At 53.8% G+C, this 71,342-nt stretch overlaps 1 protein-coding gene across 1 annotated transcript; it reads left to right on the forward strand.

Moving 5' to 3' along the window:
* Positions 1–34,373: 34,373 nt before the first annotated feature.
* C14H14orf132 (chromosome 14 C14orf132 homolog) lies at positions 34,374–50,230 on the forward strand. The gene is made up of 2 exons (XM_048362023.1): positions 34,374–34,658; positions 46,670–50,230. The coding sequence occupies exons 1-2, from the start codon at positions 34,374–34,376 to the stop codon at positions 46,892–46,894; spliced, it is 510 nt and encodes a 169-aa protein (XP_048217980.1). The 3' UTR covers positions 46,895–50,230.
* Positions 50,231–71,342: the final 21,112 nt, after the last annotated feature.

Here is a 71,342-nt window from a genome sequence, read left to right on the forward strand (position 1 = left end):
GGGAAAGGGAAGGGAAGGAAGGGAGGGAGGGAGGGAGGGAGGAAGGGAGGGGGAAGGAGAAAGCAGGAAGGAAGGCAGGAAGGAAGGCAGGAAGGCAGGAAGGAAGGAAGGAAGGAAGGAAAAGAAAGATTAGCAAACATTCCCCACCTCATTCCAGAGAGGAAGCTAAGATTCCTCCCAGTAAAGAGAAATTAATTCTGCCCAGAAATAAATCCCTGATGGGCCTCCTGGGGAGACATTAGGACCCACGGCGGAGGAGCTTCCTGCAGGAGTTCCATTCCCTGGCTGCGGAGCGCTCTTCTCTGGCTCAGCAGTCAGACTGCCTGGGCCTGAGGGATGGCGGGCAATTACAGGAGACTGAATATTTCAGCAGCACAGAGGGGGCTTCTGGCAGCCAACAGGAAGCCATTCCTCTTTCCTTTAAACTGTTTATTAAACTACAAAGTGAAACAGCGAGGGACTGCCATTTTCTACCTCCACCTCCAATTAGCCAGCTATTTCAATGCTGGAGGTTTTCTTACTTGTGTAAAATCTCTGCATCTACTTCAAGTACCGTACCTTTCCCTCAGGGACCACCTTGGGGGCTCCTAATCGCCAGTCTATCAAATGCCCAGTTTCCTAATAACTCGCTGTGAGCCCTTTGGCAAATCACGCCTCATCTTCCTGAGCCTCAAGGTCAGAAGATCCGGGCAGCAAGGCCTGTCTGAGCAACACAGAGACAAAGACAGTAGCCAGGCCAAGGGCATTTGGCTAAGGCGACTCCTCCCTCTCTTCTGTAAATGAGTCTTGACTTTGCTCAGGCTCTGGGTGGCTGGGGATAAAAGGAGGTGCAGCCTGCCTAGACCCAAGGCATGAATCCCGAACAACGCAAGCCATCACGGGAAACCTGTCCCTCGTCCAGGCACTTCTTTAAGATTGAAGACAGAACATAAGACAGAAACGACTGGCCAATGGAACACAAGAGGAAATTTTCTGGAGGGCTTCTGGAAGAGATGCCAGCTCTTCTGAAAGGAAGAGGGATGGAATATAAACGTAGTAGATGTTTAGAATCACTGCTTGTTGGTGTGCATCTATCTGTGGAAATGTCTAGAAGTGTTGCAGCATCTTGTGACAGACAGAAAGCACATGTTGGCGGGGGGCGGGGGGGAGGGCTGGGAACATGGCCTAGTGGCAAGAGTGCTCGCCTCGTATACATGAAGCCCTGGGTTCAATTCCCCAGCACCACATATATAGAAAATGGCCAGAAGTGGCGCTGTGGCTCAAGTGGCAGAGTGCTAGCCTTGAGCAAAGAGAAGCCAGGGACAGTGCTCAGGCCCTGAGTCCAAGGCCCAGGACTGGCAAAAAGAAAAGAAAGCACATGGGGACTTAATAGGACGCTGTTGAGCCACTGAGTTAACCACCTCATCCTTGTATCCACTAGAACTTCTGCCACATCTCCAGCCCTGCTTTGTGGTGAATTGGAAATGATGTCTATCTTTCTCCTTGAGTTGGCATCACACCGTCATCCTCCAGATCTCAGTCTCCTGAGTGGGACCGTGGGTGGGAGCCACGAGTGCCTGGCTTAGCTCTATTTCTCACCCTCTGGGTCAAGTGCTCCTGCCTCCCCCCCACCCCCGTGAGCTCTCTCGAGCCTCAGAAGACCGTCAGCTGTGTGTGCTTGCAACCCGGGCTCCCACACCTGCTGCCAGGGCTCAGAGTCGGGGTGTGGTCCTCCTTGGCCACTGACTGACGGAGACCACGAGAATGACATGGAATGGCGTGGGCTTCCGTCGCCACGCTTCCTCAGCCCTAAAACAATGCTGTGGTCACACCCACGTGAATGCCCTTGGCACAACTCTGCATTTGCGTGTGTGTGCACGTGCATGTGTGCACGCACCAGTCCTGGGGCTTGAATTCACTGCTGTCCCTCTGTGTTTTGCTCAAGGCTGGAACTCTACCACTTGAGCCGCAGCTCCGCTTCTGGCTTTTTGCTGGTTAAAGGGAGATGAGAGTCTCTCAGGTTTGTCTGCCTCACCTAGCTCCACACTGTGACCCTCAGATTTCCAGCCTCCTGGGTATTGAGGGTTACAGGTGTGAGCCACTGGCTCTCCATACACCTCCGCTTCCTGTAGCCATTGCTCTGTTTGCTTCCGTTCCCTTGCGGAGACTTCAAAACAACAACAACAACAACAAAAGCCCGGCTCCCCAGGAAATCTGATGCTCAGGCTTCATTCAGCAAACCCGCACCAGATAGTTCCCAGACCACAGAGGGGTTTTTCCAACAGGGCACCACGTCAACATCTTTGAACACAACAGCACACTCTCCTCAAAGATGTGCCACGGACTTGTGGCCGCCACGCCAGCCTCGGCCCGCTGTGCCGGGCTCACCACCTCCAGTGCTCTGGCTCCCAGGGGACAGGGGACAGCCTCATCTCCCACCTGGGAATCCATCCCCACCAACATGGCAACCTGTGTGTCAGGAGACCCCCAAGCCCTGGCCTCGCGGGAATATGTCACAGTAACCTCCACTGCACAGGGGCCACTCTGTCTCCAGGGCCTCGCCCTGCCCACGGGGGTGGCTGGAGCCCGAGTGTCAGTACGCACGTGCTTCCTTGGCCAGAGACCATTCTGGCCTCTCCTTCCCGGCCTCAGTTTCCCCATCCTGAAAATGGGGACGACATACAAAGCATTAGCCAGTGAATGTGTCCAGAAGCGCCTGACCCGGTACCAGACAGGCATGGGTGTTCAGGAAGTGGAACTTGTCCCCTGGATTTTTCAGTGCCCTCTGGATCCCTGGGTGGCCCTCTCTCCAGGGTGCCCCAGGTGGGTGCCCATCCCTTGCAAGCAGTGTCCTCTTCAGATCTTTCTTGGAGCCTTCCAGCTTCCTGCCAGCACTTATATGTCTCCCCCCACCCCCCTCCCCCCGCCCCCGCTGCCGACAGCCAGAGCAGGGATCGGCTTAAACAAGCTAAGGGGACAGGCCAAGCCCGTGGCTGAATTAAAGCAGAAGGAAAAGGTGAACTGCATCCGTGATGAGTTCCAGCAGGATTCAGAGCAGCTGTGTTTTATTTTTGTCAGTACCAGGGTTTGAAGTCAGAGCCTTGCACTTGCTAGGCAGGGACTCTCCTCCTTGAGCCACATCCCCAATCCTACTCATTTTTTTTTATAGGATCTTGTGATTATTATTATTTTTCTTTTTGGCCTGGAACTTCAGCTCCATAGCTGGGATGATAGGCATGTGTTACCACACCCAGACTCAGTGATGGCGTCGTGAGGAAGATTGGATTGTGACCTTGTGATATCCAGACCCAGCGTGGCCTGTGATTTTCATCAGACATATACACACACGTGTGCTCTCTCTCTCTCTCTCTCTCTCTCTCTCTCACACACACACACACACACTAACTTGGAGCCACTCACGCTGGCGGGGAGTCCTTTGGACCCCGTGTTGGGTTTGTACCCCAAAGCCGGGCAGGCAAACAATGGAGACGGCTCTGTATTCCCAGGGCGTGAAGCAGCCGCTCCTCTGTACAAGGTGCAGCTTGTCCCCGCACCCCGAGACACAGACACAGAGAAGGCCACTGCCCGCCCCGCTGGCAGTGAGCTCTGCCCAGCGGAGGCTCCGTTTCCCTGTCTATGCAGCAGGCCTAACCCCCTCTGTGGTCGGCAAGCGGCGTGACGGAAGATGAAAGCAACCTCGCGTGCACGCGGCCACGCCACGGCGGCGCCCGAGTGGCTGGGGTTGATTTCCCTCTGGCATCCACACGAGACCCACGGATCTGCCGGAAAAGGGATGGGTTTCCTCGTCCCCCAGGTCTTCTCGCGCGTGGCCCTTTCCTCCTCACTCCCTCCTTCTCCCTCACAGGAGGAAAGCTGGTCTAAAAAAAGAAGGAAGAACTGCCAGCCACCCTGGCCATGGTCTCCGTCCCTTTCCTGCCAGCCGCCGTTACCATGGCAACCCAAAGCCCTGTGCCTCCCTCTTCAGGGCTCCACCCTCCTCCCTCACCTACGGTGCTGGCTGCTGCTTCTGTGTGCCTGGTTGGTCTTCTCCCTTCCCCCACCACCCCCCACCCCCGCCCAAGCTCCATTCGGGGGTTCCCCTGTTTGCTTTTAAATTTCACAGCTGGCTCCTCACCCTGCCTGCCATCTCCAGGAGTGGGAAAGACCATCCCCCACAGCTGCCTGCAGCCATGCTGGGCGCGTGCTGCTCAGGCGGCTGCCAGGGCCTGCCACGCGGAGGCAGGGGACTCCTTATCTCATCACAGAGGGGGAAACTGAGGCCCAGAGCCGTACAGGCACAGCCCAGGTACCACAGCTGGCAGGAGAGTCAGTCGTCTCAGAACCCGTGTCTGTGATCAGTAACCCGAGCCTCCCTCCCCCTCCCCCCCCATACATCCGCAGGTGCAGTGCAGCCTGGGAGCCATGGTGACGGGCAGGGCTGGCCCCTCTTCCGCAGACTTCCCTGGCTAGGGCTGCAGCTGGTGGAGGCAGGGCCCGGAACTCCTTAGGAATGGCTTTCTGGTGGGGCTAAGGCAAGCCTCCCCCCTCCCCACTCCTCCACACACACCCCCCCCCCGCTCAGCTTCCGGTGGCAGCAGACTTCCAGGTGCCCAGGGAGCCTTCCTTCTCCCCCCCCCCCGCCCCCCCCGCTTGTCTCCTGACACGGCACCGCTGGAGCAGTTGGCACTGTGCTGCTGGCAAACCCCCCCGCGAGCTGGCAGTGGCGGCTTACTGAAACACGCAGCACCCCCTCTTGTGCATCACTGAGACAGACGTGTGCTCAGAGCCTGGTGGCTGTGGCTCACACCTGGAGCCCTAGGTACTCAAGGGGGCTGAGATCTGAGAAGCGTGGTTCCGAGTCAGCCCTGGCACAGAAGTCTGTGAGACTCTCACCTCTAAGGAACCCCCAAAATGGCAGGAGTGAGGCTGTGGCTCAAGTGGTAGAGTGCTAGCCTTGAGCAGGAAAGCGAAGGGACGGTACCCAGGCCCTGAGTTCAAGCCCCAGTTTGGACACACACACACACACACACACACACACACACACACACACACTTGTTCCTCAGCCCTGACTCCACCTGCTTGGGAAAGGAAGGGAGGAGAAGGGAGGGGCCCCCACTGTGGAAAGAAGATGGGGGTGCCCTGTGGGGGTCTTAGAGAAGCAGAGGGACTTTAGGGGGCTCTGGTCGTCATTCCAGAGTGCTGGACAGTGCGCCCCCACTCTAATGGCTCATGCTTAAAGGAAGGAGAGAGCGAGCTGTCATTGAACCTCGCTATTCTGATGCCTGCTGCCTTCCCAGTACTCAGACACATCGAATCTCCTCTAGGAGTGCTGTGTGTGTGTGTATGTGTGTGTCCTTGCATGCACGTGCACGCACATGCACACGCACACTCATGTGCACCAGTACTGGGACTTGAACTCAGGGCATTGTGCTCCCAATTGGCTTTTTCGCTCAAGGCTGTCCCTGAGTTTTTTTTGTGTGTGTTTTTTTTTGCTCCAGACTAGCACTGAAATAACTGGAGTAAGAGTCTCACGGGCTTTCCTGCCTGGGCTGCTTTGAACCCAGATCTTCAGAGCTCAGCATCCTGAGTGGCTAGAATGACAGGCATGAGCCGCCCGTGCCTAGCCTGGGCTCAGCATTTCACCACAGTTACGCCCAGGCCCCTTTTGAAGCACGATATATTTACGATGCCTTCCTCAAGAGGAAAACAAAACTATTTTTCCTATAAGGATAAACATTTATTCTTCCTTCAATTCTTTTTGTTAAAAACAAGCTATTAAACAAGTTCTTAAGCTGGGTGCCAGTGGCTCACGCCTGTAAACCTAGCTATTCAGGAGGCTGAGATCTGAAGATTGTGGCTCGAGGCCAGCCAGGGCTTATCTCCAACTAACCACCCCAAATCCAGAAGTGGAGGTATGGCTCCAGTGACAGACCACCGGCCTTGAGCAAAAAGGCTCAAGGACAGTGCCCAGACCCTGAGTTCAAGCTCCAGGAGGAGAGCACAGACACACAGACACAAACACACATGCGCAGACACAAAGGCACTACTCATGGCTGTAACAAGCAAGTTGCTTTAAGTACACAACCTTGGTGGATTCTTTCCACAGAAGTAAAATCTGTCCTTACCACAACGTATTCGGCTCACACCCTCCATTACTGGTTTTGACTCTGAGCATTAATCAAACTCCAGGACGCCCAGGGTGCCAAGGAGAGAACGGCGCAGACTCGGCCTCTTTTCCTCGCAGGCCTCGGGCTCTCCTTGCTGATCTGGGGCTTCTGTTCCGGATGCACGGCCCCATGGCCCTGTGGGGACAGGGACCCAGGTCACACCTGAAGGAGTGACACGGCTGACGGGGTACAGCCAGCTCTCAGGTGAATGCACCCTGCTGAGCCCACACGCCAGGCCCTCCTCCTGCCTCCCATGATGCGGAACAAATCGTTCCCTGGAGGGCAAGACGTAGAATGGGCTATGGGAGGGACCACACCTGTTAATGGAAGTCATCAGTTGTTGTCGAGAATATAGAGCAACAAAAGATAGCACCAAGGGGAAGGCGCCGACACCCCTGGCATTGTTTAGAGATGCCTGCATCTGAGGATAATAGAAACCCGGGCTGTTTTTATTCTTGTAAAGTATATGTAGCATGGTTTTAAAACATATATATTAAAAGGATGGTTCCACGGATAAAATGCATTCCCAATGCTGGGCAACTATCCCCACCACCTAACCCCATACTTTGTCATTTTCCCAAACTGCAACTCTGCCTCCCCCCACTTGAAATGACAGGTCCCCACTCCCCTGCCCTCAAACCCCGCAGCTACCACTCCACTTTGTGTCCCTGTGGCTCGGGCTGCTCTATGTACTACCTGTAAGTGGAATCACAGGACTGGCTTACTTCACACAGTACGATGTCTTCCTGTGTGGCAGGTGTCCGAATTTCATTCCTTTTTAAGGCTGAGTACTAATCCACTATGTGCATACATCCCATTTGTTTGTGAGCACTGGGTTTCTCCCATTCCTTGGAAATCGTGAACAGTGTTACTCTAAATGTGAATGTGCAGGCTGAGCCCTTGATTTTAGCTCTTTCGATAAATACTAAGAGAGTAGGATTACCATGCCCAGATGGTAATTCTATGTTGAATTTTTGAGGAACCGCCCCATTTAAACTCCCACCCACACACAGAGCATTTAATTTGTCCATATCGTTGGCCACGTTTGTTATTGGAATGTGATTTACTTTGGGAGACACAGGCTCGCGAGGGCTAGCCTAGAGCTCGTGAGCCTCCTGCCTGAGCGTCTGAGCGCTGGGATTGAGGATGGCCACCTCCACCGCCGTCATTTTTCTCTGAAAGGCTTGACACACAGTGTGCGCCCTCGTGGCCCGTGGCCCGAGACAGAGAAGACCCACTATGGCCTGCCCTTCACCCCTCCCAGGCGCGACCTCTGCCTGCAGCAAACCCACCGGCTTCCAGCATGGCGTGCTGCCAGCCCCACTCCGGGTCCCACGAGGAGCTGCGACGGGGAAGGCCCGGTGGCTGCACCAATGTGGACGTCCCACCCCTTTCTCGCTTCTGGCTCGAAGGACCCAAATTGTCTTACAAATCCTTCTGTTGCCATTTGGATGAAGTTTGAAAAGGGAGCAGAGCCCAACGCGTGTGTTCAGGTTTCAGTCTTTTATGAGCCTTCCCTGCGCATTAGCATACACTGCTTACTTCCAATGTTACTATTTACGAAGACAATCTGAGCTGGATGGAGATAGAGGCACACTAAAGTTTGGAGGGGACCCCCAAATGCAGATGGCAGGTGTCAGAATGTCATTCCTTCTTCCGGTTGAATCATAGTCCAGTGTGTGTGTGTGTGTGTGTGTGTGTGTGTGTGTGTGTGTGTGTATCACATTATTTTGCATATTTTTTGAAATGAACACATGGACTATACACACCCAGGTCATTTGTTATCCAAAGTAAGACTGAATAGCTCCCCTCAATTAGCCAGACGCCATTTGAAACGCCGGCAAGTCTCCAGCCAGCTGAGCCAGTCTTGTGTTCTCTGGCCTCTCCTGAACCGACTCACCTAGACGTCATCTGATTCTTGGAGTTTGGTGTCACCCTACCCTGCTTGCACGTGCTTGTGAATCTCTTGTGCTCCCTTGCCTGTCCAAGCAGCCAGTGAAACAACAAGAAGCTACCCCTGGCCATGCGAAGCCACTGACAGTCACTTCTTTTTTTTTTTTTTTTTGGCCAGTCCTGGGCCTTGGACTCAGGGCCTGAGCCCTGAGCCCTGTCCCTGGCTTCTTCCCGCTCAAGGCTAGCACTCTGCCACTTGAGCCACAGCGCCGCTTCTGGCCGTTTTCTGTATATGTGGTGCTGGGGAATCGAACCTAGGGCCTCGTGTATCCGAGGCAGGCACTCTTGCCACTAGGCTATATCCCCAGCCTGACAGTCACTTCTTACTCTTCCGGGCATGAAGGATGTGACAGGTCACCCAGACGGTGGGCTGAAGGCATAGAAACGTGTGCAGTTGGTTGCGGATGATGGCCCAGCTTGGGTCGGGTGACCGTGGAGGGGGCCTCAGGAAGGACTTCAGCCTCTGTCCACCGAGGGGGGCTCCGAATGCAGAAGGTGACCTTGAACAAAACACCAGTCTGCTCCTGGACTGGCACCAGCCACCCAAACCTAACTGGAAATGAAGTCCTTATGACTGACAAGGTAGGCAGGGACTAATTATGCTAATATTTGCCCTGGGTTCTGAGGATTGCAGTGTGATTAGAAAGGAGTTTTGGAAACAGCGACTTGTTTGCTCTCTGTCCCTAATTGTTTGCTAAATGATTCTCCATAATTGCACGTAATATCTCTGTGCCCTTGGTGAGGCTTGCATAACACGGGAATGAAGCCCAAGTCCCTAAGTCACGAACACGGTGGGGACAGGAAAACCGGTGCTCCATGATCGTCATGCACACAGCCCACTGTACGGTGTCCTGGTTTGTAGATGAACCCGGGCAGCAGCTCTCGCAGAGCCTTGGGGCAGGGATCTCACATGGGCTATCTATGGGGAGGTTCAGACGCAGGCATAGGACATTGTGGTGTTACCAGGAGACCTGGGCTTCTGACCTGGCACATTCAGAGTTGGGAGAGTCCCACTGAGGCATTAGAGTTCTTCCTGAGTCAAGAGCCCACATCCGTCCCCCAGACCTCAATGCTGCTGGGCCCCAGGCCGCTCCGCCCCATGAGAAGAACCTCAAGTCCTGGGCCTGCACCCCTCCAAGAGAGACAAGGAGAGCCAGTCCTCCCACTCACCACCTCAGCCGCCACCTGGCTAAGAACGGCTCACTAGATGGAGGTTAGACGTACTGGGGGAGCAACCAGGATAGATGTTAGGGATCCGAGTTCCCAGAAACTTCCACGCAAAATTCAGCACGCCTAGACTAGTCAGAACCATGGACAGCAACTGTCACTTCTGGTTCCGGCAAGTAGATCTCAGAGATTCTTCTACACGTGGGAGAGAGACGGAGAGGCCATGAAGTCTACAGATGAGAGCAGAGAGGACTCGTCAGCACCAAGTGACCCCCAGCTGCTCTGGCAAACAGGATTCTGCTTTCCGTGTTGCACACCGCACCTGGGATGTTGTGAGACCCTGGGCTCCTTGAAGCAAGAGGTGGACCTACCTCACTTGTGTCACCAGAGTCTGCACAGAGAAGCTGCTCAGTTCCTGGGTTTGATTTCTAAGTCACGCTGAATCTTCCCAGCTGCCTCCTCCTGTTGTGCCAAGGCCAAGGAACACTTCCCCTGAGACCGTGCCCCAAGATGCCGTGGCCCAGTGGTGCCTGTAGCTTTGAGGTGGCATCCCCATTGATAAAGAGCACACCTTCTCTGTGGCACGGTGGTTGTTTTCCAGATAATAAGACTAAACATTGTGAATTTATATTCTGAGAATCCTTAGTGATTAGCACAGGTGTTTATATGGTATTTACATGAAACACTGCCAGAGACAGATAGATAAAGAGATAGAGGGGCAGAAAGGGAGAAAGAGAGAGGAAAATGAAGAGGAAAGGAGGAGGAGGAGAGGGAGGAAGAGGAAAAGAGAGGAAAGGAGAGACGGTGAATAAGAGAGACTTAAAACACAAAGGGAAAAGAACCTGTCGCTGGGTCATGATTATTGTTCAATGGCCCACAAAACAAAAGAAGACCCTTTTAAGCAGGTAAGGCTCCCTGGCCATAGTTGAGGTAGCCTGATTAAGAGGAGAAAGTGGATATTCTGACTCACTGTTGGTTTAGAGTCCGCTCCTCCATCCTCAAACCCCAAACGCGGAGGAGCAAGTATTGATTCGATTAATCTTCCCCCCAGTGAGTGCTCTGGGCAGCACCTTTGCGTGCACACATTCATCACTGGCTGTCGAGTCCCCAGGGCGGGGAGCAGCCGTGGAGTTAAAGCCTCCGCCGGAAGCTCCGCAGAGCCCACGAGAGCCCATGTGAGTCTCAGAGCAGCCGCGGTCTCTGCCACAGAGGCTCTGCTAAAACATGCCTACATTGGCAAACTGGAGGGCAGTAGACTCAGGAGAGACAGGCCTTCTCTGCCCACAGGAGACCCCATCTAGACAGCCAAATAAGGAGGACCTCGTGGGCTCCAAAGAGGACGCGTGGGTTCGTCACATCCTGGTCTGATCACGCGTGCTCATTGCTGTGGCTCCGCTTGGTCCACGGAATCAAACCGCAGCTGCTTCACCAGAATGCACAGCCCTCGGTTCTAGGCCATCCTGAGACCCCATCCCAACCCCACAGCCTATACCCTGCCCCACTGGGATACAGTTAGGTACATGTACTGTGGTCCTTCTAGCTTCTGTACCTACCATCCCCCCTCCCCCTCCTTCTCCCGCTCCCTTTTATCCCCACCGTTGAGGAAACATCGGCCCAAGGGCTCCTTGAGTTGCACCTGCTGGCCCGCCTTGTGGAGACCAGAGAACGAGATGGAAGCGGATCCCCTGTGACGTTCTGGAGCCCCTGCTCCTCCAACCAACATCCGAGTTTCCACGTTGGCCAACCAGGCACGTCCAGTGCCCGCAAGCCTGGGCTGGGCTGCTGTCCGTCACAGCGGAACCCTCAGCACTCAGCCCTGTGATCCCAGTGCCCCTGACCCGCAGGGAACACCGAAGACACTGGAGAGGAAGCGTCCTCCTCGGCGCCGTTCCGTTCCTGCTCCTGGTTATGACGGGCCAAGGGAAGTGAGAACCCTGACTCCCAGGCAGGATGACCGGGGCCAGGTGGAAACAACTTCCTGGTGTCCACTCCAACCCAGAGCCCACGCTCGCCCTGGTGTCTGTGGACTCAGGTGTCTGGCTCGTCTCTACCCACTGTCCTGCCTGGAGAACCAGACCCCAAGAGGCCACGCGTGGAGGCTTTGTGTGTTCTGGATTTAAAGCAACTTCAGGAAGTGCTGTTATGTCTGTCCCAACACTGCCCGAGTAATATTATTTGACGTTCCTCTTTGTGTATCAGCATCACAAGAACATCTAAAACCCCTTTAACGTAATATCATAACCAGTCGTATCTCTCCCAGGCCTCCATCAATTATGATTGACATGTCAATGCTAGTTGCTGGTTTTTTCTTTGGGATTGATCTATGCCTGCTTCCTGAGTTCTCTTGCTTAATTCTATCCTTGACAGGAAGCGAACACGACAGAACCTGGTCTGCCGAATTGTCACATGGATCGCGTGACCCCTCTTCTCGCCAGACCCCAGGCAGCAGCTTGGGTTTGCAGCTCTGCAGAATAGTCCTCAGACTATTATATAGTCTATATAGACTATATAGACTATTATATAGACTATATAGTCCGCTGCTGGAATAGTCCGGCTCTACAGAGCAGCTACGGCCCGGAGATGCCAACTGCCGTGGCAGAAGGGGCAGGTGGCTCTGGGTCTCTGCCACCCAACAGTTTCCATCAGCTAGCCCAATGTCCAGTACTGGTGAACTCTGGGCTGGAATCCCCAGGAGATTTTGGGTTCCCTGTGGCCAGGGAACCAGAGCAAGGGGTTCTCTGCCTTGTTAGCCTTCGGGCATGGACCTCTGTCTCCTCAGCCAGGACGAAAGGCAGGGCACTTTCCAGAAATGACTGCACAAAATGACGGCCACCGTCCACTCGCCTCCACTCCACTGTTCCCTGCTGCACAACAGGAGGTGACTTCATAAAGCTGAAAACATCCACGGGAAAGCAACGTCCCTTCAAAGGCCGCCTCTCGGCTTCGCCCCTCCCGCTGTCTGTCTGACCTTGGTAGGCCGTCCCTCCTTGGTGAGTGATTGCAGGTAAGAGCGGCTGGCATCAACTGCTCATGACTCTAGGCCGGGCACGGCGAATCTGCGCAGGCAGGACACGTGAGGAAACTGAGGCACAAAAGATTCGGTAGCTAGTGCTGGATGGAACCCCTCATGGCCAGTATTCGAATGAGTACAAATGGACATGAGAAAGATAGTGCTTCGGGCCCTCTAGTTGCCGCTGGGGTGTGAGCTGGGTGTGCTAATGTCCAACGACTTGCCAGCCCACCCTCACCCCCCGCCCCCAGAGCGATGTCCACAGCCAACCAAAGGGACCCCTCCACACACGATCCTCTCACTGTTCGCGGACGCAGATGACCAGGAGTAGCCCAAGGCCTCCATCTCCAAGCGAGTGGAGGAGAAAATCCAGCGTCCATATCGCCAGAGCTGTCGGCAAGAGTTCAAATCCACAGGATGCACTGGGACGAGGGAGAGGTGACAAGACAGCGTCGGTTACTCAGATTGTAAAAGCTGCAGATCTACTTCGGCCCCAACTAACACGCCTTTCTTGAGCACAGGGCTGCATTTAGGGGGGCCTCCGTGGTGCTTACAGACTGGGACACTAATGAGGTCAAATACCAGGAATTCGGCCCCACCCCTCCCCAAGAAGTCACTGCCCACGGCGTCTAGAATCTTCCTGGGCAGGTGCAGAGAATCGCTCTAGTGTGGACACCACCCTTGCTGAGCCCAGAGACAGAAGCCATCCACGCCAGGCCCGGCCTCCTCCTCTCCTCCCCCCTGCTTCCCCTGCAGGTGGCCTCTGGAATATTCTTGCTCCTCTGGCCTGCGGGATCTTCCGTTTTCTGGAGCCCGACCCACGGCGGCTTGGTCACCCGCTCTTTAAGAGCCCCTTGCTGTCCTTGCTCTTTGGGAAAGGAGACGCCCTCTTTCTCCCCCAGGAGCTCCTCCTGGAATGGAGGCCTCGCCGGCAATGACACCAATTACTCCACGCTCTGTTCACACCCAGGGGGCCGTTCACACCCAGGGGGCCTCCATCCACACGTGGGACGCCGCCTCCCGCCCTCCAGCCCTCCAGCCGGTGGAGGTTTTCTCTCCCCTTCCTTGGGGGCCACTGGTTCCCAAGTGCGGTGGGAGGGAGGGCGGGCGGGCAGAGGATTGGGGTGTGCTGACACCCGCCCCTGCCAAGGCGCCCACTGAGGGCCCCCCCCCCCCGGGCCACATTTCAGCATTCCCCATTCCCTCCCCTCCAACGTCGTCAGCAATGCTCACTGAGTGTCCTGACCTTGGGGCTCCTGGAAGGTCACCTCTCAGTCCTCAGCCCCACAGGGGAGAAGGCTTCAGGCCTGTGAGTGCCCCAAGTCCCAGGCCCTGCCAGCAAGACCCACGGAACCGCGCCCGGAGACAGAGACACGGTCACCGCGCCCCCATTCCAGCTCTCCCTCTTCCCCATTATCACTGTGACCGTTAGGAGACATGGCACAGGGAGGAGGGCGGTCCATGTGCACAGGGCTCTGGACCAACACTTATTGAGCACTTACTGTGTACCTGACAGGCAGCAGCCCTTCTGTCCATGTTCTCATTTCAGGATCCCTCCAGGCAGCCCAAGGAGTCGATCCCCGACTACAGCTGGTGTAGAAAACAGCTCAGAGAGACTAACCACTCCCCACTCCTCCCCACACCACACATATCACACACACACACACACACACACACACACACACCACACACACACATACCATACACATACACCATACCACACCACATACATCACAAGCACACTACAGACATATACCACATACATCACAACACACACATCACACACACATACACCACACATACCACACGCACCACACATACACCACACCACACACACACTACATACATACCACACCACACACACTACATACATCATCACACTACATACATCACCAAAGACATATACCACATACATCACAACACACATACCACACACATACACCACAAACACCACACCACACATACCACACATACATCACAAACCAACCACACACACTGTACACATCACAAGAACACCACATATACCACACACATACCACACACACACACACACCACAAATACCACAAACACACACCACACACATCACAAGCATACCACAGGTACACACCACACACATCACACATACATCACACTCACACACACACACACACACACACACACACACACACACCCCACCCAACAGCTGGAAGCACCAGAGACAAAAGGAGATCTAAGCCTCCCTTAGTCCAAGGGTCACGACCTTTACACCAATCTGAGCACAAGTACTTTTAATTTTTTATTGAACAAATGAAAGGAAGAAGGGGGGGACCCCTCTCTCCAGGAGGGCTAGTTATGTTCGAAGGCTTCATAACATTTGTGTCTCCCCGTGGTGAGCGACTTGCAATGAACTTGCTGTCCCCGAGCAGAGGCGGAATTCATTTTCCTCCTCTAGAACCTGCCAGAACTAAGAATAGGCTGGGAACAATTGTGCTTAATAACGCCTGGAGCCAGAGCATAGCCTGGTGAAGCACTCCCCGGCTAATGGGATGAGACTGGGGAGGGGGAGGGAGGGGAGAGAGAGGGAAGGGGAGGAATGGGGAGGAGGAAGGGAGGGAGGTAGGAGGAGGAGGGAAGGGGAGGGATGGGGAGAAAAGGAGGGAAAGGAGAGAGGAGGAAGGGAGGGGGAGAAAGAAGGGAGGAGGGGTGATGGATGGGGAGGAGAGAGGGAGGGAGGGAGGGAGGGAGGGAGGGAGGGAAGAGCCCAGCTGCCTCCATGAAGGCAGGGCCAGGGCCACCTCCAGGGAGACAGGACCCACGTGTCTACACAGATGCACACACACACACACAGTGCATACGTGTCGTACACACACCAGACACACCCCACAGGTGATATACGTACACACTACACACACCGTTCACATTTACATACCACATACACATAGCACATCCCCTTCACACACCTAAACACACCACAGGGACACCACACACAGCACACACACTGCATACACACGTCTCACACACATACATCACATGCCACAGACGCGCCCTATGCCACATACACAAGCTACAACACACAAACGCGATAACACACTCACACATACATACACCACATTAAGATACCCCACCAAACAACATTCACAACACACACCCTATGCACAAGCACACATACCAGTGCTTTGACACACGCAACATGGATACACATAGTACATGCATATGTTAATCACATAAATGTACACAGCACATAAACACACTCCACGTAGAGACACACATACACTCCTACACACAATACACACATGCATACTACAATACACCACACGTGACACACACATGCCACTGTAAATACAAAGCAGATACACACACATCACGCGTGTATACTCTACACACGCACACACATTTAATACACGTGTCACATACATGTACCAACACAATACATGCATACAACATACACATAAACAATACACACATACACCACACAAACACACTGCAAGCATCTATACCACATGGTGGCACAAATATCACACAAAGATAACATGCATACACGCATGCACACACACGTGCCACAAACACCACAATAAATATCACACCACTCAGTATATATAGCACACCTGCCCTACACCCACCACACACACGTAAACACACGTGACAGACACATGGCCCTCACTACATATTCATACGCAAAACACACACAACATGCGCATATCAAGCACGCATGTCACTACCCCCAAACACTTTTGTACACACACTCCATGCACCACAAACACACACATGCACATCTCACAGAGAACTCACACACACACCAGACACATTGCACGTGCAAAAACAGCATGCACGTACACTACGCAGGTGTAGACGTGCACCTGTGCCTGCATTCACATTGCACATATGCACAAGTCACACACACACACACACCTACAAGGAACGTGTGTACACGCCACACTTATGCAGCATGTGCCTGCGGGCGCAGTGAATGCACAGCACACTAGCACACAGCCACACACATGATGCACTTTGGATGCAAGCCAGGCTCTCGCGAAACAGCCATGGTGTGGGAGAACACGCCAGCTCCCCAGCTCACGCCCTTTCTATTTTCTACCCTCTGTCTTTGCTCTTTACATGTGGCACGAGGCAGCTCGATGCTACGGAGCAGAACAGTGAGGAAGACAGAAAGACAACGCTGCCGGAGCCCCTTCCTGGGCTCACTGGTCTTCATCGCATTCCCGGGACTGGTGAAGACGCTGCGTGTTTCTGAGTGGCCACCTTGCCGTTGCTGTGAGCCCAGCTCTCCCCGCCAGTGGAGAGTTCCTTGTCTGCCGTTGTAAGAATGAGCCTAGGGCATGTCTGCTCATTGCTTGCCAGGGCGCAGAACTCACTGATATTGTGGGGGGGAGGATTCCAGACGGCTCCACGGAAGGGTGGTCCACTGTGTCTGTCAGTTAGGCACTTCCTCTTTGGGGGCCCTAGGGCAGCAGAAATGGTGGGGTTATCCAGAGGATGGTGGAGTTATCCCAGCCCCATCTCCCTGCCCTGAGCCCGCCTGGCTTCGTCCCCAGGTTGGTCGGCCTCTGCACGCAGTGCCTTTGAACAGATCCAGCCTGTGAATATTCCTGCCCAGTCCATTGGTCCACGGAGGACCACGCCCAGGCAGGGACTTGCATTTTCATTTAATTCTAGAGGACCCTTTGTGTGCAAGTGCAGACACCCAAGGTAAAGGATGAACAAGAAATCTCTGCTTTAGATTGATCCGTTGATAGGTCGATTTAATGCTGGTACTGGGGCTTGAACTCAGGGCCTCACACTCTTTTATTTGGCTGGTGCTCTACCACTTGAGCCACTTCTGGCTTTTTGCTGGTTCATTGAAGACAAGAGTCTCATGGACGTTCCCGCCCGCGCTTTACTCTGAACGAGGATCCTCAGGTCTCAGCCTCCTGCGTAGCTGGGATTACAGGCGTGAGTCACCAGCACCTGGCTAAGCCCCTGCTTTCTAGATCCACAGTTGGCCAGGAGGCTGTCTCAAAAAAACAAAAATCTGTACACATTCAGTACGCATACGTTTGATGTGTGTCCATCCTGGGGCTTGAACCCAGAGCCCCACACTGTTACCCGGCTTTTCCCTCAAGGCTGGCACTCTACCACGTGAGCCACAGCTCTGTTTTGGGCTTTTTGGTGGTTAATTGGATTTAAGAGACTCCCTCCTGGACACACTCCCCTGCCTGCTCTGGACACACACTGCCCCCCCCCCGCCCCCTAGGGTCACTGGCTGCCCCCGCCCTGCCCCTGCATTCCTTCTCGCTCCCGGCCCTGGGCTTGCTTTGCCTCTCACCTGCCTCGTTTTGCCATTCACTTATTCGGCTCCTTCCTCCGGTCTGGCTCTCCCGCCCCCGCTTGCATCCACGCGAGCCAGTGGTTCATCTGGTTTGTTCAGTGTTTTCCCTCCAGGGTCTGGAGAAGCAACACACACACACACACACACACACACACACACACACACACACACACACACCCGGGCCTGGAGAATCAGCCACCGTGAACTACAGCAACCGAGACGCAGGAGGAGCTGGCCAACAGCGCCATCTGGACCAGGCGGAGGCGGGCGGCGCGCGGGACACAGAAGTGACGTGGAATCTGAGCTGCCCTTGGAGATCCACCGACGTGGAGCTTCACCGTCCATCAAGGGACGGGAAGCCTCTGCCTGGCTGGGAACACGGGTGCAGAAAATTCAAGCTGGCGAAGGAGCCTCGGTGACCCCCAGGCCCCCTGGCTTCACACTGATGACCAGGTGAGCGTGTCCATCCGCGCCCGGCGGACTCCTTTCACGGAGCTCAGCTGCTCGGCGGGCCTTGGCTGAAGTAGCCCCCTCTGCGCCCAGTCCAGTCTCCCCCTGTGAGACCGTGCCCACCCCCTCCTCCTGTGGGAGACAGCTCATATTCCGAGGACATCCCCCTCCCCCTGCCCTGTCCAGGGTTCGTTCTCCTTTCTCTTACTGCCTTGCGTTCTCTGAGTGCGGACCTGCTTTTAACGCCGCGGGGGAGCTGCGACACCTTGCTCTCAACGCCACACCGAGGCCTCTGCGTCCTGTTAGGCTGCGGTGGGTTATTCTTACATGTGGGGCCGTTTGGACTGTGCCGTTATGATTGGTGAGGATCCAAGGGCAGGCAGCTGGGACCGTGAATACCCAGTGTCCCTGGCCGTGGGCAAAGGTCACAGCCCTGAACCATCCAGGCTCTGAGCCACAGGGGAAGGCCCAGTCGTCATGGCGAAGGGAAAGGGAGTTAGTCAGCTGGGGCGCCGGCACCCTAAGTTCTCACGTAGTCAGCCTGAACCCTCATCGCGAATGGAAAAGGAAACGGAGCATCAGCTCACCCGGTCACACAGAGCCAGCCAAGCCTGGGTTACAGTGTCCTGACCTTCCTAGCAGACAGTCCAGATGCAAGCAACGGTTCAAATGTTAACCAAATTCTTCCCCCCGCACTGCTTCCGGTGGGCAACCGGTAACACCAGCCCCTCGCCGCCCTTCGGAGCCCCTCCCGTGCCAGAGCCGCCCAGCGCCTGCGCCACAGGGGGGTCGAATACACGCCCTAAATTCATTTCGCGTGCTTGTGCGCACAGGCCCGGTCGTGTGTGCACGCAGGGAGAGGGGAGAGCGAGCGAGCGAGCGAGCTGCCTGGCAGGGTCTGAGCGCTGCCTGCTCTGTGAGATGGGCTGCAGACGGGCTGGGTTTTTCCACGATGAGTCAGAATCCCCAGTGGTGCGTGTCCTGTCGCCAGCCCTGCCCACGGCTCTGCTTCCGGGGGCTGAGCAGGGGAGGGGGGGACGCGTGTGCTTCACCGGGAGCCGCGTGCGCCTGCAGCAGCCGTTCCCGGGAGCCCCGCGTGGGGAAGGCAGACAGCCAGCCCGTGGGCAGCCCGCCTGCCCGGCCTCACCCTGGCTCCCAAAGACGAAGGACGACTGCCGGCCTCCTGAGTCAGGGCCCCGGGGAAATGATGTCACCCCTGCACCCACAGACGAGGCCTCTAGAGGGGAGAAGCTGGCTTACTGCTCAGTGGCCTGCGAGTAGCAGCGCTGGGGTGAGAAGCCTGGAGCCTCCTCTGCTCCACACAGCAGTAACCCGGGTCAGGGCACTACAGAATTCTCATCTGGGGCTCTTAGGTGGCTGGGAAAGCCCAGGACACGTTGGCTGGTGGAGCCCCTACCTCTCCTCACTTTTAAAGCACTCTTGGGAGCCCCCACAGAATGAATCTACACCAACTGTGCCGGTGCCTGGCCAGAAGCAGGCTGCTGGGCCATGGCTAAGAGCATCCAGCAGAGGGCGCCGCAACCGGGCATGCCAAAAGGGTCTTCGGTGCAGCCTAGGGAAAGCATCCTGAGCCAAGGGAAATGTGTGGAGCCGGGGTCACAGCCCGCTAAGGTTTGGGGTGTCCTGGAGTGGCGATCCAATTCCTCCAGGCTCTCTGCCATATGAATCTCTAGACGGGCCCCAGCAGAAGTGCCTCCGCTTTGCCAGTTCACCTGGGTTAGGCAAAGCAAACCACTTGGGAAGGAACCCAACAGAAGGGGTCTGTTTCTTATACACCGCTGCCCCCTGCTGGCTAACCATGAATCATGCCAGGCCTACAGAAGGCCCCTCTTCCCTGGACCAGGCTCAATTCAAGATAACCCACAGAGAACAGAGTGGCTTGTTTGATACAAGTCGGGGATCAACCGTATGTGAGACTTCCTTAGAATCGCACCTCACATCGTACACAGATACAGGTTCCCCATCAATAGAGGAGTTGATACAGAAACACAGGATACCAAAAGAACCAACAGAAAAGTAACTATGGATGAATTGTAATTTGATTAACAGTAAGTAATGAGTGTGGAACCAAAATTATATCTTTTTATATGATCAGTCCTGGGGCTTAAACTCAGGGCCTGCACACTGTCCTTGGCTTCCTTTTGCTCAAGGTTAGCACTCTACCACTTGAGCCACAGCGCCACTTCCAGCTTTTTCTGTTTCTGTGGTGCTGAAGAATTGAACCCAGGGCTTCATGCATGCTAGGCAAGCACTCTACCACTAAGCCACATTCCCAGCCCTGCCAAAATTATATCTTATAAAGGAAAGCACGAACCAGTTTGACAAGGGAAAGCATCTACTCCTTCCTTCTCTGTCAACAACAAAGCCATCACCAGGAATGGCCTTGGGTCAGAACCATGTGCCAAAAGAGAGCTGCTTTCTTTACAACTTACCTGGTCTGGGTGTTACGTTATTAGCAACAGAAAGTAAATACATAGGCAATCTTCAAAGCTAACATGGAAGTAAATTATGAGCTCAGTCTTTTTCCACATTCATAAAGCTTCAGATATATTCTTAATAATTTGAAGCTGGGTACCAGTGGCTCACACCTGTAACCCTAGCTACTCAGGAGGCTGAGATCTGAGGATCTTGGTTCAAAGCCAGCCCGGGCAAGAGAGCCAACTAACCACCAAAAATCCATAAATGGAGCTGTGGCTCAAGTGGTAGAGTACTAGCCTTGAGGGGGGAAAAAGGCTCAGGGATAGCGCTCAGGCCCTGAGTTTAAACCCCAGAACCAACACACACACACACATACACACACACACATACACACACACACACACACACACACAATACACACACAGAATCTTTAAGGTTTCCACCTTAATTTATTTTAAATTTATTTTATTTATTCTCTTGAGAGAATTTCGTCTTCTAGCAAAGAGTAATAATAATAATTACCTTTGCAAATGTTAAGAAATCTTGACCTGGCTCCTGAACCTTCTAAAATTCTAGAAGGTTACACATGCCTGCCTCTAAAAGAGAGTCATGTCTTTTTAAGGCCAGCTCCCTAAATAAATAGATAGATAAATAAATAAATGATTGCATTGTCAGGACATGGGATGTTTAATGGATATAAACTTCAGATGCTGGAGTAATGTGTTATTGCTAAAATAGTCTTGGCAAGGCCGGGACGTTCAGCATGACCTTCCTGTCAGCAAAAAACAACAGACAATCCAAGACAGAAGCAATGGAGCTTCTTATCCTTCATAGCCCTTTAATTCTATTAAACGTGTGCTCTCTGGTTGGGTGAATTTGTACATCTTACTCAGCACTCAAGCTTTGCAACCGAAGCCCGTGAAAGAGGAAAACCTGGAATTGACATAGTATTTTCACAGAACAGGTGTCTTCCTTCAGGACACTAGTGAACTAGTGAGAGAAAGTGATTACAAGCCCATGACCTTCACACAAACCTCAACATGAAGAGATGGCAGAACCAGATTTGAGGGCTAAGAGGTAAAAGAGGTAAATCCTAGGGGAAGGGGAAAATAAGTAAGATTCATTTCGAATAATAGTCACTGGTGAAGTCCTAGCAATAACCTGGACTGCCGCACGAGGGCAGAAGAGGTTCGTGCTAGTTGTCAGCGGGCTTGACTGTCGTACCTGTGTGTTGGCTTACGTCTCTTCACTGGGCGCAGATGCAGGAAAACAGAAGAGTCCTCACGTGTACTAAGCGCCTATGATATTTGCACGCGCGGACACCCAGCCAGCCTCTGCCCTTCAGCCCCGTGAGGGAGTCTCATCTGTCACACACAAGGTCAACACCAGAAGAGCTGGGGTTCAAAATCACATCTGATTCCAGAGTCTATTTTCGTTCCTTGCGTTTCCTTTCTCACTTTTCCTGTTTCCTTTTCACACTTTCTAAAGGACACAGATTCAAGACTGCACCCTCGTCGTTGAAGGTCGTTGCAGTAAACCCACCAGCAGTGCAAAGGCTCGGGTCGTTCTGTGGCTCACTTCCCAAACCTGGCTCTGTGTTTGCAAATATATAGATATTTATGTGAACAGAGTTGACACTGAATTATTATGTAATCGCTGCGATGAATTTATTGGCACATTATGTGTATAATTGCACGAAGCATGGGATTAGCTGCGAAATAGCCCAAAAGGCTGAAAACAGCCCAAAGTAGGAAAGGGAGTAGATGAAAAAAGGGGGGTTGGACTGACCATTTTTATATCTGGATGTTGGGGGTCTCTCACATTACAATTTACCCTGATTAAAAAAAAATGTCTAGCTATTCATTAACTTCTAGTCTCTACTTATGAGGTAGGAAACTGTAAAGAGAATTAGTTCTGCTTTTACCACAACAAAAACACTGCAGAGGCAGTGCTAAAAAAGAAAAAAAGTTTATAGCTCCGAGTACCTGCACTCAAAATCAGAGATCTCAAGTGCAAGAACAAGCGCCCCCAAATTAGGAGGCAGAAGGAGATGATAAAGATCCAGGCAGAGATGAATGAGATGGAGACTGAAAGTGGACTCTCAAGAGGAGACGGCACTGAGTTGCTTTTGAAACGATAATCAAAGTTGACAAAGCTTTAGTCAAACTAACCGAAGAGCGAAGACGTGAACTAGTAAGATCAAAGATGAGAAGAGGAAGGTCACAGGAAGCACCCATGGCGTTCAGAGGGTCATTAGGGAATACTCTGAAAATCTCTCTCCTAATAGACCGGAAGACATGGAGAAGATCTAGAAGACATGGCGAGTTTATAAATGTACATATGTGATTTTCCAGCACTGAACCAGGATGACAGAAATCATCTAAAAAGCTCTGGGAGCCAGTGGCTCACGCCTGTAAGCCTCGCGGGACTCAGGAGGCGGCTGAGATACGAGGATGGCAGGTTGAAGCCAGCCCGGACAGAAAAGTCCCCGTGGAACTCTTCTCTACAATTAACCACCCCAACGCCAGTAAGCAAGGAGCGAGAGCAGGTCCTGGGTACGGGAACTTTCCATGAATTGCCTCACCTAGGGCGCCCCACAGCACACTGAACCCTTTTACCAATGATAAAAACCTGTTTTCCCATCCCCAGATGCTTCCAGATATCCCCACGCTGGCCCTCAGGGCGGGGCATGGTAACGACCTGGATTAAATCTCAGCATATTCTTAGCAGAGTGTGGACATTTCAGTGGGTAGGCCTCCTCTCTGAGGACCGGATATAACAGCCAATCCCCCAACCCCAACACATATGAGCACTTAACAAGGTTACAAAAATGAGACCAGCCGGGCACTGCCGGCTCATGCCTGTAATCCTAGCTAGTCAGGAGGCCGAGAAGCCAGCCTCGACAGGGAAGTCCACCGGACTCTTGGCTCCAGTGAACCACCGAAGAGTGAAAAATAGAGCTCTGGCTCAAGGGGTCGACCGCTAGCCTTGAGCACAGAAAGCTCGGGGATAGTGCCTAGGCCTTGAGTTCAAGCCCTAGGAGACAGACAGACACACACGCAGACACACACACACACACACACACACAACAGGAGGGAGGGAGGGAGGGAGGGAGGAAGGAAGTCCATGGGGGCCGTCTGTGGGGACACAGCCCACTTGTCCCCACCCGGGCACCGGCAACGCTAGCCCCCCCTTCCCAAGATCACTGCCACCCAACACCCTCCCTCAATGCTCATCCATGAACCACTCGCTGCTTTATGAGGAAAAAGAACTTAATCACACCCTTGAACGCTCTTCGCCTCTAACTTGGCACTGAACGCCCGGCAGCGTCTCTGAGGGCCACGGGGGGGGGGGGGGTGGCGGACGGATCCCTTCTCGCTCTGCCTTGGGGTCTGCAGAGGAAGACAACGGCATTTCGCTCCTCACTCGCTCGCCCTTCACCCTCGCGTTACCCACTGGGCTTCCGGTCCACACACGGAACCACGGCTGTAGCTGAAATGGAAATGGCCAAACCACCGGGGCCCAGTCTGCATCCCACAGGGGAGAAAGCAGGAATCACCTCCGGTCCCCGAGCTGTCAGCTTTAGATGTTGTCCTGGGCTGGATGTAGGTCAGTGGAACAGCCACCGCCTAGCACATACAATCCCTAGCCACACAGTGGGGCAGAAGAGGAGGAGGGGGAAGGGGGAGGGGGAAAAGGAGAGGGAGGAGGGGGAGGAGGAGGACGATGACAATGACCTACTTAGATGTTGTCCAAAATATCCATCCTATTAAAAAACAAACAAACAGAAAGAAACCTAATGGTTGGTTACCATTCCAGGGCAGGAAAGGCGCACTATGGGCTTACAATACCTAATTTTGCCTGAAAAGTAAGGATTGCCCCCCCCCAAAAAAAAAACAACCAGATGTTAGGAGCCAGGCACCGGCGACTCCTGCCTGTAATCCTCGCTGTCAGGAGGCTGAGATGTGAGGACTGGGATTCAAAGCCGCTCCCCGCAGAAGAGGCTGTGAGATGCCACAGGGGAGCTGTGGCGCAAGTAATAGAGCCCCAGACTGGAGTGAAAGAGTGAAGGGACAGCACCCCGGCCCTCCGTTCAAGCCGGTGACTTCAGGGAAGCTGGGCCTCCTCTCCGAACAGGAGGCTCTGGGGAGTGAACAAGAGGTGGGCCAAGGGAGCTGGGAAACTGAGGCAGGAAAACCACGCCATCCCTGTCGTGGCCGTGGTCCCTGTTTTCCCTGCGAAGTAATGGGCAAGGCTGCCCTGGGCGGGCACGCAGAGCTGGAGGAAGACAGATCTCCCAATTATCTTGGCCGCGTCACTGCTGGGAAGAAAGCAGCTTGCTCTCCCCATTCCCCCCCCCACTGCCCCCCCTCCTCCCACTGCAATCAGGGCTTGATTAAAATGACTTCATCCATCCCTAGGGAGGCGGAGCCCACACAGTTGCAAAGACAGCATCTAACTGCTGGGAATGAGCCTGAGGTCTAGAAATTTCGTAGGAAGGAAGGCAGGTGTGGGTGGCAAGGAAGCTTGGGAGGAGACACTTGGGGGGGCGGGCCGTGGGGGGGCAGGTGCACCGCATGGATTTCTGAGGGGGTCCAGAGATGGCTGGGAGGCAGCACCCTCCCCCCTGCCCCCCCCCCCCCCCCCGGCATGGAGACAGAGTCCCCTGCCCTGGCTGGCTGTTTCTTCCTGAAAGTGCGGGGAGCGCGATGTCTCTTCGGTCACCTTCGGAGAAGGGGGCCTTCTTTTGGTTAGAAGTGTCCAAGCTAACCCCCCCTCCCCTTGCCAGAGCTCCCTGTGTGTCTTCCTCTTCCTCTTCACTCAACTGTCCCTCTTCAGCCATCTTCAAAGGCCACGGAGCCTGCCCAGACCCCTCCACCCCTCCTGCCCCACCCCACACCCCCACAGCCAGGCTCTCTGCTCTGGGATGTCTGCGATCATCTTCAGTGGAAGGAAAACATAAGAGCTCACAATTTAAAATGTTTCCCTAGTCGTGTCAAAACAAAACCAAAACAGATGAAGTTACTTTTAATCATAGATTTGCTTTAGCCTAATACAGCCGGAATGCTGCCGTCGCAGCAGATAATATTTCACACCATGCAATTGTGACAGCAGGTCTGCAACCTCCTGTGTGCATTTCCCACATGCATCGCACTTTGGGTGAGGTAGCTGTATCTTATGTTCAGCAGCCACGCGTGGAACTCCATCCTGGATTCTGTGGGTCTGTACTGTTGAGCTAACACGGCCAATGGCCATAGTTTCATCCTTATTTGTAGCCTTTTCTCCTGTGGAAATATGGGCCAGGAGGCTTACAGTTCCCCTCCATGGAGCCTGGCTTGGTGCCTGGCGCTGGGTAGGACATGAGCACTTGTTTGGGGACTGAATGGATGAGTGCCTGCCAGGGTTTCACACTGAGAACTGGAGCAAGACAGCATGGGTCTCTTAGTGTCTGGACACGGTAGTGTCAAGTGACCATCCTCTGAGCTCCCCGATCTTTCTTGGGCTGTGGGAAGCTGGCACCGGTGAGGGGGCAGAGGAACCAAGTGGAAAATATCAGCTCTGACCTTGGGTGGACAAAGGAAGACAGTCAAGGTCATTGGGGATGGGGGAGGGGCCCATGTTTTACCTGTATGGTCACCTAATCATTTCAGCCATTCCTTTGTTCTATCACCGATGCATTTTTAGCTCATTCTTGTGGGGTTCATGGCACATCTCCTGAGCCCTCTGCTTAGGCCAGGTGCCTGCCATCTTGCCTCCCCCTCTGCCCAGCTCTTAGGCACCTGTTCCGACAGAATACATATTGAAACCAGACGAACCATTAGCAAATGCGTGATCGCCGTGAAGCTGACCCGGGCCCGCTCCCCGTGGGCTTCTTCTTGCCTTCTGGGGGGGGGGGGGGAGCAACCCATCCGCTATGTGTGAGGTGCTACCCTCCCGGGCCCTGGGCCCTACTTCTCATTCAATCCTCCATATTCAGAGACGTAAACAATCTGCTCAGAAACGTCCCACAGCTTGCCCGAAGTCACAGATACCAAGTGACAGAGCTAAGATACAAACCCAATCCTCAGCCTCCCCCAAGGGCCACGCATCAGCTCCCTGCCACCTCCGCCAAAAGCACACAGCCCCGGCCACGCCTTTCAGACACACTTCGGTGCTGGGCACGAAGTAAGTGCTCAGAGCACCTTCGCCAAATGGATGAATGAAATGCTTGCTGACTTGCAGGGCAGATGGGTGAATGAATGAGCTAATTCTCCCACGGTTCACCCTTCTCGGTGCGTTTGCACTGCTGTGATTACAACACAGCTTCCCTGCGATCAGGAACTGTGGCGCGGAAGACAGGCGGACTTTGGAGTCATCTGGGTCTGGATTCAAATCCCAACAGGGCCCATATATACTGAATGGCCTGAGGCGGGGTGGGGGCTGTGAGACCCTGAAAATCCAGGCTGTGATTGGGAGTTTGGAAGGCCTTCTCTCAGAACCCTCAGAATGCTGAGAGTTTCCTGGAAAGGTCAGTCTTAGCTTAACGGGAATTCAGTTCCGTCCTGGGTGCGAGCTAATTTCCACACTAAACTGTGTGGGCACCTGAGGGTAGACTTCGGTTTATGCAAATTGTAAGCTGTTTACTGCTTAGCTCTCCTTCCCAGGATAAGAAGGTCATCTACCACCTGTATACAGAATAGTGTCACGTGTAAGCCTGTACCTTACTTCCTTGCACAAGACCAATATAAACCCTGGCTAATGGAACTGTGGCATCCGAAGTTGGAGGAAGGCTACAGCTCCCCTGGCTCCCCAAACCGCAGGGTCTGGCTTCCATTATTGCCTTGCTCCTGGTCACGGCGGATTGCAACGGCTGACCTCACCGAGCCTCGCTGCGGCGGACCGTGACTGTGAGGGGACTCTGTGCTTTGCTAATGCCTGTGAGATTGAATTGACTTGAATTGCTATTTCATAGCAGAGGCCCAGAGCACCCTGCAGAGGAGAAGGCTTAATTCTGGCTGGGAGGAAGGCACACAGCTGCGAGCGAGCCTCACCTGGGAGCGTGCACAATCTAGGTCATGAGCTCTGGTTCCGAGGACTCCGGCCACAGCCGGGTGGAGAGTAGCAACCCCCAGAGCTCCTTCTTCAAAACCACTGGGCAGCGGGTCCAGCAAGTGGTCAGGAAATGAGTGGCTCCTCACACAGGAGGGAGAGGGGCCGGGCCTCCGAGGACAGCAGGGTTTCCGGCACTCACAGTTGGCCATCCCTCTGGCCTCCTTTTCTCCCGCCGGTTAAAAGGGCCGGGGCCCTGACTGCATCCATGGCCTGGCTGTGCCTTGAATAATTGATCACGTCACTCAGCCAGAAGCTCAGACATTCATAAACCCTTCTAAGGGCAGGATATGTACCCAGAAGGACAGACATGCACCCTGGAGCCTCCGTGGCCCCTGCCTCCTCCATCTGGATCCCAGATGGGGCAGCGTGACAAGCCACGCCCCCTGCTGCGGCCTCCCGGCTGAGAGCCTCGGGAGGAACACACTGTGCTGCAGCCCCAGATCCCAAGTTCTCCGCACACATGAATTATGCACCAAGCCCGTGGCCTAACCACGAGCGTGTGGCTGTCACCTCCCCGGCCTGTCCCCTTGAGGAGGGCATGCAGGTGGCCCACACCTCACCAGCTGCAAGAGGCTGGCTCTGTCTCCTACGGCTTCTGCCCCGAGACACCGTGATCCCACCCCTGGGCCCATGGTGGATATTGTACATGGGGCTGGGCGGGGGGGGGGGTGCATTAGAAGACAAAGAATCCCAGGGACCTACTGCTTGGACAATGAACAGAGGGCAAGGCTGGTTCTTGTCCCAGGGGAGGTGGGTGTCACTACACACAATCCTGGGGCTGAGGCAGGAGCCCCGTGGCAGTGCTGGCCTAGCAAGGGCAAGGCCCTACCTTCCATCCCCAGTGCCACACAGCAATGGGTTTGTAAAACACAGGCCTGGGATTCCCATGGCTCGTTCCTTTGGGCAGCTGACTTACAGTTTAACAAAAGGAATATCAGGCAACTGGAGCTTGTATGGGCAAGATGGAGGGCGAGGTCAAGGGTAGGGGGACAGAGGAATGGGGAGAGGAAGGGTGGGAGAATTACAATGGTATTATTCAATGTGCATATGAGACTGTGGAACCAGGGTGCTTGATGGGGTGGGAGGGGCAGATGGGGAAGAACAAGACACATTGTACTCATAAATTGGTTTGTTGCATGGAAACCTCTTTGCATATGTATGGCCTATATACTGTGCATGTATATTTTGTGTGTGTATACATGTTACACACACACACATGCACACACATTTTAGAAAACCCCACGATCCTGAACAGTGGCCCTGGGAGAGGGGGGGGGTGGCGGAGTGGGAGCCAGGAGCCTGTATCCCTGCCATCCCGGTGAGGACAGATGTGTGGGAAGCCGTGGCGCTGAACCCTGGGGACTGAAAATCACCTATGCATCCTCACCATCCTGGTCCCCACCTCCAAGTCCCTCAGGTGCTGGAGAGGACCCTCCAAGGGGGGCGGGGCTGCCCTGAATACGCACTGCACCACCCCAAAAGATGGGAACCCACACGGACTAAGTGGAGGAAGAGAGGAAGCCAGTAGCCCAGGCATCTTCTCTCTCTGCTTCCTGTCCACCATGAAGCGAACTGCTCTGCACTGCCATGCCTTCCATCCTCACGATGGACTGAAACTCAGAGATGCAGATGCTAGGGCCTCTGGCCAATTTTTCCTTCCAAAAGTCCTTTAAGAGTTTTCCATTGTTCTGGGGGAGCAAGGTGGTGTGATAGAGACACCTAAGCTGGGGCAATCTAGGAGGGCATCCTGGAAGAGGTGGCTTTGAAATGACATCCGAACCACCAGGAGAAAGACGTAGAGAAAGAGAGTCCCAAGCAGATGGGATAGCGCCCTTCAGGTCCCTGAAGGAAGCCCAGGTCAGCTGATGTGGCCCCCAGATGGAGAAGTCTTGTGTGGCCAGAGCCGGTGTCAGTAGATCTGGTAGGCTGGGAACAGGGGTGAGGGGGAGAAGATTGAAGCTTGATTCCTGGATCCTTGGCTGATTGTCCCTAACGTCTCTTTTGGTGGAATTATTTCTCAGAGCAGATGCATCCCAAGGGGAGCCGGGCTGGCTGCTCACCCCTCTTGCTTTACTTCGAAGCCTCCTTGTGCAATGCACAGCCCGCAGAACTGTCCGTGCAGGGCCTGGACAGTACCCTTATCTGCGTGAGGATGGAGCCAGGAGAAGAAGGAAGTTGGAGCTCCGTGCTGGACTGGTTAAATCTGAGAATCCCCTAGCTGGAGGCTGCAGTGTAGACAACTGGACAAAGATCTGAGGATCTCGCTGCCCATTTCATACGTGGTGCTTAGAGAGGAGGGTGACCTTCCCACAGTGGTCTGCCAGGAGGGGCTTATAGTCCAGGGTGAGCAGCAAGGGCAGGAAATGAACATTTAAGGAGGCACTGACTGCCAGGCGAGGCCTGCAAATTTAGGATTTGAACCTAAGAGCAAGTGCCACCTTAAATGCATCTCTTTAAATTCGGCACCAGGCCCAGAAAAATTCCATGGTGACAGGATGGCCCTTATAACAAATGCACCGCCCCCCCCCTCCCCCCCGCCGGTACATTCAGACATCCTTTTAGAAAAGGGAAAGGGAACCTCGACTTTTAATTCACAGCAGGTATAAAAATGAAACTAGAACCTTGTGTGAAGCCCCAGAACGATTGCAGGAAGGAAGGTGAAGACGCTCACGACCTCCAGCTCAGGAATAAACCCAACCAAGTCAACAGGATTCGATCAAAACTAAGCGGCTCTCTTCCATGAGCGCCATTAGGAAAATGGAAAGAAAGACAAAGCCGTGGTCTGTACAGGCCACGGTCAGCTGGGGGGGGAGTGGGGCAAAGAGAGAGTGGGTCCAGCAGAAGGCTGGCAGGGGCGAGTTGGTGCCACTGAGGCAGACAGGTGGGAGTTCAGAGGTAAACGCTGTCCTGGCGAGCAGCTCCATGAAAGCACACAAGGCTTTGACCTTCCCCTCCCCAATTGAGCTGGTCCCGGAAAGGAGCAGCTCTCCCTCTGACCCCTCCCACCGACCCCTCCCGATGACCCCTCCCACTGACTCCTCCCACTGACCCCACTCTGCACTGGACCACGCCCCAGTGCTCACTGCACTCTGGGAACCACAAGGATGTCTGCCTGACAGAAGGACTCCTTTCACCGCCCCCTGCTGCTGCCTGATGCCGTCTAGGGGGTCTGGGGTCCTTCTCTTCTCCACCATATAAAGGTTTATGAGGCTGGGAAGTGGAAGCCGAGACAGAGTTTACCTGAAAGTGAGAGTAAGGCGCCAGGGAAGGGGCGGGTGGCCTCCTGGCTATGGGCAGGTTGGTATAAACCCCAGCCGTGGTTTCCAGCAGGGAGAGCCACCTCCTGCCTGTCAGTCACCTGCTTTCTGGAGGAAGAGGAAGGGCAAGGGGACTACAGTCTTCTCGGGTCAAGGATGCGAGGAACCAGTCATCCATTGTAGCACTCGGGGGTCCTCCGTGCATGCCCCCTTGGGAGGCCTCTGCTGTCTCTGGGCTCTACTGATAGAACAGCACGGGGTGTTGGGAGTAGAGGGAGTCACTTCCCCCCCCCCCATCCTTCTGGAGTAGTGGGATTCTCTGCCCCCCCCTCATCCTTCTGGAGCTCCCACTGTGTACCCCCCGTGTTGGGGGTGTCCTGGCCCTTCTTTCCTTTGTGTCCTCCAGGTGTTTTGGGCACGTTGCTATGAAGTTGGTGCCCAAGGGCCAGGCAGAGGCCTCCCCGCAGGAGAGACCTTCCTCCCTGGTCACTCAGCCTTTATGGAACAGAGTATGAATGGTCTGAAGGAAACCGACATTAGAACCACCTACAATTCCCTGGGGTGTACGAGCAAGGGGAAAAGAAGTCACCCCCTTAAAGACATCTGAGCTCCCATGTTCACCCCCACGTCACGCACCACAGCCAAGATGAGTGGGTAAAATGGGGTATGCGTAGATGCCTGTCCCTGTGGAATATTACTCAGCCTTGAAAAGAGGATCCTGCCATTTGTGAACACACTTGTATGACATGATGGTAAGAGAAGTAATCCAAGACACAGAGGGATTATAAAAAAAAAAAACAAAAAAAAAACCTCCCTCACAAGTTTCTTATACATGGAACCTAAAAAGAAACAACACAGGGAAATGGAGAATCGAATATGGCTTCAAGGTGGGGGGGGGAGGGGGTAAGGCCAAAGGGCACAACACCGAAGTTCCATGGGATGAACAGGTTGGTATTAGAACCTCTCTTAGCATCTACAGTAAGCAGGACAGTCTTACGGAGGGACGGACACATGGAGCAGCGGAATAGAAAAGAGAAGCCAGAAACAAAAGTGAATAAATACATCCAACTGATTTCGGACAAAGATTAAAAGTGATTTGATGGAGAAAATGTATTTTTTTTCCATCAATGGTGGTAGAAATCCACAAGTAAAATATGATTCTCTATCCATCTGACACCTTGCATAAAAATCAGCCCAAAGCTCACATACAAGTATATGTGTGTTAGAGGAAAAGAAGAAACATTTCAGAACGTGAGACTTGCTGAAGAGTTCTTAGACTTGACACCACAAAACCACAATCTTAAAAGAAAGGGGAGGGAAAGACAGACAGGTCAAAACTCCATCAAAACATAAACTGTTTCCTCTGCTAATGATCCCATAAAGAAATTGACCAGGAGAAAATCTTTGCAAACCACATATCTGATGAAAATAGAGTCTCCTAGACAGAAACAATACTCCAAACAGAAAGGGAAACAATCTAATTTTTAAAAGGGCACAAGCCAGGAACACTGTGTCACAAATAATATACACATGGCAAGCATGCTCTTGGAAAGCCAGCTTCATTAGCCCTCAGGGGAATACAAAGGAAAATTACAATGAATGTCTCTACTCTCCCCCGAATGGCTACAGCGAGCAATGTCTCGGTGTGTCTGTCTGCCTGTGTTCTGCAGAGACACAGGGCCACTAGAATGTGGGATGTCTGCAGGTGCAGAAGAAGAGATTCATGAAGAGGAATCTGTTTGCATAGCAACAGAAGCTGAGACCTGAGATCTGAAGCTGGATCCCAGCCCAGACACCTGAGAGCTGAGAGCCCGTAGTCTGAATCCCAGGACAGAGTAGGGGGTGGCAGGGGAAACCATCAGATTCCTCCTCCCTCTGCTCCTGTTCAGTGCCCCCCCAAACCCAGTGGCAAAGGCCAGCTCCTCGACCCACCCACCCATTCAGATGCTAAGATCCGGCATCTCCCCACAGGCATACCCAGAAATAATGTTTGGGCTGATCAAGGTAACCTATAAAATTGATCATCGCAATTGCAAAATTTGTAGGGATCCTTCGGGTGTGCCCGGTGGGAGTGTAAGACAGTGCCATCCGTGGAACAGTGCAGCTGTGTCTTTTTTTTTCTTGGCCACTCCTGGGCCTTGGACTCAGGGCCTGAGCACCTTCCCTGGCTTCTTCCCGCTCAAGGCTAGCACTCTACCAACTGAGCCACAATGCCACTTCTGGCCGTTTTCTGTATATGTGGTGCTGGGGAATCGAACCGAGAGCTTCATGTGTAGGAGGCAAGCACTCTTGCCACTAGGCCATATTCCCAGCCTGCAGCTGTGTCTTTAAACATCAGAAGTGTAAGCTGGGCTGGCGTGGCTCAAGCCTGTCGTGCTAACTACTCAGGAAGCTGAGACCTGAGGATCACTGTTTGAAGCCAGCCCGGGGAGAAAAGTCCTACAGACTTTGTCTCTCACCAGCAAAGAACCGCTCTGGAGGCACGAGTCAGCTGGTAGAGCACCAGCCATGAGCCAAAAAGCTGAGAACTCAAGTTCAAACCCTGGTGTCAGCAAACAAGGTAAATATAAACTTTTTTTTAAGTTTAGGTACGATATGACCCAACAACGGAATGTAGCAGCTTTATTTATTCATAAAAACCCGAAGACACGTGTATGGACAAACACTGCGGTATGTCCAAACATAGAATATTACTCAACAATTTTTTTAAAAAAGGAGCCATCTAGGGGTACAGCAATGGCCTAGATGGATCTGCAGAGAACTAGGCTGAAGGAGGGAGAGAAACAAGAAGGGACACAGAGAGGATGGAAGAGAGGGAAGAGGAGAGAGGGGTAGCCTTCCTTGAAAACCCCCCTGAGTCCTTACCAGCCTGGTCCCCTTCTCCGAGGCCCTTGGGTGCTGGGGGACCGCACATCCCCGAGTCTCTTCTACCACAGCTTCCTCACCTGGGAGGAAGTCTGGGCGCCCCAGCCTGCCTCCCTCACAGGCAGCTTGAGGCTCAGATGCCAAGTGACAGAGGCCAGGGAGGGAGGCCCAGGAGGGCGCAGGCGATGCCCAACTGACAGCCGTCAGCGAGGGCACAGGAGCCCCTGGAGAGGGACCTGCCCTCGCAGCCAGGGCTCTTCGTGGGTGGAGGACCGGGTTGGGGTAGGAAAAGTCTGAAGGGAACAACAGGTCACCAAGCTGTTCAAGTTGTGCGCCGTGCAAATCTAGGAGAGCCACTTCCCAGCCCGGCCAAGCTCTCCGCGCCCAAGAGGAGCAAACCCAGACGTTCAGCTTTGCCCGCGATCACACCTGAAACCCTAGGTGCCCCGGCTCGGCTGGCCGGCCCCGGAGAGCTGCCGGGGGCTCCTGGAGACCCGGGGCCAACTGCCCCGCCGCGCGCCCTGAGCGCAGGATTTGGGTAGGGGGGGTGCGGTTTTTGCACTAACCAGCTGGTCCTCCCCAGGCCTCAGTTTCCCCGTCTGGCCCTGGCAGTGGAGGATCCCGAGTGCCGGGGGAGGGTGTGTCCTGCCGGGCTTCAGTGTCCCCCACGGGGCTGGGGTGACCGAGGTGAATGATCCCGAGGGAGAGGCGGGGTCCCGCCGAGCCCGCCCCGGGGCGGGGCTGGGGCGGTCACGTGGCGGGCGCCGAGGCCCCGCCCCCCTCCCCCGCCCCGCGCCGGTCCCGGGGTCCCCGCCCACTCGCCGTCTGGAGCGGGAGCCGAGGAGCCGGAGCCCGAACCCGAGCCGGAGCCGAGGCCGCTGGGGCTGGCGAGGGGCCCGCGGGCCCGGGGGCGTCTGCTCGGCTGTGCGGAGACCGCGGCGGCGACACCATGGATCTGTCCTTCATGGCCGCGCAGGTAACCCACCAACCGGGCCCCGCCCCACGCCCCTGCGTGACTCGTCCCGGTGCGGTCGGGGGGCTCCAGCCTCGACCCCCGGCCCCGTCCTTTGTCCCGGCCTGGCCGCCCACCGCGCGCCCGAGAGGCGCGGAGAGCTCAGGTCCTGTGGGGCGTTGACATCTGAGAGCCCCTGGATGGAGCTGCCCCCAGGCAGGACAGCACCAAGGGACCCCAGCCCCCCAGCAAGACAGCACGGAGGACCCCCAGGCCCCCCACCCCCAGGCAAGACAGCACCAAGGGACCCCAGCCCCCAGCAAGACAGCACGGAGGACCCCCAGGCACCCCCCAGCCCCCCCACCAGCAAGACAGCACGGAGGACCCCCAGGCCCCCCACCGCCAGGCAAGACAGCACCAAGGGACCCCAGCCCCCCAGCAAGACAGTACGGAGGACCCCCCCACCCCCAGGCAAGACAGCACTGAGTACCCCCAGCCCCCCCAGGCAAGACAGCACCAAGCGACCCCAGCCCCCCCCCCAGCAAGACAGCACCGAGGACCCCCCAGTCCCCCCCCCCAGCAAGACAGCACTGAGGACCCCAGCCCCTCCCCCCAGATCTGCTCCCTCCTGCCCAGCCCCCACCTGCCATCCTTTCTGGGATCTTGGACTCTCTGAGCTACAAAGCCCAGACCCCAGCCAGCCTGGGTGGGGGACAGCCTTGTGCTCCCGAGTGTCACTTGTCGGTGTGACCTTAGATGTAGCCCCCTCTTTTCTCCCCTGGGGGTGGGGACCATGGGTGACCGGTGCCTGAAGAGATGGCTTCTGTCCCACTTTGCTTCTCACTGGGTCTGATTAGCCTCTGCTGGTGCCGGGTGCCTAGTGCTAGTGGGACCCCTCCATGGGCTCCTCTGGGCTGGACAAGGAATGATTGACTCCTGGTGAGGTCTGAGGGCGACCGGGGTGTATTCCTGTGAGCTCTGAGCTGGGGCCCCCATCCCAGCACCCCATTTCCTGCTGTAACTCTCAGCCACAACAAAGACCAACGCCCTTTCCTAGAGCTGCGTGGCCGCTGGGAACACCAGAGCTGGCCTCAGTCTGGCTCTCCGCCAGGGACACCACATCCAGCTTGGGCCGGCACATCCAAGCCAAGGGGTCAGTCAGACCTTGCCTGAAACATGGGAGTGTCCGCACCCCACCGGGGGGGGGGGGTGGCCCACCTGCTGCCCTTTCCTTTTGCAGGAATGAAGTTTGAGGGGACAACCCCTTTGACCAGACTTCACTTGGGGAAACCTGCTTAAAGCAGATTGTATGTAGACAGTCCTCGGTGTCAGAGGACAAAGCGAGCCCCTGGGGCCCTGGGAAATCTACATCCCCGCTTTCTCCTAGCAAGTTTTCCATCCTTCTGTTCACCCTCAAGGATGTTTCTGTGCTTCTCTCCTGGTTTTCAATCTTCTGCTCCTAAAGCCTAAGTATTGTCAGATGGAAAAGTGGTCATATTCCTGTTGTAAGAGGTGGTGTTAGAGATGAGGTTGCCGGGATTTATTTGAGTGGGGGGAGGAGAGACAGGAGAGGAAGGGAGGGGAGTGGCTGCCTTCCCCTCTGGATCCCACAGAAGGCTGGTGTTGCCATGGTTACATGATAAATTGATCCTTGGGAACCCTGGGGCTGGCTGGAGCATCAGTGGTTGCTATGGTGACTTGACAGAATAAACACTGGGCTTTTCAGCACCAAGAGGCAGAACCTGCAAAGGAGGCAGTTTCCTTTTCTCCTTTGTTTACAATCCCCATTTCTCTTGGCCAGCGCAATCCCACTGGACATCTGACTGTGTGCTCACTTTGGGACTAGCTGCCAGGGACAGACATAGCAAGTCTTACATGAATGGAGGGCATGCTAGGTTTGTGGAGTACTGACTGTGTGCTAAATACATACTGTGCGCCGAGTGTCCCCTGTGTGGCACTGTTGGTTAGAATAAATCCTTTGACGTCGGGTCCTGTTGTTCCATATTGCAAGTCACGAGGCCAAATGTGAACAAGAGTCAGTACTGATGACGAGAACTGGGTTTCAAATCTAAGCTGTATGTGTCTGTGCCCGAGTCTGCTAGTCTGGACGGTCTTGCTGGCTCCATGCCCACCCTTACGATCTGGCCTGATGGCATCGGTAGGGATGGTTTCCAACCTCCAGCTTCAGTGTATCTCATGAGGGGATCCAGTTCAGCCTGTAACAAAGGTCTGAAGACCCATGAAAGATAAAGATGAGGCTCTTGGGTCTTAGAGAGGTCGTGAGCAGGACCTTGCTAGTCCTCAGTTGTATGATTGCAAAAATGGGAACGGAGCATCCTTCATTTTGATCACTAGGCAGGTGTTTCCTGTGTGCTGGGGTCTTCCTTACAGGAAATGCTGGGCAGAGGGGGCGCCTAGGCCCCCAAGATGGAGCAAAAACAGGAGCCCAGTGGAATTGAGCTCAGTTTGAGTCCTGTGTGGCTGCTGTGTGGACTGGAGTGAGGGAGAATGTGTGCTTAAAGGCAGGGCGTGTGAAACACTGTCTCCCTACTGAGTGGGGTGCAAGAAGCCATTGGTTGGAGTAGAGGGGCTATGGTGAGGAGTGGGGTGTGGGGACTGGGGCCTGCCAGCAGAACTCAGAGAATAGCCCAGGGTGAGTGGGGCCATGGGAACCTAGGGAGGGGCTTGGCATGGGCCCCTCAGTGGGGCCACACGGATACACAGGCCCCCCACTGTGCATGCTCTGGGGTTTAGAGAAAGTTGGAGTGGTGGTTTGTATATACAGGCTGGGGTTTGTTTCAACGTTGACACCTAATTAGAGAATTTTAAAGGAATCTACCAACTGTGATAAAACCTGCTTCAGTTACCTACTGGTGATTGTTTCAGGTACTTGGTAGCATGAAGTAATCATTTATGTTGCTCTCAATTGTGTGTGTGTGTGTGTGTGTGTGTGTGTGCATGTGTGTGTTGTACCAGTACTGGGGCTTGAACTCAGGGCTTCACAATCTCACTTGGCTTTTTTGCTCAAGGCTGGTGCTCTACCACTTGAGTCACACCTCCATTTCTAGCTTTTTGCTGGTTAATTGGAGATAAGAAGCTCTCCAATTGTCTACCCAGGCTGGCTTTGAACCTGGACCCTCAGATTTCAGCCTCCTGAGTAGCTGGGATTGCAGGCGTGATGAGTCACCCAGTTGGCTCCCAGTTTTGTGGGAGCAGAATTGAAGGACTGAGCTAGACAGTTTATAGCTGCTCTCGTGGTCTCCTCTAGGACAGTCTGGCTAGAGTGTAGACTCTAGCCAGTGTAGAGTGTAGAGTGTAGAGTGTGGGCCTCCTTCCGTGCCTTGGGCTTCCTTCCAGCATGGCGGCCTCCTCCTGGCTTCCCTTCCTGCCTGGTGTGCTGGTTTCCCCAGAACAAGCGTTCTGCAGTCTCAGGTGAAGCTGCAGGCTCCTTCGAACCTGGCCCCCGAAGGTCCTAGAACCTCACTGACACTACCAGTGTTTGGTGAAGGAAGCTCTGAGCCCAGCCCCCGGGGCGGGGAATCAGACCCAGCTACCAGCATGCAGGTCTGGGCGGGAGAGCAGGAAAGGGTAGTCAGAAGGATGGTAGCATTTTGGAGACTGGCTGCTGCCTGAGCCACGCAGAAGAGGTGGACCCCGGCCCCTCCTCGGGGCTGCCAGTGGTGTCTGTGCTCTGGACGGGTATGTGCAGGGCCTGGGTAGATCCTGGGTACTGTCACACCCAAGGGAGAAGTCAGTTATTACTAAGAAACAAACAGTGAATTTGGCCAACCTGTATGTCATGACGGGTTCAGTGCCACTGGTAATATGACAATTTCACGCCTTCAGCCTCATGTCAGGGAGGGCTGAGAGGCTGGGTGTGAGACTCGGGCAGTGTGCCCTCTGCCTGCCTCTTCAACCTTGGCCTTGCCAGGTGGGAGGAAGGTACTCACACCTCGACTACCGTGCACACACTCGACCTGGCTTTCTAGAACATAACCTGTCTTTCTAGAACATAAACCGTGTGGCTCTAATAACAGCAAAGATGCTGATAGCGTCCCAGCCAGCACCCAGAGCCTTAGGAGACGCACGGTTAATTTGCATTTTAATTATCTTTCGTGGAGGGGGACAATCACAAAAGACGCTGTGTGGTGTTGGAGCGGGGATTCTGCTACCTCTTCTGTGTGTCTCAGCTAAACTGGGGGCCTATGGGATTACATCTCTACAGGTCTGTAGCAGAAGTTTCCTGTCCCCACAGAAACACACCACTGCCCAGAAAAATAGAATTCTAGGGAGCTTGGCAATCTGCTATTGCGGGTTTTCTTAAAGCTAAGAGTGAGCGTTGAAATACAAATTGTCTGTTATCTTATCTTAAATGTTTTTAGCCAGAGGGCCTGTCTGCGTTCAAGTTCCCATGGAAACGATTTAAATATTTTGGTGCTCTAATTGTACCTGCCTGCCTCCGTAAGGCTGTACTGCTGGCGTTTTTTTTTGCAGGGCTGTGATGAGCAGTTGGGAAGTAAATATCTGTAAAACCGTTGTCTAGACTCAAATTCTAGACGGCGTTTTAGGCTCTAGACCGAAACGTGCGACCTCAGAGCTCTGGCGATCTGGAGGTAGAGATCTGGCAGAAGCCGCATCTACTGTGCCTTGTGGCCACCCAGGGGCCAAGCCCCAAATTCCTTTACCCATCGCTGCTCCTTCTCTTCTTATTCTGCCTCCTAAAGATGTCCTTGAAGCCAGGAGCCAGTGACACACACTTGTAACCCTAGCGATTCCGGAGGCTGAGATCCGAGGGGGTCACTGGTGGAGTTCTATCGAGGCAGAAAAGTTCACTCCTATTCAGCATCCGAAAGCAGGGCTGGAGAATGGCTCAACAGGTAGACAGTAAGTGCATTAACAAAGCCTATCTTCCGCTGGGTACCGCGGTTCATTCCTGTCGTCCTGGCCGCTGAGGCAGCAATTGGGACCATCACGGTTCCAGGCTAGCTTAGACAAAAGAGTCTAGGAGACTCCGTCTCAACACAGCAAGCTGGGCGTAGTGGTATGTGGCTGCCGTCCCAGCTACGGTGGAAGGAGGTTGAGGCTGACCCGGGCAAAAGGTGAGGCCCTATCTCAAAAATAACCAGAGTGGAAAGAGCTGGTAGAGCATGTGCCTAGCGGTGCAAAACCCTGAGTTCAAACCCCAGGACTGCCCCCAAAAGAAAAAGAGTCCTTCCACTGGCTTCTCATATTCTGTGCTTCCTTCAGCTTTTTAAAAAAACGTAGGGAACGCTGTAATGGCAGCTGTTTTCATGTTATCTTCTGCTAGTTGTGATTCTCTGTCAGATCTGAGCTGGTTTTGATTGGTTGGCTGATGTCTCTGCCATATGGTTTGTATTTTCTTGCAGCTTGGCATGCCAGCTTGCTGTTTGTCCCAGAACTCACTATCTAGCTCAGGCTGGCCTTGAACTCCCAACCTTCTGCCTTCTGTGCCACCACACCTGTGCATGGCTGGTCACTCATGGGTGGTTGTGGCTTTATCTTCTTGTGTACTAGATATTTCCGTGTCCCTGTGTTAGAGACCTCCATTCTGAGAGGCAGTTGTGTTACTTGGGAATAGTTTGCTTCCTTCCCTGAGGGATTCCTTTGAAGATTTCCTGGGCAGGATGGGCACCATATTTATTTAGTCTCTGCTACTGCGGACAGTGTCCTGGGAGGCTTCTTTCTCCCCTATGCCCCTGAACTTCTAGACTTGCCACGTGCAAACAGGCACTCTGTCTACGGCAGGCAGGTGCTACTCCCTGCAATCCACTCCCTGCCTGGGTGTTTCTGCACACACACACACACACACACACACCCATCATCACCTGATGTGTCTGAGGTCCTGTGTCCTCCACAACCCCCTCCCCCCCAGGGCTCTCACTGGGCAGCGACAGCTCAGGGCACACACCAGCTGTGCCTCGATCTCCCCTAGGTGATGAACAGGAGCGATCCTGGGGCAACCCTCCTTCGTCTCTCCCTTAACCCACGTTCTCTGTCTTGAATGGCCCTCCTAGATGGCATCTGGTGTTGGCAAATCCTGTCCCTGTCACTCCATCTTGGCGGAAAGCAGAATTGCGTTAAGCCTGTGTCTTAGCAAGTGTGTTTCCATCCTTGCATTTCCCCTCCCGCTAGGGCAAGGAAGGGAACACTGGATCTAGTTCAGACCACTGCCCCCGTCCCGGCTCTGGAAACTTGGGCCTGGCACCTCTCTCTCAAGTGACGCACATCCTTACATCAAGGCTGAGCCTCTGCGGCCAGAGTCGGGGAGCTCTGGGGGACCAAATTCCTTTCCAGGTGGCGGTGGTCCCTTGCGGAAGTTCACTTGTCCTGCGACAGCTGTCTGTGAGAGCTGGGAGAAACGGCCCTGTTTTGGGGTCTGGGCTCAGAGGCCTCATCCCCAGCAGGAAGTATGTGGGGGAGGGGGCGGGCTGCTCCAGCCGGTAACCAGGGCCCAGTGTGGGGCCCAGGCCCCACTGGGCCAGCAGCTGAGTCCCCTGAGGCCCCGGCAGGACCCCTGTCCATCTCAGCACAGAGCCCTGGGAGCTCATTTAGAAACGCATTAGGACTTGGCTTCCAGCTGCTTGGGGGGGGTCTGAGGGTGACTAATGCCCTCCCCCCAGCCTGCGCCTCCTCTCCACTTCCTGCCTGTCCTTCCCTCCCGGGGAGCTCCCTCCTGGCCCCCCGCTGCGTCCCCAGAAGCGGATCAGTCGGCTGTGTACATGGGCCAAGCCACAAGGATCTGTTGTCCCCCCCCCCACCCCCCGCATCCCTCCCTGACGTCGTGGCCCAGGCGTGGTACGCAGGACGTGGTGCTGGCAGGCAGACTCGGGTGGGGGAAGGAGGGACAGACGGTTAGGGTGAGGGCAGGGTGTCCTGGCCCGCATTGGACATGAGGACCCGGAGCCCCCGGGGTGGGGGGGGGCCTGAGGGGCTGTGCGCTGCCATCCGGTAGGAAGGGGCTGAGATGGGGCGGGACACGGGTGGCTCACGACTTTCATCCAAGCTACTCGGGGGGCTGAGTCCTGAGGGGGCCGGTGTGGTCACACGTGAGACTTCCATCTCCAGTTAACCAGAGGCTCTGCATCCGAGCTGCGGTACCGGCATGAAACCAACCGAAGCCCCACACACCGTACCAGACTGAACGAGTGCCGGGCGTGATGGAGCTCGAGCCGTTCATGGTAACTCCTCTCGGCCTGCGGGCCCCACGGGGCCTCTTCCCTCAGCTTGCGCCCCACATCCACATTCTCTCTGGGATCTGTTACCAAAGGGCTTCCTTAGGAGGGGACACGCTCTGAGGAGGTCCCCATGTTCCCTGGGCCTGGCCCGGAAGCTGGGGATCCCCAGCCCCACCTGGGGTGCTGGCGGCCCCGCGGTGTAGTCCGCCCAGGGCCGTCCCTCCGCCAGCTCTTCCCTCGGGAATTGGCTCGGCGGATATTTTTCAACCTCTTCACCAGGTATGTGGAGAGCTGGGGCGGCCCGGACGCGTTCCCTTGCCGGCAGAAGTCGCCTGCCAAACCCCGAAGATGGGAACGAGGACCGGGGCGCAGGGGAGCCCAGGCGGAGCCCTCAAGCTCAGGAATCCCCCCCGGAGTTCCAGCGGGACAGCGGGCAGGCCTGGCTGGCCTCTCCCCAGAGCCAGCGTCTTGGATCCTGGTGTGCGGTTGGGTAACAAATGCCCTCTGCCCCGGAGGGACGGTGGGTGGCTTTCTTCAAAGCTGCTGACCTACAAACATCTTTTGAAAAGATACTTCAGAAAAAAAAAAACTGCCCATGTCTCTAACGCAAAAGGATGGCAGCCTAGAAGAGACCGTGGGGGCATTCTCCCAACAATTTACCGGTTATCCTTGGAGAATGTCGCTGCAGAAAGCAATTCAACAGTAGAGCGCTTGCCTAGCGTGCGTAAGGCCCTGGGTTCATTTCCCTAGTAACACACACACACACACACACACACGCACGCACACACACACACACACACACACCCCAGAACTACTGAAAATCGAAAAGACATTGCAAACCCGTGTTACAAGTGGAACGACCTGCCCTGGCTCAGGCCTTTAATCCTAGCTACTCAGGAGTCTGGGCTCTGAGGAGCAAGCAGGAAAGTCTGTGAGATGAACTGCCAAAAGCCTGGAAGTGGAGATGGAGCTTAAGTGATAGAGTGTCAGCCTTGCTTGAAAAGGCTGAGGGACAGCACTGGGGCCCTGAGTTCAAGCCCCAGTACCAGCACACGTACAAAAATAAAATTTAAATACAGTGTTTAAAAAGAAAATATATGGGCCATGGGTAGAGGGTACAACTCAATGTGAAGAACTGCTTAGCAAGCATAGGCCCCTGGATTCTATCTCTGCTCCACCCCCCCTACACACACACACACACACACACACACACACACACACACACACACACGCACACACTAGCCAGGAGTGGTGGTCAAGCCTAAGGAGGCTGAAGCAAGAGGTTGGTGAATTCTAGGCCAGCCTTGACTATCGTAGAGCTTTTCTCCATAAAGTGAAATGGCAAACACAAAACCATATGCAGCCACGTAAACCCGAGCTGGCACGGCAGCCTGGCAGCTCCCGAGCTGAGCCCCCCCGGTCCAGACCCCTCAGCCTCTCTGAGCCTGAAACCATCTGGGCACGGAGGGGGCGCCCAGGTCACGTAGAGATTGGTGGTAGAAATCAGTGTCTTCATTTTTATACGGGGAGCTGGCGCCCATGGTGGGGAGGATGAACGAGCCGGGCATGTTCCTCCCAGTGAGCAGCGGGAAGAGGATTCCCCAGTTCCCTCCCCGAGGGCCGGGCTGGCGGGGTCCGGTGGAGTCACCTGTCCGCGGGCGGGCGCTGCTGGCAGGCCACACCAGGCCGCCGGCCGCGTCCCCTCAGCCCGACGGGGCGATCGCCAGCCTCCTTGATCGTCCAGGGCCCTGGTTTATGTTCACCTTCCCTCTGCCCTGGCGGAGGCCCCGTGGTGCCGCTCAGACTTCTGACCCAGCGGGGCGGGCGGGAGTAACTTCTGTCAAGCTGCCTGGGTCCCCAAGGACAGCGGCGGAGGCGCCTGGACCCCACCGCCAGCACCCCTGCCCCCAGGGCGAGCGCTTCCTCCATCCTCAGTAATCAGCCTTCGTGGGCCTGGTGGAGGCCACACGGGCTGGGGGGGGGGGAGAGGGGGGGAGGCAGCATTCTCCCTTCCTGTGTTGTGCAGTTGCTATGGCAACAGCTTCAGAACAGAAGGAGCCAGTTGGCTTTTCCCTCGTAATTTTGCTATCCAAAAAAATGCCCTTATTTTCCGGGGCCTTCCTGGGGGTCCGGGCATGTGGGTGGAGGAGCAGCCCCTCCGCTCTGCCTGCTGGAGCCCGGCCAGGACCCTGTGCGGTGAGGCCTCTGGTTTTCGGGGGACGGTGGGGGGGGGGTAGTTTATCGGAGATAAGAGTCTGGAGGACTTTCCTGCCCAGGGTGACTTGGAACTGTGATCCTCAGAGCTCAGCCACCTGAGAGCTGGGATGACAGCATGTGGCCCCCGGCGCTGGCCTCCTCCAGTGTTTGGGGTGACCTGGCTGGTTCCGGGAGTGCAGAGAAAGCTGCTCTGGAGGTGTTTGCAGCACCCAGCAGGTGTGCGTGCCCTGGGTGTGTGTGTGTGTCTGTGTCTGTGTGTGTGCTTACGTGTATGTGTGGGAGCCTGGGCTGCAGAACTCTGTGCATGGGCACACGGAACTGTGTGTGTGCGCACACATGCGTCTCCCTTCGTAAAAGGCCACCAGAATGGGTGGCGTGGGCTCTGCCTAATGGCATCCCTCTCCAAAGGCATCAGCTGGAAGCACTGTGGTGGGATTCAGTGCTTCTGTTTCAACTTTTTTTTTTTTTTTTGCCAGTCCCGGGGCTTGAACTCAGGGCCTGGGCGCTGCCCATGAGCTTCTTTTTGCTCAAGGCTAGCACTCTACTACTTGCGCGGTGCTGAGGAATCGAACCTAGGACTTCATGCGTGCTAGGTAGGCAAGCACTCTACCGCTAAGCCACAGAGCCATTTCTGGCTTTTTCTGTTTATGTGGTGCTGAGGAATCAAACCAAGGGCTTCATGTATGCAAGGCAAACACTCTACCACGAGGCCATATTCCCAGCCCCTTGTTTCAACTTTTCAGTTGTACTTTTAAGCTTCTTTGCAGATGATCCCCAACTTGCAAGGGTTTGAGCTACAATTTCTTGACTTTACAGTAGTATGAAAGCCAGGTTGGTTTAGTAGAATGTGCCTTCCCAGTTCCCAATTGAGGTGGTTTGCTGGACTGATACCATCCTCTGGTACAGAGGAGCAGTGGCAAGCTGATCTGCCTCCCCCCAATTGCAGGCGGGGCACCCTGAGATTTCAGTGTGCTGTGGGCTGAGCTGGGTGTTTAGGGTTCCGGGGGTGGAGGTAGGGGAGAAAGTACAATTTCTTCTACAATGTCAACCTACAAAGTGCTGTGTGGCAAATCAAGATGGAGTTACACATCTTGTTCTGCTCATCCCTATACTAAAGCAGCCTGGATGTGATTAAGTATCTCAATATAAGATGTTATAATGTATACATGGGAGAGAGATGGAGGGATTTTTCACCCTAGAGCCAGCCTTGCCTGCTCTCCCCCTAGTGGTCACTCTATGTCGCTACATCTTCCAGCCTATCGGAAGTTCCTCTTCAGTGCTCCGGGAGCGCTTGACTCTAAGTAATGGTCGTGCTTCACGAAGATCCCTCAGAATCAGCACAGGCCCAAGCACACTCCTACCTCAATGACAGATCGGTCTAGGAGTCAGGAGGGTGGCAAGGTGCGACAAGGGCCCAGACAGCAGGCAGACACACCTGCTCTCGGCCCGGCTCCAGCGCAGTCAGCTGTGTGCCTTGAGAAGCGTTGACCCCGGGGGGCCCCGCAGGCCCCCGAGTCTCCCAGGGCTCGGTGTTCCTCCGGTCTGCCTCTGCGGAGGGCCCGGAGCAGGGAGGCCTTGCTGCTGAGTCCTGCTCACCCTCTCCCTTTGAGCCACTCACCGCCTCCACCCCCACCAGCCTGAGCACCACAGCACCTTTGAAAACTGAGGTAGAAAGTTCTGGTCTCTGGATACAAGTAAGCTAGTGTGTTTACGGGCAGTGTGCAGAGCTCAAGTGATGAGAATTCCAGTTGCTCCCCCAGAAAAGGGTGGGGGTGGGGGCTCTTTCTATGCACCAGAAACCACAATATTTACACTTGTATGAGAAATGTGTATATGGAGTCTAGCCTCAGAGATAAAAATGCATGTATAGCGAAATAGATGTTCAGGCGTTATTCATAATAGGCTAAAGTGGAAATCCTTATTCCTCCAACTCTAGGGGAAGCCTGAAATCATGGTTTGTATTTACAGCAGAATATTACATAGGATTAAAAGGGGGATTCTGATGGGATTTTTAATCCAGGGATATAAAACTTTAACATGTGCCTCAGTCTCTCTGTCTCTTTCTGTGTCTCTCTGTCTCTTTCTGTATCTCTGCCTCTCTCTGTCCCTGTCTTTCTCTGCCTGCCTGCCTCCCTCCCTCCCTCCCTCCCTCCCTCCCTCTTTCCCTCTCCCTCACTCAAGAAGGAGATAGGAAAGGAAAGATCCCAAGCTGTTGACTGCGGTTATGTTGGAATTACGGTCCTCACGTTTCGCTCTGTCCTCTCGTACCTTCCTGGTGTTCTATGCCGAGTCTACATTATCTTTTAGATTAGGATAGAGGCATTTTACAGCCCGAGCTGTGGCTCAAGGCCCTGCCCAGCCCTGGTGATGGAGCGGGGGTGAGGTTGGGGTGGGGGGGGGGCTGCCGGCCTTCACCGGTCGCCGGCGAGCTGTCAGATGCTCTTCCGAGCTTTTGTGTGTGACAGCCACGCAAGGTTTCTGGGTCCGCCTGTGCTGGGCTCAGGTAAATGCTTTGTCAGGCCACAGCAGAGCCGGTGGCCTCTTCCAGGGGACTGTAGCTGCCGTGGCTGGGGGGGGGGGCGTCCCCACAGCCCTGGCTGATTCTCTCTCTCCCTCCCGCAGCTCCCCATGATGGGAGGGGTCTTCATGGACTCCCCCAATGAAGAATTCAGCACCGAGTACTCCCTGTTCAACTCCTCCAGCAACGTCCACGCGGCCTCCAACGGCCAGGGCCCGCCGGAGGAGCCGCCCCGCTCCTCCAACGACGCCGTCCTGCTCTGGATTGCCATCATAGCCACGCTGGGGAACATCGTGGTGGTGGGCGTGGTCTATGCCTTCACCTTCTGAGGGAACGGCCCACCGGCCAGTGCGGGATGCCATTCACTGGCTCATGGTGGGCCACGGCTGTCCACGGGGCCCGGCCCTGCTGCTGGCCTCTGACTGCGTGCCCAGGCTCGAACCCAGGGGTTCTGAGCACTGGAGTGGCCTCCCCAGGGGCAGTGGCCAAGGATCTGGAATGTGCCCCCGACGGCATTCCGTGCTGTGGTCAAGCTGATGGAGAAGACATGGAAGTTGGAGTCCCGGCCACGTGGGGGACCGAGGCCCACAAAGAACAGGGTAGAGAGCCCCTGAAAATGCCACCCCCAAACCCCGGGCCAGCTGGAGCAGCCAGTTAGGGTTGAGCTGTAGATAAAGCTTGGTGATCGCTTGTAGCAGTCAGCAATCACTCGCGAGACTTGCTCATGTGCCGGTCTGTGGTGCTGGGACCAACGCTGGCGTCACAACTCCGAGTTCCCAGCCCAGCCTTGGTTCAGGGCCCGCCCCTTGGCATACAGATGGCTCCCAATCTCATTTAGAACTGGCACTTGGTCACCTGGATACCTGGCCCTGGACAGGGCCCCGGGGTGCCTGGAGCCCAGAGATGGGAGCTACTGGGAACAGAGGGGGGTTTCTGGGATACTGCTGGTTGGTTTTCTCTACTAGATGGACTTGCTGTTCTTTTGAAGATGAGAAGATGTCTTTAGAAAATTAGCACTGCCACCAGGCATGGTGGCACAGCCCTATCATCCCAGCCACTCGGAAGCAGGCAGAGATTGGGAATATGGTGGTTCCTGGCCAGCTTGGCATAACGTTTGGAAGAGCTCATCTCAAGTGTGGTAGCATATGGAGGTCATCCCAGCTACTGTGCTCCTAGCATAAATCAGTGGATTGCAGTCCAGGTCAGCCCAGACATAGACACAGGACAAAGCAAAGACGGTTGGGAGTCAAGAGGTAGAGGACTTGTCTAGCAAGTGCAAGGCCCTGAGTTCAAACCCTCGTGCCACCAAAAGGAAAAAAAAAATAGAATCACCACGCAAGTGAAGTTGCTGGCTTTTCCTTCTCTGAGGACCTGTGGTTTTAGAGATGAGTAAGCCCCACCCCTGCCCTGTGATTGGCTGGATGGAGCAGAGGGGGCATGATTGGCATGTGGTCCCAGGGCTGGTCAGCGGAGGGAGTCAGGGGTGTTTTCCTAAGTCTTGGCTCCGTGAGCTCTCGCTTGAGCACCTGTCGTCCGTGTTGCACAAGTGCTTAGTCTCAGAAGTTCAGCAACAGGGCTCTGGACGGCATCTGACGGGACCTTCCAGCCTCGGGGAGACCACGGCGGTCACCGGAGTCCATGGAAAGCCAAGTCCCCGGGCACCTGGGCGCTGTGTTCACCAGGAAGCACCAGGGCCTCCCTCTGAGCCAGGAGCGTCTGCTGACCCGCTGCCTCCAGGCCCCGCCCGGCACCCTGGAGATGCCCAGGGGGTGTCCCAGGGCCGTGGGGGAGCCTGCGTGGTCTGTACTCCTCTGTGCCAGCCCCTCCTGCCCCAGCCGGCCCCGTGGGCCCTGACCCCGGTCCCTCGGTGAAAGGACAGGGAGAGGGTGGGTGATCTGGTGTGGAGTCCGCAGCCCAGACGGAGGAGCGGAATCCTGAGATCAGAGTCGGAGGAGGACCATGGAGAGTGACCGGGAGCCACAGGGGCCACACTGAGCAAGCAAGGGACACCATCCTTCCTGAAAGGCAGGCGACTCCCCGGATGTGAGGTGACCACGCCCACTCGGGTTGAACCAGAGTCACTGCAAACCTTAAAACTTTGCCACTGTGGTAGGGGAGGAACTCAGAGAAAGATCCACACAAAGGCCTTGGAGAGGCCATGCCCAGGCTGAATGCTGTCTGGTCACCATGGCGACGGTCCTGCCCTCCCCCCACCCCCACGCTGCCTCCCCTGTGTGCGTCTCAGCATCTAGGGTGACCCCCCCCTCGAGTCCTCGTTCTTTCCCGAGCCCCCCTCTGCGTGGATAGCCCGGTCCCCTGTGGCAGCTTCTCACTGCCCGGGTCTCTGTGAGTCAGGAGAGCAGGTTCCCCCTAGCGTGCAGTCCCGCCAGGCTGCTGCTGCTAAGCCACAGGCACACAGGCGCCCTCCCGCCCCCCTGGGGACGCTTGGCAGGGTCACAGCTAGCTTGGGAGCTGTGGTGGAGGCAGCCAGCGGCTGGAGGCCCCCCGCGTGCTGGTTAACACCCTACACTGCAGGACGGACCCACAGAAGAAGCGCTAACCAGCCCCCAAATGCGGGGCACCCCGTGTGAGCCCCAACTATCCATTCCAGACCTGCGGACCTCCCCCCTCGCCCCCCGCACTTTTGCTCATTTGTGAATCATTGACAGAAATCAACGGAGCAGCGGTTGCTTCCAGAAAATTCCAGCTGAAGGCAAAGATCTGGAATTCCTAGCAAGTCGAATCGGACCTTAGAAATTCACAGGACTCTGTTTCTGTACTCTGGGGGGCTTGAAGGGGACCCCGTTCTGAATGAGGAGAAAAACCAGAAAGCAGAGGCTGGTGCCAGGTGTGTAATCCACACTTTTAATCCCACTTTTTCAGGAGGCAGAGGCAGAAGGATCATGAGTTCAAGGCCAGCCTGGGCAGAGATAGCAGAGAGACCCTGTTTCAAAAACAAAATAGGAAGACCACGAGAGCTGGGAGCATAGCCCGCGGGGTAGAGCCCTTGCTTAGCCGGTGTGAGGTCCCGGGTTCGATCCCTAGAAGCAGAAATAAAAAAGGCAAGAGAAAGTGGAGGCTGAACCGGTCAGTCACTTGCTCGTCCCACCCGCAACTTGTGTTTCTGGGACTCTGGAGACCAGCCTCTGGGGAGCTCCTTTGGGGAGAGCTTGGGAGTGGGGTACCAGGACGCTGGGGGACAGCCATGGGGCTCCTCGGGGTCTTGTCTGATTTCTGGTTGTTCGTGTGCCCAGCCCTATCCCCCAGGTGGAAGTATCCAGATTCTCTCTCCCAAGCTTCAGCCCCTGCCCTCCCTGCCCTGGGTGTTCATGCCCGAGTGCCCTGTCTCCGCATCTTACCCACTTTTTCCCAGTCGACTTGTAAATGCCCGTGACTTACTTGACAAAAAGGCATTTTCACTAGCCTTCTAGGCCTTTCTTCCCCAAGTATCCGGTATAGCCACGTGGCTACTGACTTGTACCACAGAGGAGAGGCTCTCTGCCTTACTGTACGAGTTCAGTGTGCTCTTTGCTTAAACACGTCGCTTTCTGAGTTGTGAAATGTGGTGGTGAGATCTCCCTTTGTTTGAATTATTACTAGCATTGCTGTATTTTCTATTATGGTCATTAAAACAAGAAAGAAAGCTTTCTCTCTGGTCCGCTGTCTCTCTGTGCTTTATTGGAAGGAAACCTCCTGCCCATCTTGGAAAGCTTGGCTTCTGGGTCCCCTCCTTGGTGGACCGGTGAGGCAGGACAGGGCCCCTCCTCCCTCCCCGCTGGAACAAATCACAGAGCTGCTTCCTGCCCAAGTCCGCAGCTCGGGTGACCGGCTGGCAGCGTGATCCGGAGTGGGGCCTGCACTGGTCCGCGAGGAGAGGGCTCGCGCTTCCTCGGGTTGACGTTGGAGTCTGGATGGCGGCCTGGGGCACGGTTGGCCAGCCGGGGCTCCCTTCTCCAGGGCCCGTGAGTGTATGTGTGCTGCCTGGGGACTGAGCCAGGCCTGGTGGCCGGGGGAGGCCTGTCCAGAGGACCAGAGACCGGAAGGGAGCAGGACTGCAGAGTGCTCTGAGCCCTCCCTACGGGTGGCACCCAGGCAGGCGCCGCTTGGCCTGGTGGTTAATGAAAGGCCCCGGCGGCCAGGCCTGCGTGCGTATGAATCACCGGCTGACTCTGCTGTCCTGGCCGAGGCCGGCTCTCCCACAACCCGCTGGAGCAGCGCCATCGGAGATGGAAAGTGCCCAGGGAGGGGCCGGTGGGCAGCTGTGTGAACAGGCCAGCCTGGCCAGAATCCCCGGGAGGGACATCTGGGTCCTAGGTTCCCCCCCCCCCCCCCGCCCATAGGCGGCTGTGGGAAGTGAGGAGAGCAGGCCGTCATCCCACCTGGAGCCCAAGCTGGCGGAGCTCCTCACCCACCCCTCACAGGTCTTGTCTGCGCATGAGCTCACACAGGCTGAAGAGTAGCAGCCAGCCCTGGGCAGGGCAGGGGTGTCCCCCCCCCCACCTCCCAGGAGATCCGGAGGCAGGTCTGCCCACGGCCACACACAGCCCATGGAGGGAGGACCCTGTCGCTAGGAGCGAGTCACAGTGTGACGAGATGTGAGAAGACCGACATGCTGATACCGCCCGTGTGCTTCTCAGCTGACCCCCACCCCACATGCAGGCTGCTCCCCCCCCCAAACCCACATCCTACCCCACCAAAGTCACCATTCTCCAGAGCGGCCCCTCCGCACTCCAACACCTGTGTGTACATGCCATCCCGGTAAAGCCAAGGCTCGCGTGGAAAGGCTAGCAGGGAGGGTGCCCAAGTACAGAGCATGTGGTGTATATACACAATAGGACATTACTCAGCTACAACAGGGAAATGGATGGAATGAGATCATCAGGCGGAGGAAAGTAAACCTGACTCAGATAGACCAATGCTGCATGTTCGCCCGTGAGGAAACCAGACAAAAGGAAAACAACATGACCATCAGGCAGGGGCTGCTTAGGAGAGGAACCAATGATGGAAGGGGGGGAGGGAAGGAGGAAAGGGAGAGGGTGATGAGGTACAATTACGCTCCAAATACTTTATACACATATGTGAAAATAGAACAATATAACCTCTTACTAATTGGTTTAAAGATGGAGGATGGGGAAAGACAGAGAAATGGAGAGGCTGAATTCCATCACAGCACCTTATACATGTATATATATATATGTATATATATATACATATATATGTATATATATGTACAATTAATAGATAGTAACAAGTAAGCAAGGAGAAGGTCCAATAAGGATGGGGAAATTACAGCAACTGCCAGCAGGGGGCAGTGTAGTGTTGGGAACAGGAAGAGACCACAGCTCCCCCTGGCCCTGTGGGTGGTAGTTTCCCCATAGCCAGCCACACAGGGCTTTTTGATGCCTGGGTCCTGCCCTGGGGGCTTCAGGAAGGACCGGGAGAAGCTCTGAGATGATCCCAGGCTCAAGGAGATTTGGTTCCCACATGGAAAGTGGCCAGAAAGCCACAGGGTCCTAGAAAAGGAAATGAACCAACAGTGCTCAGTGCATTCCTGCCAAACCCACCTGCAGAGCTGGGGTCTAAATTGGGGCCCGCAGGCCGACCCCGGTCCTCAAGCCTCTGTGGGCCTGCGTGTGGCTCTGCTTGGTGTTTAGTGATGCTTTTTTTTTTTTTATCTAAGCATGACACAGAGACAACAGATGCACACTTCCTGGGTGAACAGTTCAACAGTGAAACCAGGAATCTGAATGAGCCAGCCATTTGTAGGGCAGCCAGAAACCCCGTCCGCCCATACGGTGCCATCAAGCACAACAACACACTCACCCCCCACGCTAGGAACCCCCATCCCAGCAAGGGCTCTACCTTCCTTGAGCTCCTTTTGAATGGCCCTGCCCTGACCTCTGTCTGCCTTTTCCACACAGGGCTCAAAGGGTCACAGGTCACATCCACCCAGCAACACCATTCCTCTTCCAGAATGTACTGTATAACCAGGACCCCAGAATCCCCCTAGAGACCTGATGGGTTTGTCCATTTGACATCCCTTGGCCCCAGGAGTCTGCACCCCAGGCTAAGGACCTAGGGACACTGAGTGGAGGTCAGGTGTGGGTAGGAAGACCGTGGGGTCAGGGCCTGCCTTCTTTGAAACCCATGACCCAGCCCAGAAACCCACGGTGTCTGTGCTAGGCAGTGTCACAAGAGACCTAGGACTCATCACACACACACACAACAAACACACACACACACATACACACACACACACACACACACACACACACACAGAGGCAGGGTCATTTCTTCATGTCTGCTATTGCATAACCAGGTTTCTAACTTCTCTATTAAAAAGATGGCTCCTATCAGGACCCAGGTGTGGCCAGTGCTCCGCTTTTTGTTGGACAGACATGCACCCCACCCCCATCCCTTTTTCACTCTGAAAAACCATCAAACCATTTGTCCTGTAGGATTTCCCACCCTAGGGATGCGATTGAGCCTTTTAATGGCCTTCGGGACTCCTCTAAAGTTTGGCTTTCTGGTCACTTGGGAGGCATCCAGGGACTTGACGAGATGCGGGCTGAGTAATCTGGATAAAACCCGAATCCATGGCATAAGGCACTTCCTGCCACACCCCGCCAGGAGACTACAGGAAGTCCCTCATTAACCTTTCCTCGGTGCTTTGTACCCCACGGAGGTTGTAAACCAGCCCACAGCAGACAGACATTTAGAAGCCTGGAGTCCTGCATGGGGACAGCGGCATCTCTCTGGTGTCCACACTCCCCGGGCCCCTCCCCTTCCTCGCTGGCTGGAAATTGGTGGCTTGTCCTAGCGCTGTGTGTGTTTCTTAAAGTTCATGGTGTTTTGGAAAACGTTGAGCCAATATCCTAAGGTAAAGAATCCTGCTTCAACATACATAAGTAGGTAGGTAGGAAGATATATAGATAGATAGACAGACAGACAGATAGATAGATAGATAGATAGATAGATAGATAGATAGATAGATAGATCGACTGACTTGCAGTCCATCTTGTTCCAGCTCCATCGTGCCCTCTTCGGATTCATGCTGGAGTCCCAACTGCTCGAAATGTGACCAAACTTGGTTAGGGTATGACGAAGCCCTGGAGAGAGGCCTCGGGGAGCCTTGCTCTTGGCCTCCAGCCTCTGAGACAGTAGTAAATACATGCCACTTCTTTCGGCCACCCAGTCCCTAGCTGTTTATTAGGGCAGGCCCGGCAAAGGAAAACACTCTCTGCGGTGAAATCCCAAATGCAGCCCCCATTCTATTCTGCCATCCTAACCCCCAGGTTAGAACTTCCAACTTACCGGCTTTATGGCTACCAGCAAAAATCTCTTGTCTGAGCAGGGGCTAGGGCTGGGAATCAGCTATGTATTAAGACACAGGTGTGACCAGATACCTGTGTAAGCAAACCTGCCTGGTGAGGGAGGAGGCGAAGGGGGACTGCCCGTGCTAAGAAGCCATGGATGGCCTTGCCCATGGCAAGAGAAGGTGAACCATGCTTCTGTTACAGTTCCTTATTAGGAGAGATTCATATACCCCAGGAATGTTCTGGTATCCCGATCCTCACACACAGCCGACCTCAGTAAATATTTGTGAGTTGCTTTGACTCAAGGCATCCCACTTCTAAACAAGAGAGAGGCAGCAGAGCCTGAATGAACATCTGGCCAGGTTAGGCCGTGGGGATAAGGGCTTGGGGTTTGGTCCAAGTCAGTGAAAGGGCATAGTATGCCACCCACAGACTGGGCAGAGATCTCTTTATTGGGCTGTGGAGAAGGGAGTAGGATGGCTGGGGACTGGGAGTCAAACGTTCAAGGCTGGCCCTGGGCCCTCTGGCCCCCCACTCTCTCTGTAACCACATCGTTGTACCTTTCCTAGCATCAAGAAACAAGAGCAACAAAGCGTAAGTCCAAGTGCCAATTCTACTCAGAGGCTGAAGAAAATGGTACCGGGACAGAAAGAGTGTGAAGAATAAATGTAACACCAACGACGCAAACTTACAAGGTTGCAAACGAAATATCAAACCGTGGAAAATAACGCTAGCGGAAGATCACCACGCGGAACAAGGAGGATCTTCAGCCGGTTGCCAGTTGCTCAAGCCTATAATCCTAGCTACTCAGGAGAGTGAGATCTGAAGATCACGGTTCCAAGGGAGTCGGTGAGACTCATATCTAGTTAACTGGCAAAAAATGGGAGTTGTGGCTCAAGTAGTACAGCAGCAGCCATGAGCAAAGCTAAAGGCAGCACCCCAAGCTCTGAGTTCAAGCTCCACTACTGGTGTGCATCTGCACACACGTGTGAGTGTGCGCGCACACTATAAAATAAATAAGACTTTTCAGCACAGGGGAAGAGAAAGTTTCATGAGACATTCTGTTAGAACTACAGGATTGCATTCATGATACCCAGGGAGCTCTCGGTATTGCCCAGAGAAGAGGAAACTAACAAACAAACAGAAAGGGCAGAAATTAAATCAGCACCTGCGGCATGCAGCCAAGAAACAGTCTACTGACGGCCCTGAGAATCCATAGAAAATGTCCTGAAAGGGGAAAACCGTCTCCAGGCTGACCTGAAGTGGTGACACTGATGGCGACTGTTCTTAATTTGGCAATCAGTAGTTTCTCATTAGGGAATTGAACCCAGAAAACCAGAACCGGACAGCCCAGGGCTCCACACACACAGACAGACATTGTTAACCACGAAGGCTGAGTCCAGAAAATAGCCCATTCAGCCCGGACGGAGGGCATTCTGAAACAGAATGTTCCCCGTGAGAAGAATAGCTTCATAAAACATGCCTCAGCCAGCAAAAGAAAGAATATAGATGGGGTAAACAATAATGACGGCCTAAAAGCATTTCTAAAGATTTATGATACGCAGGTTGACGTTTCACACTGTACTTGCTGTGGGTGGTAGAAGAACAGTGACCACAGATCTGCCCTCCACAAACCACAGAAAACTGGATGCCTCAAGCGCCGGACATCAGCAGGGTCCCCTCTGAAAGAAGAGAGCCCCCTGGGCTGTGCCCTCTTGGAGTCCCGACGCCCCCCCTCCCCAAGGGGATGGTTTCCCATGGGTGACCCACGCAGCTGGAGTCCATGCAGAGCGGGAGCGGCAGAACTAGGCGTGGAGTGGTGGCATGTGTGGGCTGGGGAATCGGAGGAGGCTGTGGAGAGGGCCGGTGGGCCTGGGTCTGAGCCAGGGGTCCCCAGATGAACCGGCAGTGACCGAGGCTGCCCAGCAAGGAAGAGAAAGGAAACCTGAAAGCTGGAGGCAGAGCTGCAGGGAAGGTCAGGGACCGAGAGGAGGAGGAGAGAGGGAGGGGAAGTTGAGGCCAAGGTATAATACATGCATCCATGGAAATGTCACCGGGCCCCACTACACAGGCACAGCCAAAATTACCAGGGTAATTTTAAGTGCAGTGTGATAAAAGGTTGAGCTGAGCACTGGTGGTTCACCTCTGTAATCCTAGCGACTCGGGAAGCTGAGATTTGAGCATGATGGTTTGCAATCAGCCTGGGACGACAAACCCAAGAGACTCTCATCCCTAATTAACCAGCAAAAAGCTAAAAGTGGACCTGTGGCTGCCAGCCTTGATCACCAAAGCTAAACAAGTGTGAGGCCCTGAATTCAAGCCCCAGTACCAACACATACACACACACACACACACACACACACACACACACACACACACACACACACAGATTGGTCTTTGTATTAAAAGGTCAAGGATGTAGATGAGTCAAACACCTTTGAAGAGCAACAACATTGGACCTAGCCCCCAGTGTGAAGGCACATACAAAGTTCTAGTCCACCATGACATTATGGGATGGATGTAAGAGCTAGGAACGTAGCTCAGTGGTAGCGTGCTTGCCTAGCACAGTCAAAACCCTGAGTTCAATCCCCAACACTGAAAAAAAGAAAGAAAGAATGTCAACAAATAAATCAACCTGAAGCAATCAATGTAATGTATTGAAAAGTAACCCCCATACTCTTACCCCTCAGAGAGCACTTCATGTGACCTTTTCTGATGTCCTTTGCTAAGGTCATCACATTGAGAATACAAATGTGGAGAAAGTCAAGAGTCTGAACATCTACCATAATTCATTAGACATGAGTCACAGATCTATAGTCGAAAACCGTGAATCTCGGGAGAATGCCAAGGGAGAATGTTTGGGGGACCCAGAGTTGCCTCCACTCGCAGGGCAGCCTGGTTCCTTTCCACCACGAACATCGTTCATTCTCCAGCAAGCCAGCAGCTCCCCTTTTACAGGAAAGCATGGTGGGGCTCAAGGGGATTGCAGACTCTGGTCTCAGTACCATCACCCCCCATGCCATCAACCAAAGCCAATTAGGACCACCCATGCTCACTAACTAGGAAATCGACGCCTGCTGTGAATGGAGGAAACGCAAAGACGGTTGCCAGAGGCGAGGGCGGGAAAGGAGCTTGGAGGCCGAGCCCCCTTGTTGCAATCACTGAAATTATTCTCCCCATTTTCTGTAAAGGAAAACCAAAGCTCGGAGCAGTGAAATCACTTTTGGAAAGTCACCCCAGCCAATAATACATGGTACCACTAATGGGCTCCAATTTATTTCTATAATAAAATATCAGTCCTCGTTTTCAGGAATGTCCAGGGTTTTATACCATCGAGATCGTTCCTATTTCCTGTGTAATTTGATAGAATGAGAAGGTCAGAGGAGGGAGGAGCAGGAAGGAGGTTTCTGAGCAGTAGATATTCAGAGACGATTTCACATGAGATCTAAACAGAAAAAGCCACTTCTTTTGGCAGTGGCACAGGGAGGCGACTGTCATGTCCCCGTCAGCCCCCCCCCCATCTCCTCATTTTTTGGAACACGAGGCATCTAATCACGCCACACAGCTATCCACGCCGGGTGGCGGGGGGCGCAGGCTTGAAGCTTGGGGTGCAGCCAGATCTGGGGCAGCCTGGAGCAGCCTGTGGGTGGGTGGGAAGTGGAGAAATCTCTCCGTAAGCGGGCTGACCACTTCCGGCGTGGTCAACCTAAGATACATGGGAAATTCCCCGGAGATCAGCCGTGCCAGCCCATCATGACCACGCAAGTGGAACCGAGGGAGGCGGCTGGACTTGGGTTGTTGAAGCCACCAGGGGGCCCGATGTCCTCGAGATCCCGACGGTGCAGTGGGTCTCCGTGCCTGGGCGGGTCCAGGGGTGACTTCACAGAGGCTGGAGCTGTCCACACAGACACGCCGACAGAGAGGAAGCCAGCGCGGAGAAGCGGCCGCTGGAGCTTCGCTCTGTGAAATGGCTGAAGCTAAGAACCAGAGCCAGTGACTGTTGCACTCCAAACTTAGACGGTGTCCGTTCCTCTTACCAGACTCAAAAGAGATGACCCCCCCCCTCAAAATTTCCCAGCGACCCCCTGGAGAGCCTGGCATGACACGCCTGCCGGGAGATGCTTCGGCTGCCCGTTTGAGCAGCGGCAGCAGGGGTCTGGCTTGCGGAAGTGTGGCGCACGGCAGCCCGGAGCTTCTGGCTTCGGCTCAGCCGGGCACACGCGGGAATACCTAGCAGGCGTCATCGCGCCAGGCAGAAGTCAGCAGGACCAGGGATGGTCCGTTCCTGACTGTTCTACCTTCCACCTTGTGTGGCGCAGGGGTTGCTGCAGAGCCCCGGCTTTGCTGGCCGGGTGCCGTGCAGGAAAATGCTGGCACGTGAGTCCTAACGCTCACGAGTGTCCACTTCCTCGCCACAGGGGGCTGGCCATGGGGATCCTGGTCCCTAAGTCAAAGGACATGATGGGGAGCAGGCTTTTCTCTGCTTGAAGATGCCAAGATCGGGGAAGAGACCCGGGAGGCCAGCAGGCGGGGCACCGAGGGCAGCTTGCGGCCTGGTGCTCTCCCTTCCTGCGAAACTTCGAGAGATCTGGGCTGCCCCTGCCGACACGTTTCTTTCTGAAGCCCCCAATCCCTTCTTCTCTGCAGCACCCCAAATTCCCAAAGCTCTCCTACAGGACAGAAGGCTCGGCCCCGCCCTGGATGTTCCCCCAAGAAAACCCACGGCCCTTCTGTTACACGTGGCGGGCAGATGGCGGCTGGCTCTGTTCTGGAATGCCCTGCGTTTCACTGGGGCATTTCCCCAACCCCCAGGAGGGTCATGTAGTGTACGGTGCACACCCAGGGTTTTCTTCTTAAAATCTGGGCAGTCCCCCCTGCCACCCCCAGTGCTGGAATGACCCACGCCAGGGCTTCTGGGAAGGGGCTGGGGACTGTCCACCAACGAAACGCCTCGGGATTGTGGGACCTGAAAGGCGTCGCCGGCACTCCCAGCGGGGGCCTCCTCTCTATCTCCCAGGGGCATCTTTAGTGGCCAGTTGGAACATTCCAGAAACAGACTTACACTCTGGGGGACTCATTCCGCGGAGGGCACTTCTCAAACAGTTCCTGGCACTGGCAGCTCATCTGCCTCTATTGAGCCTCCCTCCGCGGCCCCTTGGGGTCGCATGAGGGGCCGGTGCCAAAGGAAACGCGGGGCTCTGGTACAGAAAAAAACACCATCGACGTTACTAAAATACAGAATATTTACACCCTCTTCTCTGTCCTCCCTTCCCCTCCCCTCCGTGCCCTTCCCTCCCTTCTCTCCGTGTCATGATGGGTTTTTTTTTTCTTTCCTTTTTTTACTTGTTAGTAATGTTCCAAGTAAAGAAAAATTAAAGCATAAAGCCATCAGCATGAATTATGCTCGTTTTTGCACTGGACGTGTCCAGTCCCTTCGTTGTTGTTCGTTGTGACGGGATGGGAACGGAGCCGGGGTCTCGCGCACACAGTGCATGAGCTCACCCGCACCTGGAACCGGGACAGAAGGAGCACCGCCGGCCGCACGTCATTCCACCAAACTCCGCTTCCTCCTCCTGCGGGTGAGGCCCAGGTCCTGCCTTCCTCTACCTTCATTTTGTCATCATTTCTCCATTCCATCCTTTCTCATGTCCCTTTACCACAAACAGCTGCGGCCAGCGATGGGCTGATGGCGGGGTGGGGGGGGGGGCAGTGGACATCCAGCCCAGCATTCTCAAACCGCACAGCTCTGCAGGCTGATTCAATGCGGGCAAGCGCATAAGAAGAGGTACATGTCAACCCCTGGGAGCTCACACCTGGAGTCCTAGCTATCAGGAAGCTGAGATGTGAGGATCATGGTTCAAAGCCAGCCTGGGCAAGAAAGTCCATAAGACTCTTATTTCCAGTTTAATACCAAACGGTTGCAAGTGGGGCTGTGTGGTTCAAGTGGTAGAGAGCCAGCTTTGAGGGGGAAAAAAGCCAAGCAAGAGGCCCCGAGTCATTCCCAGGACTGACACACAAAAGAGATCCAACAAGGTCCTTTGGTACTTCCTGTGTCTGGGGACGCTGCTGACTACTTTCTGTTCCCGCAGGGAGCGCTGGCTGGGAAGAACAACATGGTGTCAGTACCCCTCTATTCAGGTGTAGGAGTGACATTCACCTTGGGCTCCTCGTTGAGGCTCTAAAGCTGCATTGTGGACACGCAGGGTGTTCCGGACACTGTGGGAGAGAGCAAGGACACCCAGTGGTTCATCTCTACTCGGGCACGTGCTCCTCTTCATTCACAAAACCCAAGTTCAAATATCAGCTCATGGAGACTTCCGGGAGGGCGACCGCCGAGCGCGGGAAGCCAAGCCTGAGGCCTGTCAGAGCACACAGCCGCGGGGGGCAGCAGCAGGCAGACGCCCAGGGTGCCAGCCAGCCTGTCCTTTCAACTTTAGGGAGCCCAAAGAAGGTCACATCTACGTGGGGGAAGTTCACACATGCCTGTGTCAACAGCTGGGAATGATTTTCCTGTGCTGGTCCCCACAGGGGCAAATATAATAACCAGAATGGCGAAACCCAAGGAGACAGAGAGCCGATGAGTGGCGTGGCCAGGTGCTTGAGGGGGAGGGAGACGAATACAGGGGAAACTACTGGATTCCAGACGATCTTGTGAAGGTAGAGCTGTCTTAGAACGAGGTTGGTGCGGGCTTTCTCAGTAATACCCACGTAGCTACTGAATTGGAGACATCAGAACGGCTTGTTTCATCTTGTTGTGAATTCATTCCATCTTACATTTAAAAAGAAAGAGAGAAAGAAACTGTCTATGGACAGAAGAAAATCTCAGCAACTGCTTCAGGTCACTCTTGGGGACCTGAAATCCTGCCATTGCAGGCTGCCCTTCCCTCCCTCCCTCCCTCCCTCCCTCCCTCCCTCCCTCCCTCCCTCCCTCCCTCCCTCCTTCCCTCCCTCCCTCCCTCTCTTCCTCTCGCTCTCCCTTTCCCCTGTCTCTCCTTCCCTCCCACTCCTTCCCTTCCTTCTCCTGCCACTTTTCCCTCCCTCCCTCTTAGGTGATTAAGGCACAAGGTCCCCACCTGAACGACCCCCTCCGAAGGCCATATGGTCTTTCTGCCTTCCGTTTCCTCGGCTCCATTCTTCCTGGAAGAGAGCTTCCCTATGAGTAAAACAGAGCCACTTCCTGAACACCTATCCTGGAAATCGGCCCAGAACAAAGACAAATAACCGTGTAGGGAGGGCCTGAGCCCTGGGGAAGTGGCCACTTGAACGTAGATGGAGACCGCTCCCCAAGGTTCCTGTGGCCTGAGGAGCAGCGGGGAAGTTGGGGGTCCCAGCTTTGTCTGGCTTCAAGGACAAGGGACACAGGAATTGGTCACACCCACCGGCATCTGAAGGAAGAGTCCTCTAGCAAACTGATTCTCAGCCAGTTTTCTTCAAATGAAAGGAAGAAAGGTAGTAGTTCAGCCTCTCTTTGGAACTCTTGTTCTGTTTTATTTTCTCAGAGTGTCAAACCCAGGGTCTTGCTAACGCTAGGCAACTGGTCTACCGCTGAGCTCCATCCCCAGCCCTTTGGGCCTTTATTTGGAATGAGTATCAGGGTGGATGACACTGAACTGGAGTCTGGGGTGCAGGGCCCGCACCATGAGGATCACTGAAATGGAAGGGTTGTAGAAAACTGGAGGTGATCTAGAGACGTGTGCGTGCTAGGGGGGTGGACCGGCAGGTGAGCAAGTGCGGTCCAGCATGCCTGAGGATGCTGAGGCAGATGCCAGTCTAGAGAAGGGGGACACATTCGTGAGCTGGTGTCCCTGGCTTGAGTCCACTGAAGGGGGCCAGAGATCGGGGGCGGGGGGGTCACAAAACTCCCTAGAGAAAAGCTGGTTTCAAGTGAAATGAATGCAAGCCTGGGGTGGGGAGCCTGGCAGATCTGGGCTGGAATCCGCACTTGTCGTGTGGCCTGCTTCTCCCCAGCTATAAACTGGTATGTGTGCATGCATCTCTCTCTCTCTCTCTCTCTCTCTCTCTCACTCTCTCTCTCACACACACACACACACACACACACACACACTCCATGGGGGCAGTAGATGTGGGTATAATGTAGTGACTAAAAGGCAATGGGCTGTTCATAAAGTGGTGGTGCACGCCTATAATCCCAGCGACTCAGGAGGTGGCAATAGGAAGATCAAGGGCAGATGTTGGCCTGGGTAAAAAGCACGAGACACACTATGTGAAAAGAAAAGCCTGAAAGCGAAAGAGCTGGGGGGCTTGGCCCAAGCAGCAGAGCGCTTGTCAAGCAAGTGGGAAGGCCTGAGTTCATGCTCCGCGGCCGAGTTCTGCTCCTGAAGCCAATCTGATGGTGGCGGCCGCGTGTCAGACACCTGAAGGGGGCTGCACTTCTGGTCCAGCCCCCTCAGGAGCGGAGGGCAAACAGTCCCCAGGCCGCTGGCCTGGCCCTGCCCATCCACATACCAAGAGCCAGAAGGCTGCATTGTTCTTGCTAATTTCGCTTCCGGGAATGGATCCAAAAGCAACTCCGGGAGGAAAATGGAAATACCATGTATACACTTGCTTCTCATGGTGTTATTTATACTACACAGCACCAGTGTCGGGTAAAAGGCTAGGAAACAGCTTGTCTGTGTCAGGGAGTCTCACCCCTGCACCCCACTCACGATCGTGGTGACAACTCCACAGAGCGATAGAAACAGCGGGACAACAAGTTTAAGACATTGGCTATGAACCAGGCAGATGCCAAGGTTACAACTGGGTTTACAGCTCGACTGGAGGCCGTTGCAGAGAAGTGGGAACACGGGGCTACCTTGGGATGGTATCTGGGTACAGCTATTTGACAGTGTAAAACTATTTGGTGATACATTATTTGTGTTCACTTCTCTGCATATGTGTGTGTATGTATGGATGTATGTACACACATGCATGTACCAGGACTGGAGCTTGAACTCAGGGCCTCATGCGCCTTCCTGACTTTTCCTCTCAAGGCTGGTGCTCAACCACTTGAGCTGTAGCTCCTCCACTTCCAACTTTTTGAAGGTTAATTGCGGATAAGCATCTCATGGCTTTTCCTGCCTGGACTGGCTTTGAACTCAGCCTCCTCAGTAGCCAGGATTACAGGCATGAGACTCCATTTTCCGGCTCTCTCTTCCCTCAGTGCTGTGCCACACAGCCCTCTCAGGGTCTCCAGATTTCCCCAGAGCGAACAATTAGAAGGAGAGCCCAAGACCAAAGCTGCGGTGTGTGTCACATGACCTTGGAGGAGAGAGGTGGCCATGCACTGAGTTCTCAGCGCTCTTAGCTGCCTAGCCATCCATTCCAGAGTTAGACATCTTTGCTACCTGGCCATCCATTCTGGAGTTAGGCTTCATCTTGCCTAGGACAGGGCTCTGTCACGCTTGACTCAGTTTCCAGTTTTCCACTGTCCCAGTTCCTCAACATGTTCTACCCAGATACCTGCCTTTACAAGTTTGCCTCTTGATGACCTGCTCGAAAGTCACCAATTAGAATCCCCCAAGGGAACCTGCTTGGGGACCCCAGGCAGGGTGCCGGCTCATAGGATCCTTGTCCTCGCTGGTTAAGTGGCTGGGGGCTCTCTGGTCCTGTGGCCCTGTAGGGCGCCCTGCCCTCTCTTCCCTGGGGTCCACTGTTACTTCATGGTTTTGCTGACTTCCTTGTATGCCTCGGCTTCCTCCCTGACCAGCGCTCCCCAGGGAGGCCGTCCTGAGAGGAATAACTGGACATGGGTCAGACACGAGCTACGGGACCGTTGCCAGTATCAACAAGTCTCCTTGGAAGAGGACACTCGGCTGTGGGTCAGACATGGAGGCATGAAGCCATCTGCCAGAATGAAGCAGTATCCTGTGAAACATACATCATAAACACCACAGGCAGATCCCCGCCTGGGCCCGGTCAGTCCCAGCCCCTGGGGAGAAACCTGAGCCCTAATGAGAGGCAATTGTAGCATGGTTCTGTCCTATGCCAAGGGACAAAGAGGGCCGCAAGAGGGCGAACGCAAGGGTGTGGTTCAGGAAGAGCTGTCGGGGTGATGCCATCGCAGAATCAAATCAGACCTCCCTCTTCCTTTGCACTGGCCCACTTCCTGTACTCTGAGGATGGTCTCGAGGCACAGTGCCTAGCGCTCAGGAAGATGCTCATGAAATCTTCATGGGAGAAGTGAGCAGATGTTTTACCACTCGCATCAAAGGCAGGTGAAGGTTAGAGCAAGCATGCTGAGGTCACCCAACTCCGTGGTGCACCCCATCATCACCCCAACCACAACACATAAATGAGGACTTGGAAGTTCAATATACCCAGGATTCTAAGCTGTTAGGTTGCAAGACTTAGATTCAAACCCAGGTCCATGCTGCTGTCACTATACAACCCTAGTTTATAAACAGAAATGAGCGGGCTCTTCTCTCTCTCTAACCCTCTGTCTCTGAGGAGTTGCTCACTCTCAGTTTCTCCACATGTCTTTCCGCCATGTCTACCTCGTGTGGTATGCAGACAATCATTTATCCACCAACTGTCTGGCAGGGGAAAGGGAAGTACTGATGTGTGACTGTTGCCCTTTTCCACAGTGTAAACATTCCCATCATGGCTATTTTCAAACTACCAACTTCATCTTCTGTTAGAAACCTGTATGAGCCATCTCCGCACATCTCTCTGTTCTGGAAACAAGTGGGAATCCCAGGAAGAACATGGAAGAACTTCTCCGGCCTCACTTTGAACCTGCCTGGGTGTTTCTGCCCCTCTGGTCATTGCTGTCCCGTCCTTCCCTGTGCTAACCACCTGGTCCATGATGTAACACAAGAAATTTGGAGCCTGGTGTCAGCCTAGCTCCAGATTTGCCTGCTTCTGAGCCTAGTCCACCTCAAGGTCCCAATCCAGGGTTTGTGTATCCGGGGCCTAGAGCTACAGAACTGTTCCTCCACTTCTCTCAGGTCCCAGCCACTCCCCACAAACAGTGCTTCTGCCTCTGGCTCAGAGAGCATGGCTGGAACTCTATCTGAACTCCCAACGCCAGACCCCTGCTCGTGGGAGAGCTAAGGGACCCTGGTGATGAGATGTCGTGGTGTCGAGGCAGCTGAGCCCCACGCCCCCCAGAAGGCAGTACAAGGCTGGCCAGCTGCACATGGGCTCTGAGCCACACCTACCCCCGGTGAGCAGGGAGCAGGGGGTGAGGGTCAGGGACGAGCCTCTCTCCCTGTTAAGCTGACCCTGCCCTGGCTCCTTCATTCACACATCTCCCCATGTTGCTACTGGGTTCAGCTCCACCCAGTCACCACAGTGAGGGCCCTGAATGGATTCTGTCTCTTCTCCTTGATCCTGCTGCCCATTTCTCCAGGGTCCCTGTTGGGAAGAGCCTCCAAATGTACTGGTGGGACATGTGACAAAACCACAGGCCTTGCCTGGGCTCTACCAAGAGAGCTAGCTGTGTGCTCTTTGAGAGGCAGCGTCTTTGTTCGCCGGTCCCTGGGACCAGTGGCTGAGTGTTCCGGCTCAGCTACCCAGCAGACCTGGGCAGGAGGGTAAGGGGAGGAGAAGAGGCATCTGGGCACAGAGTCCACACTGCTTACCACCTAGCTGGGCTCTTCTCATTCCCAGGAGCTCCTCTGCCTCTTTCTGAGCCTCAACAAAAGGATTATGAAACTCAGCTTGAGGAAAATGCAAAATAGTTTTAAATGTTGACCTTCTATTTGTTCGTTTTCTTCCCCCCCACCTATTCTTTTCTCTCTAGGCGTCCCAAGACCATATTCTCTAGCACAAAAGTTATTACCAGGAAGCAGAGGACCTTAAGACAGGCCTCGTGGGAGCCCTTTGATGTCTCAGTTAGCAACTCCTTTGTTGAATTTTGGGTAAATCAGCTTCCCAGAGGATAAACGTTTCTCTGGGGGAGAGGAACTAGCTTCTCTGGTCCTTCCAGATGACTCTGTTCACTCACGGCCCTCATCTTTCTACAAGGAGTTAGAACGTTCTCCTATCCCAAATCTGCATGAAACTCAGGGGTGGAGTGAGGTGAAAATGCTCATTGGCAGAGGCCATCCCAGGGCGCACAGAAACTAAACAAGCTTATTTCAAGGGTCCCGGTCCAGGCCTTGGCAGCCTGGGAGGAGGTGACCAGGCCTGAGCAGACAAGCAGAAAAGGGTAGATGTCTAGATGAGCAGATCCGAGAGTGGAAAAGGCAGAACCAGGAGTGCATGGAGGCTGCGGGGGGTGTCTGTTGTCACAGCCAGAGCCCTATTGGTCTCTTCATTCTCTCCAACTGTCTCCAAGATTCTGTTGTAATTGTGGTGAGTTGAGCTGAAGAGAGTTCATTCCTTGCAGCTCCAAGGGGCTGGATTCTTTCCCCTAAATTGAAGAAACACCTAACGGACCTGAGAGAACACTAGGAATCATGTTTGACAAGAAGAACTGTGTCCTACCTGCATATAGCTGGGAGGATGTTTCAGGAACGGAGAAGACACCTGAAGCAAAGCCCCTCCCAGTCTCAATCTGGAAGCTTGGACGTGATGTCCTCTGAGGAGATGTGAACATAAAGAAACATGATTCTCAGCCAGAATGGGTGGAGATGAGACGTGCTTCTTATCAATTGCTTGGAATTTTCACCTTCCAGATTTTTCAATTTATACCGCACTGATCTCCCATGGATAGTGAGTGGTGGTTAGGCAAGGGTTAGGAGGCTGAGCTAACAAAACACCATGGAAAGTCATGCAAACACAATGAAATCCCTCCTGGATGTAATCAGTAACTTCTGGCTGGGATCAGAGGGGCAGTGGGTGGGTGGGGGCACAGCTATTTAACACACTTAGCAACACTTTGGACGCAAACAAATGACTCAAACTTTACCAAATAAATCATTTGCCAGTGTTTTGGGTCTGTTGCTCCCCCAGACATTGCAGAACAAACACTTCTGTGTTCAGGAGCCAAGAATAGGAAAACACAAGCCAACAAGTTCCCTCTGGACCAATTCGTTTATGTATAGTGTGTGCGATTGGCCCTGGTGGTTCCTCCCACCCCTCCCCGTCCAGCTACTCACTATGCCCACATGGTCTGTTTTTAAGAAGCAGGGTAGAGTCAGCTTCCAAACTGGGGTAAAAACTCCCCAGTGCACCACACCCCACATCCTGTGATGCACAACTGCAGGAACTCAACAAGGACAAAACATCCACAAGAACTTAAAGATGCAGCTAAGAGTTGGTTCTGACCTCCTGTTTCCCTTGCACGCAGAGGCTCAAGCAAACACAGCTATTAATCTGTGAAATGCAGCCACTGCCTGAAGCTGGAGACAGCTATTGTGTGTTAGAAAAGGAGTGAAGACTCAAGCTGATGGTTGGAGCTTCTTTAGATTGCATCTAGAAAGAGGAGAGCAAAGCAAGGTCAAAGGAAGCAGAAAAGACTAGTAAAGGTAACAGAAGATGCTAATAAAGAGAAAAAGACATGCAGAACAAATCCTAAAGCCAGTTCCTTAAAAGATAAAAGAAAATACAATGAGCATTCAACTAGGCTGATTGAGAAAATATATAGTAACTACAAACTACCAGTATCAAGAATGAAATAAGGGTTATAAAGGTTTATTCAACAGACCAAATCAGCCAGGGTAACCTTACTAGCTGAAACATGACAAAAACATCACACAAAAATAAATTACAGGTAAGTTTCTGAATATAGACACAAAAAAGTAACAGAATATTATCATGTCAGATCTAGGACCAAATAGAAAGGATAATTCATCTTACTTTTATTGTGGGAATGCAAGGTTGGTTTGAGTTCTTACATATCAAATGATGGAAATTGCCATATTAACAAGATAGTAGATCATGCATATAATTCTAGCTACTTGGGAGGCTGAGATCAGAAAATCATGGGTTAATATCTTCTCAACTCACGACTGGGTGTAGTGACATATGCCTGTCATTCCAAGCTATGTGGGAGGTAAAGGTTGAGAGGGTTGCAGTACCAGGCCAGCCCAGGTCGAAAAGTCTACAAGACTCCATCTCCACAGAAGGGAAGCTGGGCACAATGGCATACACCACTGACCTTAGCAATGATGAACAAAAAGCCTGAAGTAGGTAGTGCCTTGTCTCAATAGTAACTAGGTTTGGCTCTCATGGTAGAACACCAGCCAAGCAAGAGCAAGATCCTGAATTCAAACCCTATTACCATCATAAAAAAAAAAGATAGTAGTGAAAAATAAATCCATACCCAAAGCATTTGACGATTCACAATAAAATTCTCACAACAGGGCTGGGAATGTGGCTTAGTGGTAGGGTGCTTGCCTAGCATGCATGACGCCCTGGGTTCAATTCCTCAGTAACACATAAACAGAAAAAAACAGAAATGGTTCTGTGGCTCAAGTGGTAGAGCACTAGCCTTGAGCACAGAGAGGCTCAGAAACAGAGCCCAGGCCCGGAGTTCAAACCCCAGGACCAGAAAAAAAAAATTCTCACAACAGCCCAAGGAAGGGACATTCATGAAAATACTACAAGACTCCATCTCCACAGAAGGGAAGCTAGTCTTCCAGAAAATGGTAAAATATCTAATGCTTTTTCCTTAAGATCAGGGGCCAAGCCAAGATATGCTGCAATCTCTTCTGTCCATCACTGTACAAGAGGCCCTAGTCGTGTGATAGAAGTAAAGAAGGAGGAATGAGACAGGAAAGAAATGAAACTGTGTGAGGTGCATGATATCTCTGATAGAAAATAATAAGAAAGCTGGAAAACAGTGACTGGAATAGAACTAATTTGTATGCAAATTTTGCATGCTAAGCCACAAAATACAGAATAAATGCATGCCTGTAGATATAAATCGATCATATTCGTATGCTAACAGCAAGCATCTTAAATCTAAATTTAACAGATGTTTTCCTTCACAACAATATCAAAAGCACTTAAAGATTTAGGAATAAATGTCAAAAGCAATAAGAATTATGTAAGACCCCATACCCTGAAAACTATAGCCAAGAGAAATGACAGGAAGCCTAAAGAAACAGAGCTATATTGCATTTGTGGATTTCAAGACTCGAAGTTTTAACGATGTCAGCTTCCCTTGAAATCGATGTGTGGACGTAGTGCAACTCCAAGGCTATCAATGTTTATCAGTTGATAAGGGTGCTCTGAAATCTGAAGTGTAAGACCAAGAACAACCCCTGAAAAGAGACAACGAAGTTGGAGAACTTACATTGTTTACCTGCAGATACCAATGTTTACTATAAGTGGAGCTGTGACTCAAGTGGTAGAGCACCTGCTGTGAGCAAAATAGCCAACTGAGTGTGAGTCCCTCAGTTCAAGCCCCAGTACTGGCACTAACACAAGCTAACAAATTTTTTTTTCCAAAAAGAAGAAGAAGAAAAGATTTCCTAGGGCTTGGTTCAAGTGCTAGAGTACTTACTTAGCAAGCACAACACTCTCAGTTCCACCCCCAGTAGCATCAAGGTTTACTCTACGACTACATTCATCCGCTGTGCCCTGGTGGCTCATGCCTGTAATCCTAGCTACTAGGGAGAACGAAATCTGAGGATCAGGGTTCAACCATCAAAAAGCCAAAGATGGAGCATGGCTTCAGTAGTAGAGCACTACTGCCTTGAACACAAAAGCTCAGGAACAGTACCTAGACTCTGAGCTTAAGCCCCAGGCACCCGCACGTGCACGTTTGCACACACACCGACACACAGACAGATCCTACATTCTTTTTTTTTTTAAAAAATAGTCCTAATGAAAGACATGATTAGTATATCCCAGAAAAACACACTGACGTTCTTATTCAACTGCTATAAAATGCCAATACAACCCAGCATGGGAAGGGAAAGTATTGTCAACACACTGTAGAGCAACTGAATAATGAAAGGAAATGAGAAAAAAAAAAAATCAGCCTAGGCTCCTACTTCTAATCACTAAGTAAAGTTAATTTATAAGGAATGGTGTGCTTTTACTTGGGAATGTATTTTCATAATTGGGAGTAGTACCAACTTTCCGACATAGAACTGATCAGTATAAGTGGAAAAATAACACATTAGAATTTATCAAGATTTTAAGTGAAGGCAGGAGGATCATGAGTTCGAGACCAGCCTCCGGAAGCTATAAGGGATGCTGTCTCGAAAAAGAAAGAAAGAAAAACAGGTCTCTGACTACCAAACTCCATTCCATCCTCAAAAGTGAATAAATAAATCAAAGCCTGGAGGAAAATGTTTACAAAACATGTATCTGATGAAGAACTAGCATCTAGGATAGAGGTTTTTTTTTTTTTTTAATTCCTGCAGCTTTTTAACAAAAAGACAAGCAACACAATAAAAGATAGGCAAGCCAGGTAGTGTCGGCTCGCTCCTATGATCCTCCCTACCCAGGAGGCTAAGGTGTGGAGGATCATGATTTGAAGCCAACCCAGGGCAGAAAAGTCTGTGAGACTCCATCTCCAATGAAGTAGCAAGATATTGGGTGGAGGCATGGCTCCAGTGGTAGAGAGCTCCGAGCTGTGAACAGAATTAAAACCTCAATGAGAGCCCTTCATCCCACCTAGAGAGCTGAAAGTTAAACACAGACACGCAAACCCAAGCCAACACCGACTGTGGGAGAGCATGCAGGGATGCTGGAACTCTGCCTTCTCCTTCTAGACATTTTCTCAAGGCCCAAGAAAAGTGAGGGCACATGGCCACCCCACGTGCAGTGTAAGAACGCTTGTGATAGACTTCTTCAAGCCCCACATTGGGGCTGGAGGCTGTAGCTACAGAGGTGGTAGAGCAGTTGCCTGGCGGGCATGAGGGCTAGCACTGAAAAAAACACAAAGAGAATTCTCCTAAGTGGGAAAAAAGAAAATGTCCATCAACAAGTGAATGGATGGATAAATACATTATTTATCATGATAGGAACCTACACACACACACACACACATACACACACACACACACACACACACACACACACACACACACACGGCACCACCCCTTTTGGATAGGGTTTGAGGACGTGCTGCAGTCGGGAAGTGTCTGGAAGGTGGTCATTGTCACAAAGAGGCCACCAGGGAGGCCTGGGGAAATGGAAAGACTCCATTTCTTGACTGGGACTTGATTACACGAATACACTCATGGGTCAAGACACAACGGGCTGCGCCTTTCCCTCATGCGTAAATTGTATGTCGATTTGCAAAAAGAATTGCTTAGATAAATGTATAAGCAGCCAATACGGAAGTCTAAAGAGGAATTCATGCAGACATAGAATAGATGACAGGGTGGGGGGAGGGGGATGGAGGAAGGAGGTGGCCACTTCCACAATGGGGGCAAGGCTGGGCCACACACTCGGTGGGGGGGGGGGGTGGGGGGGCACCTGCTTCCTTCTCTGAACGCTCACACCCACCCCAGTGCTGGTCAGGCAGCAGGGATGCATGCACACAGGAGACTGTTAGGATCCCGGGTCCTTAGGGGTTGGAACTGAAGCCCTGGATAAGCGGGGCTTCCTGCCTGGC

Source organism: Perognathus longimembris, chromosome 14, assembly GCF_023159225.1.
Source record: "Perognathus longimembris pacificus isolate PPM17 chromosome 14, ASM2315922v1, whole genome shotgun sequence".
Lineage (NCBI taxonomy): Eukaryota > Metazoa > Chordata > Mammalia > Rodentia > Heteromyidae > Perognathus > Perognathus longimembris.

Excerpts from the sequence above, each read along its gene's own strand:
- C14H14orf132 (XM_048362023.1), top strand. The coding sequence starts at position 34,374 with ATGATCCCGAGGGAGAGGCGGGGTCCCGCCGAGCCCGCCCCGGGGCGG. Across the intron at positions 34,659-46,669 it reads TGTCCTTCATGGCCGCGCAG|CTCCCCATGATGGGAGGGGT; the intron begins GTAACCCACCAA and ends TCCCTCCCGCAG.